This window comes from Pelophylax lessonae (genome assembly GCF_965119305.1).
Source record: "Pelophylax lessonae genome assembly, chromosome: 4".
Classification (NCBI taxonomy): Eukaryota; Metazoa; Chordata; class Amphibia; order Anura; family Ranidae; genus Pelophylax; species Pelophylax lessonae.
This window is the reverse complement of record NC_138771.1, coordinates 606224536-606296624: the sequence shown is the minus strand read 5'-3', so window position 1 is coordinate 606296624 and position 72089 is coordinate 606224536. Positions and strand designations below refer to the sequence as shown.

The 72089-nt window shown below is 46.0% G+C and overlaps 2 protein-coding genes across 2 annotated transcripts; one reads left to right on the top strand and one right to left on the bottom strand.

The window, feature by feature from the left end:
• Positions 1-24740: 24740 nt before the first annotated feature.
• TRIR (telomerase RNA component interacting RNase) lies at positions 24741-43301 on the bottom strand. Its single transcript, XM_082253170.1, has 3 exons — positions 42638-43301; positions 34400-34480; positions 24741-25617 (listed from the first exon to the last, which is right to left on the bottom strand). The coding sequence occupies exons 1-3, from the start codon at positions 43103-43105 to the stop codon at positions 25510-25512; spliced, it is 657 nt and encodes a 218-aa protein (XP_082109296.1). The 5' UTR covers positions 43106-43301; the 3' UTR covers positions 24741-25509.
• A 315-nt stretch (positions 43302-43616) lies between these two features.
• Positions 43617-62694, top strand: GET3 (guided entry of tail-anchored proteins factor 3, ATPase). The gene is made up of 7 exons (XM_082253168.1): positions 43617-43805; positions 51449-51596; positions 52348-52496; positions 55017-55167; positions 57497-57604; positions 59055-59252; positions 62137-62694. The coding sequence occupies exons 1-7, from the start codon at positions 43663-43665 to the stop codon at positions 62266-62268; spliced, it is 1029 nt and encodes a 342-aa protein (XP_082109294.1). The 5' UTR covers positions 43617-43662; the 3' UTR covers positions 62269-62694.
• Positions 62695-72089: the final 9395 nt, after the last annotated feature.

Below are 72089 nucleotides of genomic sequence, written 5' to 3'. Positions count from 1 at the left end.
CATCGTTCTTTTCAAAGGTTGCCTCTGATTTTCATTTGAATGAAGACATTGTGTTACCTTCCCTGTGTCCCAGGCCTAAACATCCGAAGGAAATTGCCTTGCATGCCTTAGATGTGGTCCGGTAATTATGGTGTACCTGGCAGCTACGGAGTCTTTCAGGAAGTCAGACTCTTTTTGTGCTCATGGATGGGCTTCATAAAGGGTTATCTGCTTCCTCTGCGACCATTTCCAGATGTATCAGACAAGACAGACAGTGAGCCTATTCCATCAAGGGTCAAGTTCCTCCTTTCGTTGTTAAGGCGCACTCTACTCGGGCTCTTAGCGCCTACTGGGCTTTCCATCATCAGCAGTCAGTGATGCAGTTTTGCAAGGCCGCCACTTGATCGTCGGTGTACACTTTCACAAAGTTCTATAAAGTGGATATGTTGGCATCTGCGAATGCTTCTTTTGACTGCAAGGTTTTGCAGGCTTCTGTTGAGAAGACCTGATCCTCTTTGAGGGTGTATTGTTTTTTTTAGATGGGCTCCAGTTTTGGTTGAGCCCCTGTTGCCTGGTTGGTTACTGTTTAGCCTTGGGAATTTTTTTGCTGTCCCCCCCCCTCATGTTTAACACTGCTTTGGGACGTCCCAACGGTTATGAAGATCTGAAGCTGTGTCCCTACATGAACGAAAGAGAAAATGGGATTTTTTTTAAATATCGTAAAATTAATCTCCCTGATGTTAATCGACGGACACAGCACCCACCCCTCTGTGGAGTTATAATTCTCCTGACACTGCTTGTAACAAAACTGAGTGACTTAAGCAGAGATAGGGAGTATACCCCCTGGAACTGCCCATGGGTGTAGCTAGACTTTTTTTCTGCCTAGTGTCCTACTCCTGTAGGGGGCAGTATAACCCAATGGTTATGAAGATCTGAAGCTGTGTCCATCAATGAACATCAGAGAAATGGGTTTTACAGAAAGTCAAAAATCCCATTTCTTTGGTTCTACTTCCTGCCCTGACTGCAGAGCGATTGTGCTTTATTGTTCCTGCTAGTGCAAAGCAAGCGTCTCGGCCTGCTGAGAACAAATAAAATTAGTTATTTTGTTTTTGGTCAGCATCAGCTCTCTGTGGAAGGGGGTTTTTTTGGTCTCTGTGTGACCCAGTAGTCGTTTTTTGCCACCGTCCCCGCCACCAGGATCATTATGAAGTTCACCAATGAGCATAAACAAATCAAAAGAATCCTAACAAAACATTGGTCTATCCTCAAAGAAGAACCAAGCATCTCTAGCCTACTACCAGAATACCCCCCTATCACCTTTAGGAAAGCTGGTTCTCTAAAACAAACCCTAGTTCATAGTGAACATAAAGATGGGTCAAGAAGAGATCCCTGCAAAACCAAGGGAACATTCCCATGCGGGAGCTGTGCCCAGTGCTCAGTTATTTGCAAAACCACGGATATCATTCTCCCCAATGGAGACCTAAAGACGCACAGGACCCTTTTGCAATCCTGACCGTGGCCGCCTCGGACATGTGTGGACTAGCTCCATTGAGAGCCGGCTACACTCACCTGTCATGCCTCTGTTAGCATGGTTTCCCAGGGCCATCCACCTAGCCCTGCCCCAGAAGTGGAAGAGATTGAGTGCACCGATGCCCAACCACTTATGTCTCTAGATGAGTACATGGGAGGACCATTGCAGCACGTCTCGGATGATGACAAAACACAGGTGCCAACTGATGCGGCATTCCGAATTGTGGAGACCGACAAGGAGGGCAGGGGTAAAGACTGGGTGGAAGATGATGTGGAGGACGATGAGGTCCTCAACCCCACATGGAATGAATGTCATGCAGGTGACCTGAGTAGTTTGGAGAAAGAGGCGGTGGTCGCACAGAGCCACCAGCACAGCAAAAGAGGGAGCAGGGTGCAAAAGCGGAGCGGCCGTGCCCTAGACACTACGCCTGCTACTGCCCAAGGCAGCAAGGGACCGAGCACACCAAAGCCAGCTCAAAGGAGTTCCCTAGCGTGGCAGTTCTTCAGACAATGTGATGATGACAGGACACGAGTGGTTTGCACGCTGTGCAATCAGAGCCTGAAGCGAGGCATAAACCTTCTCAACCTGAGCACAACCTGCATGACCAGGCATCTAAGTGCAAAGCACGAGCTGCAGTGGAGTAGACACCTCAAAAACCAAGAAAGGTCTCTGGCTCCTCCTGCTTCCTCTTCTGCTGCAGTCTCGGCCTCTTCATCTACCTCTGTAGTGAGACCGGCACCTGCCACCCCGCAAACAGAGGATCTGCCAGCAACACCACCACCTGGGTCACCAACCATCTCCACAATGTCCCGTGGAAGCGTTCAGCTTTCTATCTCCCAAACACTGGAGCGGAAGAGGAAGTACCCCCCTACCCACCTGCGATCCCTGGCCCTGAATGCCAGCATTTCCAAATTCCTGGCCTTTGAAATGCTGTCATTCCGTCTGGTGGAGAGGCAGAGTTTTAAAAGCCTTATGGCGGTGGCTGTCCCACAGTACGTCGTGCCCAGCCGCCACTACTTTTCCAGGCAAGCCATCCCTTCCCTGCACAACCAAGTGGGTAACAAAATCAGTTGTGCACTGCGCCATCTGTGGCAAGGTCCACCTAACTACGGATACGTGGACCAGTAAGCACGGTCAGGGACATTATATCTCCCTAACAGCACACTGGGTAAATGCAGTGGCGGCTGGGCCTGAGGTGGATAGCAGTTTGGCGCATGTCCTTCCACCACTGAGGATTGCAGGGCGCTTCAGTTGGCCTCCTGTTCCTAACTCCTCCTACTCCGCTTCCTCATCCTCTACCGCCTCCTCATCCGGTCAGCGTAACACCTTCACCACCAACTTCAGCACAGCCAGGGGTAAACAACAGCTGGCAGTTTTAAAACTTGCCTGTTTGGGGGAAAACCCCCACACCACGCAAGAGTTGTGGAGGGGCATTGAACAGCAGACCGATGAGTGGTTGGTGCCAGTGAGCCTCAAGCCCGGCCTGGTGGTGTGCGATAACGGGCGAAATCTCATAGCAGCTCTGGGCCTAACCGGTTTGACACACATCCCTTGCCTGGCGCATGTGCTGAATTTGGTGGTGCAGAGGTTCCTTAAAAATTACCCCAATATGTCAGAGCTGCTGCAGAAAGTGCGGGCCGTCTGTGCGCACTTTCGGCGTTCTCGCCCTGCTGCTGCCCGCCTGTCAGCGCTGCCGCGTAACTTCGGCCTTCCCACTCACCGCCTCATATGTGACGTGCCCACAAGGTGGAACTCCACCTTGCACATGCTGGCCAGACTGTGCGAGCAGTAGCAGGCCATAGTGGAGTTTCAGCTGCAGCACGCACGCGTGATTTGCATTTTGCGGAACAGCACCACTTCACCACCAATAACTGGGCCTCCATGCGAGACCAGTGTGCCTTGTTACGCTGTTTCGAGTACTCCACCAACATGGCCAGTGCTGATGACGCCGTTCTCAGCTTAACTATCCCACTTCTATGCCTCCTTGAAAAAAACGCTTCGGGCGATGATGGAAGAGGATGTGGCACAGGAGGAGGAGGAGGAAGAGGGATCATTTCCAAGGCTTTCAGGGCAGTCATTCACAAGTGGCTCCGAGGGTGGGTTCCTGCACCCACAAACGCCAGGTACACAATTGTCCAGCAGGGGCACAGTTCTGGAGGATGATGAGGATGAGGAGGAGGAGATGGAACCATGTTCACAGCAGGGTGGCACCCAGGCCAGCTCATGGCCATCACTGGTGCGTGGCTGGGGGGATACAGAGGACACAGACGATACACCTCCCACAGAGGACAGCTTTTCGTTGCCTCTGGGCAGCCTGGCACACATGAGCGATTACATGCTGCAGTGTCTCCGCAACGACCGCCGAGTTGCCCACATTGTAACTTGTGCTGATTACTGGGTGGCCACGCTGCTGGATCCCCGTTACAAGGACAACGTACCGTCCTTAATTCCCTCACTGCAGCGTGAACGGAAGATGTGCGAGTACAAGTGCACGCTGTTAGACGCGCTGCTGGTGGCATTCCCACCTGACAGCGGGGGCACAGTGGAAGCACAAGGCCAAGGCAGAGGAGGAGGAAGAGGTCGTCAACGCAGCCATGGCCGAAATGTGGAAAAGCTTTGTCAGCATGCAACAACAATCAGCAGCACCACCAGCTGATATGGAACGTCTTAGCAGGAGGCAGCATTTCACCAACATGGTGGCGCAGTATGTGTGAACACGCCTAGAAGTACTGAATGACTGGTCTGCCCCCTTCATCTTCTTGGTCTCCAAATTGGGCACATGGCCTGAGCTTGCCCTTTATGCCTTGGAGGTGCTGGCCTGCCCTGCAGCTAGTGTATTATCTGAACGTGTATTTAGCACGGCTGGGGGCGTTATCACAGACAAGCGCAGCTGCCTGTCCAGAGCCAATGTGGACAAGCTCACGTTCATTCATGAACCAGGCATGGATCCCAGAGGACTTGTCCGTACCTTGTGCAGAATAGACATGTATACCGGCCTTACCCAGCCATTGTTGTATTTTTGATCTTTCTCACTCTTTTGGGGTGTACCCTAATTTAAAAAGAAATAAAATTAAAAACAAAAACCAATGTTGGCTACCTTGTCCTCCTACACCGCCACCTCAACCTCCTACTCCAGATGGGCCTCGTCCTCCTAGATCAAGATGATTATTTGTTATTTTTATGTTTGTTATGTTATTTTATGTTATTTCCCTATCCACATTTGTTTGCAGAGCACTTGCAATGCTCTTAACAAGATTTTGCTGCCATTTGCAGCCCTCTAGGCCTTTCCATGTTTTTTTAGAGCCATTTTAGTGCTTAAAAGTTCGGATCTCCATTGACTTCAATGGGGTTCGGGAACGGGGTCAAGTTCGGGTTAAGTCCGGGGCACCAACCCGGACTTTTTTTTCAAGTTCGACCGGACCCACCGAACCCGGACATCCAGGTGTTCGCTCAACTCTAGTTGAGACGTTATACTGCCACCTACAGAAGGATTGGACTGAGGCTACATACAGTTCTCACAGCTGCTGCATCTGTTAGTGAATTTGTTTGTTTGGACCATCTTAGTTCAAACCATAGGTGTGCGCAGCCTATTGCATTAAGTTGTGCACCCCAAAGTTCAAATGCAGAGCAACAGAGGTAGCGGCTAGGGGTGTACACGCAACGCTATGCTTCCCAGCCATGGCAGAAATTACATCTACATGTGAACAAGTCTTTTATTTATTTTTTTTAAATGTTTTTTTTTATTAAATTTTTTTTCGTGTACATTTTTTTTTTTTTTTTGTAAACTGCCCTTTTGGGGGGACTTGTGAAATATCGGGGTTCTAAAAACGCTGATGTTTTACATTTAAGACTGAGAAAGGGACTGAGTACAGAATGAAGGAATAGATACAGTGGTGATCGAAAGTTTGGGCACCCCAGGAAAAAAATTGTAAAATGTGCATAAAGAAGCCAAGGAAAGATGGGAAAATCTCCAAAAGGCAACAAATTACAGATTAGACATTAGACAAACAAAAGTTAGATTTTATTTCCATCATTTACACTTTCAAAATAACAGAAAACAAAAAAATGGCATCTGCAAAAGATTGGGCACCCTGCAGAGTTAATATCTTGTACTGCCCCTTTGGCAAGTATCACAGCTTGTAAACGCTTTTTGTAGCCAGCCAAGAGTCTTTCAATTCTTGTTTGAGGTATCTTTGCCCATTCTTCCTTACAAAAGTCTTCCAGTTCTTTGAGAATTCTGGGCTGTCTGTCACGCACTGCTCTTTTAAGGTCTATCCATAGATTTTCAATTATGTTGAGGTCAGGAGATTGTGAAGGCCATGGCAAAACCTTCAGTTTACGTCTCTTGATGTAATCCCCCGTGGATTTTGAGGTGTGTTTAGGATCATTATCCATTTGTAGAAGCCATACTCTCTTTAACTTTAGCTTTTTCACAGATGGCATCAAGTTACCATGCAAAATTTGCTGAAATTCTATTGAATCCATTTTTCCTTCTACTATGAGATGTTCCCTGTGCCACTGGCTGCAATACAAACCCAAAGCATGATTGATCCACACCCATGCTTAACAGTTGGACAGAGGTTCTTTTCATTAAATTCTGTGCCCCTTCTTCTCCAAACGTACCTTTGATCATTCCGGACAAAAAGTTAAATTTTAACCTCATCGGTCCACAAAACTTGTTTCCAAAATGCATCAGGCTTGTCTATATGTTCATTTGCAAAGTTCAAACGCTGATTTTTGTGGTGAGGACGTAGAAGAGGTTTTCTTCTGATGACTCTTCCATGAAGACCATATTTGTACAAGTATCTCTTTATAGTGGAATAGTGTACCACAACTCCAGTGTCTGCCAGATCTTTCTGGAGGGATCGTGCAGTCAAACGTGGGTTTTGAATTGTTTTTCTCACAATCATGAGAGCTGCTCTGTCTGATATTTTTCTTAGTTCCCACTGTTCCTGATGACTGCCATTTCTTAATTACATTCCGAACAGAGGATATTGACATCTGAAAACGCTTTGCTATCTTCTTATAGCCTTCTCCAGCTTTGTGAGCATCAACTATTTTCAGTTTCAGTTTTCTAGACAACTGCTTAGAAGATCCCATGGTGCTGATTGTTGGGGCAAGGTCAGATGAGTCTGGGCATTGAAAACCTTTGAGATTGACATCACCTGGTCTTCCCAGATGATGATTGAGAACAGTCCATGACACTGGCAGGTCTCAGCCTTGCAAAGGGGGCAGTGCATGCTATAAATTCTGCAGGGTGCCCAAACTTTTGCAGACACCATTTTTTTGTTTTCTGTAATTTTGAAAGTGTCAATGATGGAAATAAAATCTAACTATTGTTGACATATTATAAGAATGTCTAATCTGTAATTTGATGCCTTTTGTAGATTTTTCCATCTTTCCTTGGCTTCTTTATGCACATTAATACAAATTTTTACCTGGGGTGCCCAAACTTTCGATCACCACTGTACTAGAACTAGTCCCCCCCCAGAGGGAGGAAGCGGATGAGCACTGCTGGGGAAGGAACAAGAGGATCAGTATCTGCAAGGCAGTACAGCCGATGTTCTAAAATTTTGTCGGACCCATGAAAATTCCGGACCTCGTCACTTCCGGTGATGCTACGTCATAACCCAGCTGGTGCGAGCCCCAGTGCACATGCGCACAAGACATTTTCAAGGTCCGATGAAATTCTAAGACTTAGCGAACAGCTGATTGAGAGGAGGAGGGGCTGAGGTGGGACGCACACACACCACCGCGGGAAAATTGCTGTCACGGGCGAACCAAAGGTGCTGTAGACCCCAAAATTGTATCGCAGGTGGCCAAGACGCTCCCCTACAGTCTCGTGGATGAAAGGGCACAGAGCAGTGACCCCGAGAACCGGGCCTCCCCCCGCCATAGACTCCAATGTTAAACCTGGTCACCTCGCGGTTAGGTCACAGTCCCTTTGGGGAGCTGTCACGGGCGAACCATATGTGCTGGAGACCCCAAAAAATTATCATACGTAGCCAAGATGCTCCCCTACAGCTGATAAAAATTTGGGGTCTCGAGGATGAAAGGGCGCGGAGCAGTGACCTCAAGGCCTGGTTCTCTGAGTCACTGCTCCGCGCCCTTTCATCCCCGAGACCCCAAGTTTTTATCAGCTGTAGGGGAGCGTCTTGGCTACCTACGATAATTTTTGGGGGTCTCCAGCACATATGGTTCGCCCGTGATAGCTCCCCAAAGGGACCATGACCTAACCGCGAGGTGACCAGGTTTAACATTGGAGTCTATGGCGGGGGGAGGCCCGGTTCTCGGGGTCACTGCTCTGCGCCCTTTCATCCCCGAGACTGTAGGGGAGCGTCTTGGCCACCTGCAATACAATTTTGGGGTCTCCAGTACCTTTTGGTTCGCCTGTGACAGCAATATTCCCGCGGCGGTGTGTGCGTCCCACCTCAGCCCCTCCTCTCAATCAGCTGTTCACTAAGTCTTAGAATTTCATCGGACCTTGAAAATGTCTTGTGCGCATGCACACCGGGGCTCACACCAGCTGGGTTATGACGTAGCGTCACCAGAAGTGACGAGGTCCGGAATTTTCATGGGTCCGACAAAATTTTAGAAGCCCAGTTCCCCTTTTGAACTAATAGGACATGGGCCAAGTACAGAAGGGCAGGCTGTACTGCCTTATCAGCCCTGATGCAGGGGGTGATTAGGGTGTGCCCAGGCACACCCAGCACACCCCCTGCACACGCCTATGGTTCAAACAAACCATTTGCAGTGCTTCTAAAGCCAAGAGGAAGAGGAACACAGGAGAGAAGAGATCAGCGCTGTACACGGCTGCATTTCTTCTCCCCTCTCTTCCTCTTCACACAGGGACTAGGGCAACAAAATGAGCCATTGGCTCCTTCTGCTGTCAATCAAATGCAGTGAGGAGGAAGCAGGGGGCAGGGCTAATCCCTGCTGTGTGCATCTATGGAGCGCGGCTCCATACATTCACAGCTTGGGAGTGAGCACACTCTGTGTGCAACAATAGCAAGCCACTTGCACTGGAGCCATACGAAGAAGAGGAGGGGCCGAGATTGTAAGCGGGGGACCCCAGAAGAGGAGGATCAGGGCTGATCTGTACAAAACCATTACACAGAACAGGTGAGTGTAACATGTTTAATATTTTATTAAAACAAAGAAAATTACTTTTAGCAAAACTTTAACCACTTGAGTTCCAGAAGGTTTTACCCCCTTCATGCCTGGGCCATTTTTTGCTATTTAGCACTGCGCTACTTAAACTGGTCACTGTACTAATGACACTGGCTAGGAAGGGGTTAATATCTCTGGTAATCAAGGGGTTCAATGTGTGTCTAACACATTTTAAAGTGGAAGTAAACTCTTTTCTGGCACTTGTACCTATAGGTAAGCCTAGACTAATTCACACATATTCTCTGTTATGTTTGTGTCCGCTAATAATGATTTTAGTGTATTTTTAGTGAAAATAATGTCTTGATCTATTCGGGGGGGGGGCCCTGCCAGGTAGGCTGTATGGGGCCCCGTGATTTCTAACAGCAGCCTTGGTGCAAGCACAGGAGCAGGTTGAGTGACAACTGGGTTAGTTTTTAGCACTTTTTGGGGTTTTATACCATAGCGCGAACATCATCTAAATATTTATTTGTTCCCTGATGGTGAGTTTTCTCTTTACTTCTTGTACTGGAGATAGAATTGACTGTGATGGGAAATAGCTACAAAGTGAAGGGAATACCCCACTAAGGGTGTTTCTACACGAACGATCTGATCCGCCTGTCAGTTTTTTAGGTGGATCTGATCGGATGCTCCATGCATCCCTATGGGACAGCGGATGTCAACGGAGACATCTCCGCGGACACCCGCTGCAATCCGATCTGATACGTGAAATCCGGACGGATGGAAACCCTATTTTGCATCCGTCCAGCGGATTGGATCGGATGAGAACCGACAGGTGGTCCGTTCTCATCCGATTCCCCCATAGAGGACAGTGGGGATCTGACAGCTCCATCTCCGCACACAGAGCAGAGACGGTGCTGCCATCCGCCTGCTCAGCGGGGATCGGCAGCTCCTAAACCTTAAGGACAGCCTTCCCAGAAGAGTTGAAGCTGTTATAGGACTAAGACTGGGATGCCATTAAAGTTCATGTGCGTGTAAAGGCAGGTGTCCCAATACTTTTGACAATATATTGTAGTTCATTTGGCCAAACAATCAAGACTAGGCTAAAGGTGAGACCCAGTCCCCAAAACAGTAAGTTTCTATGCATAGAGAAAACGCTTGTGGGACTTTTGAAGAGGCATGCCAAGAAAAAGTGATGTTTCAAACGTATAAAAAACTGGCTATCTATACTAATATGCAATGTGTTTGGAGTGAAAGAATTTCACACCATTTGATGGAAATGAAAAATATCAACCTACAGAGGGCTGAATTCAAAGACACTCTGGAAATCTAAGTGGAAAAAAATGATGCAGCAGGCTAGTCCATTTTGCTGAAATTTTATTGCAGCAACTCAAAATGTTACTCAGTAGTTTGTATGGCCCCCCGCATGCTTGTATGTATGCCTGACAATGTCGGGGCATGCTCCTAATGAGACGGAAGATGGTGTCCTGGGGTATTTCCTCCCAGATATGGATCAGGGCATCACTGAGCTCCTGAACAGACTGAGGTGCAACCTGGCCATGTCAGATGGACCAAAACATAATGTCCCAGAGGTGTTCTATTGGATTTAGGTCAGGCGAGCGTGGGGGTCATTCAATGGTATCAATTTCTTCATCCGCCAGGAACTGTCTGCATACTCTCACCACATGAGGCCCGGCATTGTTGTGCACCAGGAAGAACCTAGTACCCACTGCACCAACATAGTTTCTGACAATGGGTCCAAGGATTTCATCCCAATACCTAATGGCAGTCAGGGTGCCATTGTCTATCTCGTAGAGGTCTGTGCGTTCCTCCATGGATATGCCTCCTCAGACCATCACTGACCCACCATCAAACCGGTCATGCTGAACGATGTTACAGGCAACATAACATTCTCCACGGCTTCTCCAGACCCTTTCACATCTGTCACATGTGCTAAAGATACACCTGCTCTCATCTGTGAAAAGAAAAGGGTGCGAGTGATGGACCTGCCAAATCTGGTGTTCAATGGTAATGCCAACTGAGCTCCACGGTGCCGGGCAGTGAGCACAAGGCCCACTAGAGGAGGTCGGGACCTCAGTCCACCCTCATGAAGTCTGTTTCTGATTGTTTGGTTAGAACCATTCACACCAGTGGCCTGCAGGAGGTCATTTTGTAGGGCTCTGGCAGTGCTCATCCTGTTCCTCCTTGCACAAAAGAGCAGATACTGGTCCTGCTGATGAGTTAAGGACCTACTACGGCCCCATCCAGCTCTCCTAGAGTAACTGCCTGTCTCCTGGAATCTCCTCCATGCTCTTGAGACTGTGCTGGGAGGCACAGGAAACCCTCTGGCAATGGCACGTATTGATGTGCCATTGTGGAGGGGTTGGACTGCCTGTGCAACCTCTATAGGGTCCAGGTATCGCCTCATGCTACCAGTAGTGACACTGACCCTAGCCAAATGCAAAACTAGCGAAAAACAGTTAGAAGAGATTAGTAAGGGGTAAAAAAAGTCAGTGGCCTCCACTTGTAAAGCCACTACTGTTTTGGAGATCATCTTGTTGTTGCCCATCTAGTGCACCTGTCGTTAATTTCAGTAACACTAAAGCAGCTCAAACTGATTAACAACCCCCTCTGCTACTTAACTGACCAGATCAATATCCCAGAAGCTTAAAGCGTAACTCCACTTTTGTTGAGAAAAAAACATTCCCCTCTGGGTAATCTCTGTTCATTGCAGGGATTAAAAAAAACAAAAAAAAAAAAAAAAAAAAAACTTTGTAGCAGATTTCTACCTTTTTGTTATTCTGAAGAAATCATTGTTTCCTGACAGTCTCCATGGCAGCCTACATGTAAGTTAACCCCGCCTCCACTCCAAGGGTATAGGACCCCCTCCCATAAATTTCAGCTCTCAGGTACAGCCACTGTTCCTATTTTGTCCTCCTCCAAGGACCTACATATTGGATGTTTTGATGGCCGGCTTTCCTCATGAAATTTGGATGGTGTCTGTGTGTCCAGGGCCCAGCCACGGGCAGGTGAGTGACCCTTAAAATCCCCCAGCTCTCTGCGGTTGACTGAATGTTTGGCCGGCATACCTCTGACAGGGTCTGAAGAAGGTCTGTGCAGCTCTTCATGGCAGCGGTATATGTAATTTCTGTGTTATCTCTATGTTTCTTCCCTGGTGCTAGCGGTATTTTGGGCCCAATGGCGGCTGGAACGCTCCCTGCGTTCCAGCCGCCTTCCTCTTCCTCCTCTGTTGTCCTGGCCAGTTGGACGCATTTGCAGTTTGCGGAACAGGCTGCATCCCGGCCTCGCGCATGCGCAGTGCGCCGCGAGCGAAGCCGAGGCTTGGTTCGCGCATGCGCACACGCGTCACCACTGACATCATTCCGGCGGGGAATTTAAACAGCTGTCAAACTCCAGTGCTCTTGGTAAGTACTGTGGGCGTTGCAACAGCTTCCCTGTGTCTCCTGCTTCCTTCATATAGGTATGTGCAGGGGGATTGCATGATGTTACTTGATGGCTGGACATGCGGGGGGGGGGGGGGGGTGGGATTGCATTGTGCTATCCATGTGTCTTTCTGATTCTGATATATGCTACCTTTCTTTATCAGTCTGGTTTTTGGCCTGACGTATGGATCCTGCGTCACCGCCCTCCTGTGGCCAGCCCTCTCATAACAGGTGGGTGCTGGAGTATTGGGGGGGGGGGGGCGGCTAGCTGGTTCCTGGTTTATGGCTAAATCCAGTGTCTCCCCCAAATTTTTCTCTTTTTCCATCAGCTCTTCCAGGTCTGGAACGCTTCAGGAAAGGGACCCTGTCAGACCACGTAAAGGTTCATCCTCCAGATCAAGACGCCATGAGTCTCCATCAGGGAGCAGGCTTCAGAGGAGATGCTCTAATTCCTCCTCCAGACACCATACACACCGTCATGGTCACCGCACGGATCAGAGAGCTTGTTAGAGTTGTGGGGCGCATGTCACGTAGGACAAGTCCCTTTGTGAACCATGCTTCGCTCATGCAGCCGGTGACAGGGAGTCCAAGGACCATAAGTTGGAAACCCTGGTAAAACGGGTGGTACAACAGTCCCTGAAAGAGTGGGGTACTGTTCCTGCACATGGTCCCGCCACAACCAGTTGAAGCGCCTGAGGATCAGGGCCCCTCTCATCCGAGCCTTGCTTCTGGGAAATCATCAGAAAGTGATTCTGAAGAGGAAGGGACAGTAGGAGGCTTTGAATTTGCCCTAGTCCCGCTTTTAATCAGGGCCATCAAGGAAGCCCTAAAATGGGAGGATCCTGTGTCTCCTCAAAAGAAGCAATAGAAGTTCTTTAAGCACCTAGGTAAGGAGCGCATCAACTTCCCTTCCCTTACTAAGCTGAAGGATGTTATCACTGAAGAGTGGAGCAAAGGGGACAGCAAATCATCCCTATCCTCCAAGCTGGTGAAGCTTTATCCTTTTAAGGCTGAGGATGTAGTCCACCTGGAATCAACTCCCCTTGTGGATGCCGCAGTCACAAGATTGGCTAAGCATGTTACACTGCCCTTAGATGACGCGGTTTCCTTTAAAGACCCCTTGGACAGAAAAATAGACTTGGATCTGAAGAGAGTCTATGTTATGGCTGGTGCAGCCTGTAAACCAGTTATGGCACTAGCAGCCATGTCCAAAGCCATGGAAGTCTGGGTATCCAACATTGAGGCTAAACTGGGGAGCATCTCAGATGAGGCAGTTGAGAACTCTCCTATTCATGAGCTCAAACTAGCGTCTGTTTTTCTGGGAGAAGCCTCCATTGATGTCCTTCGGCTCTTGTCCAGGTCGATGCTGTCTTCAGTCACGGCAAAGTGGGCCTTATGGCTGCGTCCCTAGCTTTCTGATCCAGCCTCCAAACAGGCATGGTGTAAAATTCCCTTTGAGGGTTCATCTCTCAACAAATTGGATAGCGCCATAGCAAAAGCCACTGGGGGAAATCGGGTTTCCTAACGCAAGACAGGCACCTGTTTGGCCAGAAGAGGCCTCAACCTAGGAGGCAATACTCAGAGAGATCAAGAGATGCTCGCTCCTACAAGCCCGGTAGGGATTTTCGGAGGAATTGGAGAGGAGGTCAATCATCCTCTCGAAGATCATCCAGGAATCCAGCCCCTTCTGGGCAAGAAACCACTAAGTCTTTTTGAAATTGGGCCCATTCAGACATGCCAGGTGGGGGCACGTCAACTCCACTTTCAGCATGTCTGGGCGGCCTCAATCTCGGATTCTGGACCGTCAGAATGGTCTCTACAGGTCAAAGATGGTGTTTCCTGGCGGACCCTGTTCCCGGGTTTATTCCAACTTGCTTGCCTTATCAAGAAGAGAAAAAAGGAGTCTTGCTCGCTTATGTAGACGATTTGGTGTCTCAAGGAGCAGTGGTTCCGGTGCCCGATCAAAAGAAATTTCAGGGTGTATACTCACCCCTCTTCCTGGTACAAAATAAGAACGGTTCCTGGAGGCCCGTCATAGATCTCACATATTTGAACAAGTTCATAAAAGAACAAAAAGTTCAAAATGGAGACTCTTTCCACCATCCAAAAGGCGGTGTTATCAGGGGACTGGCTTGCCTCGATAGACCTCAAGGACGCCTACTTTCATGTGCCTGTAGCAGGAGATTTTCACAGGTATCTCCACTTTTCAGTCAAGAACCGACATCTTCAGTTTACTTGCCTTCCTTTCGGCCTCTCTACAGCTCCGAGAGTATTTTCCAAAGTTCTCCTGGCTGTAGTGGCTCTCATACAGTTAAAAGGTACTCTACACCATTACCTAGACGACCTTCTACTGTTGTCTCAAGACAAAGATCAACTACTAGCCCACAGAGATCAGGTCATGGCGATCCTCATGGAGTTTGGCTGGCTGTTGAACCTGCAGAAGAGCCAGCTGGAGCCCACTCAATGCCTAGTTTATCTAGGGGCTCAGTTCGACACCGTCAAGAGTACAATCTCGCTCCCTGTGGAGAAGATACCGGTGGTGTGGGAAAGAATCCTCCCAGCCCTTTCCTCCTCCCGGCTGAGGGCTTCTCAGTGCCTCAAAATCATTGGCACGATGGTGTCCACGGCCCCCATTGTCAAATGGGCTCTTTGGCGAATGCGGCCTTTTCAAAGAGGTTTCCTACAACAATGGAATCCAGAGGAACAAGAGCAATGCATTCACATATCTTCCAGCATGAGGAGCAGTCTTCTTTGGTGGCTTCAACGCAAGAATCTGCTCAATTGCCACTCTTTGATTCCAGCCTCGTGGACCATAATCACAACGGATGCCAGCAACTCCGGCTGGGGAGCTCATTGTCTGTCGAAGTAGCTCAAGGGAAGTGAAGTGGTCTCCTCAAAGCCACACTCCAGTTTCCAACATTTTGGAACTCCGAGCAGCCTATCAGGCTCTTCGAGCCTTCCACCACCTTGTGGAAGGGAAGTCTGTACTGCTCAGGATGGACAATACCACAGCAGTGTCTTATGTGAAAAGGCAAGGTGGGACGCGGAGCCTTTCCCTTCTGCGGGAACTAGATCCAATTATGACCTGGGCCCAGGTTCATCTAGTCAACATATCTGCAGTATACATTCCAGGACCTCAGAACGTCCAGGCGGATTTCCTGTCCAGAGTCCAGTTGAACCACAATGAATGGTCTCTTCATGCAGAGTCGTTCAACTGGATTCGGTCATTGGGAGTGTCTCCCGAAGTCGACCTGTTCAGCTCTCCTTGCAACCACAAGTTGGAGAAATGTGTCACGAGAGGCAAGTGCCATCAAGCCTACAGGACAGATGCATTAACTGACAGGTGGGAGTTCAGCAGGGCATATGTCTTTCCCCCAGTGCCCATCATTCTCAAATTCCTGCAGAGAATTCAAGCAGAAGATGTGGAGGTCATGATGGTGGCTCCTTTTTGGCCGAACAGGCCATGGTTCCCACTTCTCTTACAGCTCAGTTATCGGGACCAGATCCCTCTTCCCCTCAGACCAGATCTTCTTTCACAGGGAACATCAGTGCACCCCTGTCCTGCAGTACTCCGGTTGACGGTCTGGTTCTTGAGAGGGAGTGGTTGGAATCGCTCGGCTGTCCGCCGACAGTCATTCCCACTTTGATTAGCTCCAGAAAACCGAGCACAAATGTGGTATACCGTAGAGTCTGGACAAGATTCATGGAATCTGCATATCCGGAGGGAATGTCTTCCTCAGTCTCTGGGATTAGAGAAGTCTTAAAATTTCTCCAGACTGGTCTGGATATGGCTCTTTCTGTAGGCACTCTTAGAGTTCAAGTGTCGGCTTTGACCACCTTTTACGGTGTCTTGTGGGCCAAACACCCACTTATCCAACAATTGTTTAAAGGGGCAGCCAGACTCAGACCACAGAGAAAACCTAGATTCCCAAAATGGGATCTTCCCCTCGTCTTGAATGCCTTCTCAAAAACTGACCTAGTGCCCTCCTCTTCCATCAAGGACCTTACCATCTGGACAGCTTTCCTGGTAGCCATCACATCGGCTAAAAGGGTCTCTGAGATAGGTTCCCTCGGTTACAAAGAACCATTTCTAACTTTCTTCCCGGATTGGGTAGTTCTGATACCCATGCTGAAATCTAACCCGAAAGTTACCTCGGTATTTCACGAGAATCAAGAGATTTCCGGTCTTCTGATGAGACTAGTATATATCCGCTGGATGTGGGTGAATCCTTGAGGATCTATCTTCAAGCGACATCATTCAGACAGTCAGACAACCTCTTTATTTTATTCCTGGGAAAAAATAGGGAAGCGTGCTTCATCCAGAACAATTACATCATGGATCGTGGCGGCTATTCAATAGGCCTATAGGGCAGAGGGTTTGGCTCCTCCAGAGGCGGTGACGGCCTATTCTACAAGGTGTATATCCACGTCCTGGGCGGCTTCACATCAAGTGGCTCCAGATGTGATCTGTAGAGCGGCTTCTTGGTCTTCGGTCAACACCTTTATGACCCACTACTGTGTGGAGCCTGCTTCATTATCTTCAGTTAATTTTGGTCTGACTGTTTTGTCTGCTAACAATATGAATTAAAGTTTCTTTGTTAAAGCATCCCCACCCGTGTGGCACAAGCTAGTTATTTCCCACACGTAGGCTGCCATGGAGACTGTTAGGAAAACGGAAGATTCCTATTAAATACTTACCGTAATTTTCCTTTCCTGATGGTCTCCATGGAAGCCGGAGTTCCCACCCTCTGGTCTTGGATTTGGCTAAGATATGGAACACTGGCTGTACCTGAGAGCTGAAATTTATGGGAGGGGGGTCCTATACCCTTGGAGTGGAGGTGGGGTTATCCCACACGTAGGCTGCCATGCAGACCATCAGGAAAGGAAAATTACGGTAAGTATTTGATAGGAATTTTCCATTTTGTTCCTGTGCTGAGTGGGTCCAATTGGAGTGGTTTCATAATTATCTATCAGCTGTGGCAGCTGCAGAGCTCTAATGAGGTAAGCTGCTGGGCCTGCATCCCTTTAGATGTGCTTCTATTGGGATCCCTTTAGATGTGCTTCTATTGGGAGTATCTCACCAAATATGAAATTTTTGTTGCAGGGGATGCCAGAAATCTGACTTGTATCTTAGGTAGACTTCTGGGAAAATTGGTGAGCCAATCACACAAGCAGGAAATTATGTTTCTGGGGTGTGGCCAGTATACATTCTGTGTACAGAACACCTCCAGGTTGCCATATTGTATTTCCAGAAAATTACAACAGCTGCAGATTGAAAAGGAAAGGTCATTTTTAATAACATTCAATTACAAAATGATTTGTGCCACAATTGCATACGCTATATTGTTTTTTCTTTATTTGCTGATTTTCTTTCCCCATGAAAGTGGAGTTACCCTTTAATTGACTTGATGCTATACTCTTGATTAAAAAGTGATCCTTTAATTTTTTTTGAGCAGTGCATTAAAAAAAAAAAAAAAAAGTGTTGATATATAAAACACTGGATTTGACAAAACAGCGGTAATGTATAATGTAAATCAGACACGGATAAATTCCCTCTCGCCATGTTTCGTGAAGAAAAGTTCACTTCTTCAGGAGGTAAGGTAGGCTAGAGGCTGAAAAGTAACTTACATCAAACTCCTCTCTCACAGGGAAAGAGTGCCCTAGATAGGCACCACTGGGAAAGTCTCGTCCAGGAGCCAAAGGTGGGCCAGGCCGCCAAATAGAGAGCGCATCAAAAGAATGTTAAAGAGGCGAGTGAGTATGGCGACAAAAGATATGACCTACTTCCAATAGTCACACTGAGGAAACTTGCAGCCTTCCGTGACTCTTACCATCATGTGGAGAGTAACAAGACCTCACTGGGGCACGCTGCAAATAGTCCTCCAAAGGCAGTAAAACGCCCACAAGCTTTATGTGGGGAAGGGCGCGATCGCCGCCAAGAGGAAGCAGCGAGGGCTCTCCATTTGGCGGCCTGTCCCACCTGCAGCTCCAAGGCGAGACTGAACCAGTGGTGCCTATCTACAGTGGTTATAAAAAGTCTACACACCCCAGTTAAAATGTCAGGTTTCCATGATGTAAAAAAAAAAAAATGAGACAGAAATAATTTCAGAACTTTTTCCACCTTTAATGTGACCTATAAACTGTAATCTTTCAGGTGGAGGGAAGTATAAATAAAATAATATGGTTGCATAAGTGTGCACACCCTTTAACTAATACTTTTTTTGAGGCACCATTTGATTTTATTACAGCACTCAGTCTTTTTGGGTATGAGTCTTATCAGGATGACACATCTTTACTTGGCAATATTTGCCCACTCTTCTTTGCAAAAACACTTTACATATGTCAGATTGCGAGAACATCTGTGCACAGCTTTCTTCAGATAACCCCACAGATTTTCAATCAAATTCAGGTCTGGACTCTGACTGGGCCATTCCAAAACTTGAATCTTCTTCGGATGAAGCCATTTTTTTGTTGATTTGGATGTATGCTTTGAGTCATTGTCATGCTGAAAGATGAAGTTCTTTTTCATGTTCAGCTTTCTAGCAGAAGCCTGAAGCTTTAGTGCCAATATTGACTGGTATTTGGAACTGTCATAATCCTCTCTACCTTGACGAAAGCCCCTGTTCCAGCTGAGAACAAACAGCCCCCAAAGCATGATGCTCCCACCACCTGTGCTTCACTGAGTATGGTGTTCTTTTGGTGATGTGCAGTGTTGTTTTTGCGCCAAACATATCTCTTGGAATTATGGCCAAAAAGTTCAACCTTGGTTTTATCAGACCATAATGCATTTTCCCACATGCTTTTGGGAGACTTCAGATGTTTTTTTTGCAAATTTTAGGCGGGCTTGGATGTTTTTCTTTGTAAGAAAAGGCTTTAGTCTTGCCAATACAGGAGATTGTTGTCACATGTACCACACAGCCAGTACGTGCCAGACATTTCTGCAGCTCCTTTAATGTTGCTGTAGGCCTCTTGTCAGCCTCCCTGACCAGTTTTCGTTTCATCTTTTCATCAATTTTGGAGGGACATCCAGTTCTTGGTAATGTCACTGTTGTGCCACATTTTCTCCAGTTGATGATGACTGTCTTCACTGTGTTCCATGGTATATCTCATGCTTTGGAAATTATTTTTTTTGTACCCTTCTCTTGACTGACACCTTTTACCATGAAGATCTTTCTGATGCTTTGGAAGCTTTCTGCAGACCATGGCTTTTGCTGTAGGATGCGACCAAGAAAATGTCAGGAAAGACCTACTAGAACAGCTGAACTTTATTTTGGGGTTCATCATCGGCACTTTAAATGATGGCAGGTGTTTACTCACTGCTTTTTACCATGAGTTTGAATCCCTAATTCTGAACACAGCTACATTCCCAGTTATAAGAGGGTGTGCACACTTATGCAACCACTATATTTTCATTTTTTTTCTTTTTCCCCCCACCCACTAAAAGATTTAATTTTTTCAATTGAGTTGTACAGTTTATAGGTCACATTAAAGGCAGAAAAATGATTTATCTTTGTCTCATTTTTTTTTTTACATCACAGAAACCTGACATTTTACCAGGGGTGTGTATACTTTTTATATCCATTATATGTTACCCTTTCCCCTGTGAGAGAGGAGTTTGATGTATATTACTGATTAGCCTGAAACCTACCTTACCTCCTGAAGAAGAGAACTTTGCTTCACGTAACGCGTTGAGAGCAAATGTTTCAGTGTCCGATTTACATCATACATTTCTGCTGTTTAGTTAAATCCAGGGTATATCAACACATTTTTTCATACTTTTTATTGATGTAAAATAGTTTTTTTATACACTTGAAACATTGTCATTTTTTCTTGGCGTGATTCTTCCATAGTCCCATAATTGTTTACTCTATGCACAGAAACGAATTCGGGCAAAGCTGGCCCAAATGAATTATTTACATTATTATGGTTTTTGGCGGCTGTCTGCCGCTGGGCGACTTCTCATTTGTTGCTGGAACAAAGCCCAAATTAGGCTGAAAGCTTCTCAGTCACTCAGTGGAAGCTTTTTTTTCTATGCATTAGGATAAGAAGCAATTTGCAGCAGCCTCCCCAGCACCCATATTACTTACCTGTGCCCCCTCTCTGTCCAGTGATGTCCAGTGCTGTGCTGGCACTGGACATCACTGTCCCTCGACCGTGCTGGGACTCTCGACTGTGCTGGGACTCTCCCTCCTGATTAGCTGAGATACAGCTGCGGCGCTGTTGGATCCCACCGTTGTTTAAGTCAGTGAGCCAATCATGAGTGAGGAGGTGGGGCCAAACGGCCACTTCATGTCTAAATGTACACACAGAGCTGCAGCTCAGCTCGGGTGTCCCCATAGCAAGTTGTTTTCTGTGGGGACACTCGATAGGGAAAGGCCAGGAGCAGCAAACGAGGGACCCGAGAAGAAGAGGATCTGGGCAAAACCAACTGCACAGCGGGGGGGAAGTAGCACATGTTTTTTATCTATTTTTTTTGTTAAATAAAATTTGCATTTACTTTAACATTTCAACACAAACTTAAAGTGATAGTAAAAGGAGATTTTTTCTTTTTTTTTTAAACAGATATGCCATACTTACTTGCTCTGTGCAGTAGTTTTGCACAGAGCCACCCGGATCCTCTGCTTAGGTCCCCCACCAACACTCTGGGCCCTTCATCCTTCCCGAGTGCCCCCATAGCAAGCCACTTGCTGTGGGGGGCACTCAAGTGTTTGCGTTCCTGAGTCGGCTCTCTACGTCCATAAAACACAGAGAGCAAGGCTCAGCCCTGCCTCACTGGCTGTCATTGACAGCAGCAGAAGCCAATGGCTCCTGCTGCATCTCAGCAAATCAGGAGGGAGAGACCCAGGAAAGCCTCGGGGCTCCTGCACATAGCTAGATTGAGATCAGGCTTAGGGGGAAGCTAAGCTGCCCACTGCAGGTTTTTTTTTACTTTCAAACATAGAATGGATAAAAGATAAACATTCAGCCTTTAAAACTGCTGACAGAAACATGTGGATTTACTCTACCACAGGCAGCACACGAAAACTACACAATCTCATCTTATGCGATGAAAAAAAAAATGCAGGATGCAGGTAGGAATGTTTACCATACCTTTAGAAAGGAAAAGTTCACCTTTTTAAAAAATATAAATAATTGCACTTTTTTTGCAGATTAAAAATAAAATAATGCATGTTTAAGGATCCTTTAGCATTGCACCTGTGATCAGCAGATGCTTCTGCAGATTGTCAGTGTAACTGTCTGCCCGCACATTGTACAAGCAGACAGTTACTGAATGACAAAGATTCAATGAACTACCAAGGAGTGCTCAACAGTAATCTGTCAGTTCATTGAGAACTACAAGCTGGTAGTTATACTTCTCTAATTCAAAGAACCCTGAATTAATGATGCATTTCTTTTAAAATCCGGGGAGTAGGATGGTCAGTTAGTAACACGTTAAACCCTAAATGTGGGTTTATCATGTTACGAAAGGTAAACTTAACCTTTAAATGTTCGTGTAGATCAGCAATTCAATTATTTTTGTCAGGGCTGAGCTAGGAAAGCCAGCGCCACTCTGGGAAGGAACTATAAAGCACACACTAGCCACAGATGCTCAGACCAACAACAGCATTCCTCTTCCTCCTCACTACATGCAGACAAATTCAGGTTGCACTGCTAAATCTTTTTTTGTAGTCAACTTGCAACAATAGCATGGCTTACAATGCACAATCTCTTTTGTCTAAACCAGTGGTTCTTAACCGGGGTTCGGTGAGTCAGTCTCGCGGGTTCGGCAGGGGGGCAATTGCTCCCCCCAAGAAAATATTACTGATTGTGAGGCCGAGCGCACCGCGGGAAATCAGAGCTGCGGTCGGGACAACTCACAGCCATTACACATAGACACTTGACGCTCCGCCCCCTGTACCTCTCCCAGCAGGTTTCCAGCCTATCTCCTGCAGGCTGCTTGCGTGGGCGGGATGGGGATGTACCTGACCACGGAGATCACGCCCGCCTGGAAGAGGGAAGTGTGAGCAGCTGAGCAGAGGGAGCCGAGTGAATGTTCCTGGAGGTAGGCTCAGCTAGCTGTACATGGTGGATTAGTTTACAAGCACCTCTATGCTAAGTCTGCTGAGTTACTGCAGCTTAGCATAGAGGTGCTGTTAGCTGACAAATGGAAATGCATGTCCCTTTCATTTAGCTCAATAAGCATTGTGAATGCCCCCTGGTGTGTGCCCTCCTGATACCCCATGGTATGCCCTCCCAACAACTCCCCCTCAGTGTGTGCGCTGCCAACCCCCCCACCCCCCCCCAGTGTGTGCCCTCCTGACACCCCATGGTGTGCCCTCCCAACACCTCCCCCCAGTGTGTTCCCTCCTGACACCCCATGGTATGTCCTCCCAACCCCCCCAGTGTGTGCCCTCCTGATACCCCATGGTATGCCCTCCCAACACCTCCCCCCCAGTGTGTGCCCTCCTGACACCCCATGTTTTTTTATGAATTTGTTCTTTGTTCTTAATGGTTTTGTTCATTTTTTGCTCCTATGTATAAATATATACCTATGTTTTGAATTTGAAAAAATCATATTTTATTTTTCCAATTAAGAAAGGTTCGGTGAATGCGCATATGAAACTGGTGGGGTTCAGTACCTCTAACAAGGTTAAGAACCACTGGTCTAAACGTATCTCCAGCTGACGCATTTCACCCATTCAGGTCTTGGGAGGATGAATATTCCCTGAACCGGGAAGTTTTACCCAGTAGAAGATATTGTGTTTTGTAAGCAATGTGATTGTTGCAATAAACTTGTTTGAAAAACGCATACTGCAACCTGAATTTTGCCCATGCTGAGCTAGGAGAGGACACAAGCCCTGCATCTTTCCATTGAAAACAGCTGCATCATAAAAAAAAAAAAAAAAACACCTCATGCAAATAAAGTATGACATGTAGCTTCATAACTAAACAAGACAAAGGTATTAAAATAGGAAGACTTGAGCAAACAGAGAATCCTCCATTTTAATGAAATGACATTTAGCAAAATGAAACACACATCGTATGTGAATCCGGAAATAATTATGTAAACACTGTAGGCATCATGATTGTACAGGACAAAATAAACTTGTGTACTCTCCATGGTATCTTCATCCTTATGCCTCAGGACTTCTGCCATAAGACTCTGTCCTAAGCACTTTCAACTCATGTCTGACTTCCTACGAACATTATCACCACATTTTACTTTGGAAAAGTATTCTACATGTCCCAAAACCCTTTTTTTGTTGTCATTAGATGGCATCTCGTCTTTGACAGCAGCAGCAATTGACCTGTCACTTTAAAATGACGCAGCTCTGCTCCTGTTCAGTCTCTACACTCCAAGTACAGATTATGAAAGGCTGTGCTTGAAGCAAAGATCTTGGTAATATAGCAAGGAGTGTGAAGAGCAGGAACCCTGAACAATCAGACACTTCCAGAAATGCGTTTTGGCACTTCTCACTGTTGCCAGCTTAAAGCAATAGTAAACTCTCCTGGGCAACTGCATGCCATGTAAAGTAGTATAAAATGACTTGCAGGTGGCTTTGTAAGTATTTCAACCTGTGCAGTTTAGCTTTTGCCAGGATTTTTAATTCAATGACACTGCTCACTTTGTCCCCAATTGATGGCACACTCAGCATGCCGTCAGTCTGTGCGTTTACATATCATGCCTTGCAGCACTCTCAAGGGATTGCAATGCTGTGGAGTTATGCTGACCCTCATTTACTAGATCCATCACGGGGGGGGGGGGTTGATTTATACAGGGAGCAAGGGGACTGCAAATTCTATTGCCAGGTTTTACATGAAAACAAGGCTTGGCTCTCTCTTATTGTGCATGCGCAAGATTCTGCCCCTTACATACTAGAAAGGACAGAAGTACAAACACCGAAGGGATCGGGAGGCAACAGCAAAGATGCTGCTAGGTTTGGCCGGAACAGAGAAATAAGAAAAAAAGCTGCACAAGCCATAAACACTGCTATCAGTCTATACGGTATATCCCTGTGTGTTTACTAACGCAAATCATAGTTGTCTTTTGCTTGCTGGGGTTTTTTTTTTTCCATGAGTTTACTACCGCTTTAAGAAGTTCAAGGTGGTGATAGGGTCTCTTTAGTAAATAAATCTTGATTAGGACACGATCTTCCAAATAACAGGCACGTTCATTATTTCCATCAAGAGGAAAGGGGGAACATGGTATAAAAATCCCTGTAGTGATTTCAGTCTTTGTACTAAACAGTCATGGTAGAGAAGGAATTTATTTTTGCTTGAATTGGAGAACAAGGATAATGGAAAAGGATGATGACCCAGGGCCTGTCCATAGACAGCCAATGACTTCAACAGAACCTGCTACAGATCAAATCTGGATTTCATTGAGATATTGGGACTGTAACTCATTTCCGATAAATAGTAAAAAGGGTAGGGTTAAAAGAGACTAGAAGAAATGCATGTGATGGCCCAGAACCCCAAAGTCTGAGGTGTCCAGGCAGCCTTGTAAGCCCACAGGGCAATCCTAAATACACTTTGTCACATCTCACAAAACATACAGCCAGCTGCAGTAGAAGCTGCTGAATACTTACTTCTCCGGTTGGCAGCAAGTGAAATCTTCGTGGTTTTTATAAAGGCCAGGGCACCACGGCTACCCAACCCTTCTGAGTTGGAGATAGCATGCCCCCCCCCCACTGGGCACTGTGGTTCCTCCTCCTCTCTGCTACATTACTACATAGTAGTGACCTGCAGGTAGCAGGAAAAACCAGTGAACACCATGGGGGACACAAGACATCAACACTTGCAGTAGTGCTGGTTTCCCCCAGCAGACTTTGGGGTAAAATTCCTCTTCACTGGAGCAGTATTTGGCAGTGCTTGAAGCAGAGAGGGCTAGGCTGCCAATCATATTCCAGAAGCTACAACTATGGTGAATGGGTACTATGCAGCTTGTGATAAGGGTAACATTCCCCTTAAATGGAAACTAAAAAGAAAACATTTTGTTTTTAGGATGGGAATGTAATTAGGATCAGATTACCTTTCATTTCACAGGGCATAATTCTACATCGATATTGATCTGAATGCAAACATTCTTATAAACAAAAAGTGAAAGAAGTCATGCCCACAACACATATATAAAACAAAAACAAAAGTTTATATTCCTCCATTCTGCAGCAGCAGACAGGTAAGGGAAAAGGTGCTCTAAGAGTCCAGGTAAGGGAAAGCATCCTATTTGAGGAGTGAGCATTTCACCAGCACAGCATTTTAGCACCCACTAGGAAAGTCTCTTCTCTCCTTGGTAAAATTAGAAAGTCCAAAACAGATCAGCAATATACACTCCAAGGTGACATTGAGGTGATAGCAAAAGGATCCTGCAGTATCTGCAGCTGGTGTTGGGAAAGAATTACTCTTGGGTTTGGGAATCCAAAGCCACTCCCTAAATTCACTCGGCACAAGTCCATACATTTTTCTGTGTTATTTGACAAGCGGTCGGGTTTTGTCATCATCACTGCACTGATGGGCTTTGTATTTTTTCACTTCTGCCATGTACTGTGCCCAAGCCCCTCCTTTTTGTACAACAACCTGTTAAAAAAAAAAAGGGGAAGGATATTACTGTATGGCACAACTCTGATAATTTTTAAAACAAGTTATAATAAAAAGGGGTCTCCTACATACAGATAAACAGAGGGGAGCAGTTAGGCAAAGATTCTGACCTCCTAAGCCCATTACCTTAGGAGATACTTAGGGTTATATTAAGGCTGGGTATACATAGGTAATCACCTGCTGACCAGGCCTTTTCTGGAACTTTGTTCACGAGTTTACATTCGTATTATCTTCTAGAATGCACAAATATATATAAAAATGTCTGTGGGTTCTAGAGAATACCAATTTAAACTTGTTAAAAAAAAAAAAAAAAAAGTTGGACAAAAGGCCTGGTCAGCAAATATATATATATATACACACACATACATACATATACATATATACATACATATACATATACACACATATATATTTATTTAGAGACCCTAGAGAATAAAATGGGGGTCGTTGCAATATTTAATGTCACACTGTATTTTCTTAATCTTTCAAATGCAATTTTTGGGAGAGAAATACACTTTAATGAATTAAAAACAGAATGCAATTCTTTTGTATAATGCAAAAGAGGTTACACCAAATAAATAGATATCTAACATGTCACGCTTTAAAGTCATGCATGCTTGTGGAATGGTGACAAAATATGATATTTTCCATAGGTGGTGCTTTAAAATTCTTTACAGGTTACCTATTTAGTGACAGAGGAGGTCATGCACTAGAATTATTGCTCTAACTCTAACCATTCTATTTTTGGCTTACCGTAAAACTAATTTCTCTGATGTTGATGGACACAGCACCCGGTATTCATAACCATTGCGTTATACTGCTCCCCACAGGAGTAGGACACTAGGCAGAAAAAAAAAAAAAGAAAAAATTCTGGCTACACCTATGGGCAGTCCCTGGGGGTATACTCCCTCTCTCTGCTATAGCCACTCAGTTTTGGAACAAACAGTGTCAGGAGAATACCAACTCCACAGAGGGGTGGGTTCTGTGTCCGTCACTGAACACCAGAGAAATGGATTTTACGGTAAGTCAAAAACCCCATTTTCTCTTTCGTTCATTGACGGACACAGCTCCTGGTATTCATAACCATTGGGACATCCCAAAGCAGTGTTAAACATGAGGGTTGGGAACAAACTAAAAATTCCCAAATTAGCCAACCTGGGGCTCACCCAAACAAACAATCGGAAGCCCACCTGAAAAGAAAAAGAAAAAACACAACAACCCCACACACACACACACACACACACACACACACACTACACACACACACAATACACCCTGAAAAAGGATAAGGTCCTCTAAACAGCAGCCTGCAAAACCTTGCGGCCAAAACAAGAATCCGCAGATGCCAACACATCCACTTAGCGCCCTAGTACAGTGCGCTTTATTTATTTCAGGTTCTTATATAGCGCTGTCAATTTATGCAGTGCTTTACATATACATTGCACATTCACGTCAGTCCCTGCTCTCAAGGAGCTTACAATCTAAGGTCCCCAACTCACATTCATACATACATAGTAGGGCCAATTTTTAATACAGGATCCAATTAACCTACCAGCATGTCTTTGGAGTGTGGGAGGAAACCGGAGTACCCGGAGGAAACCCACGCAGGTACAGGGAGAACATGCAAACTCCATGCAGGTAGCGTCGTGGTTGGGATTAGAACCAGCTTTGACAGGGAAAGGAGGACCTGACCCCTGATGGAATAGGCCTGAACCACCGCCAGTCTGATCCATCTGGAAATGGTCGCAGAGGAAGCAGGCAACCCTTTGAGGTCCATCCGTAAGCACAAAGAGTCTGACTTCCTGAAAGACTCCGTAGCTGCCAGGTACACCCTAATTGCCCGGACCACATCCAAGGCACGCAAGGCAATTTCCTTCGGATGTTTAGGCCTGAAACACAGGGAAGGCAACACAATGTCTAAATTCAAATTTAAAAAAAATAAATAAAATTATACAACATTTGGAAGGAACGACGGACAGGAGCGAAGAACCACCTTATCTCTGTGAATCACCAGGTAAAGTGAATGATAACGCTGCCAGTTCCGACACCCTGCATGCAGAAGTTATAGCCACTAAAAAGGCCACCTTCCAAGACAACGTAAGCAGGGAAATCTCTAATATTTTCAAAAGGAGGCTTCTGCAGAGCTAAAAACACCAAATTAAGATCCCAAGGCAGCAATGGTGCCCTCACTGGAGAAACCAAATGTCGGACACCCCGAAGAAAAGGTATGCACCAGGGAGTGTGTAGCCAAAGGTCGTTCGAAGAAGACCGCCAAAAGCAGACACCTGATGGTACTCAAGGCCAATTTCTGTTCAACCGCCCGTTGAAGGAAGGTTAAGATCTGAGCCACTAAGGAGCTCCAAGAGACTCAAACCACGCAAGGTCTTCCACGTATGATGGTAGATCTTCCTAGAAGTAGATTTCCTAGCTTTTAACAGGGTAGGAATCATTGACTCAGATAAACCCTTATCCTTCAGCACCTGGTGTTCAACAGCCAAGCTGTCAAAGGCAGCGACAAACCGCCTGCCAATTTTTCACCTCAGGAATGTGTACAGCGGAGAGAGCCGAGACAAACCGTTCTGCTCACCTTAGAATGCCGGCTACCTCCAGAGCCACCAGGACACTTCTTGTGCCCTCTTGATGATGGACATAAGCCACTGCCGTGGCATTGCCCAATTAAATATGCACCTGACACCCCTGAAGATGATCTGTCCAATGATCCAGGAGCAGTCTGATCGCTCAGGGTTCCAAGACACTGAGCCCTAACTAGTCTGGCCTCTTCCAGCGTCCAGATCCCCTGAGCAGAATGCTTGCCGAGGACGCCTCCCCAGCCAGACAGGCTGGCATCCATGGTGACCACTGTCCAATAGAAGGGGAGGAAGAATTTCCCAGCCGAAGCACTGGATAATGAAGCCACCATTACAGGGACTCCTTCATGCCCCGACTGCAGAGTTGTCCCATTTGGTCAGAATTTCCCTTTGCAGGGGCCTCGTATGGAGCTGTGCAAATGGAACCGCCTCGAAGGTAGACACCCACAGGCCCAGCACCCGCATGAAAGTCTGGAGGGATGACCATTTGTTGGACACCTGGAGGCGAATTGCAGCCTGGAATTTCTGCAGTTTGTCCCAAGGAAAGCGCACTCTGGCAAAGGCCGAGTCCAGAGTCCGGCCCAGATAGTCCTGCTTTGTGGACAGAACCAGAGAAAACTTCTGAAAATTGTGATCTCCAGGTTCTCCACCAGAGCAGAGGAAGACTCCGCTCGCAGAAGGAGATCGTCCAAGTAGCCCAGTACTGCAATCCCACGTTGGTGCAGCAAAGCTAGCACCGGGGCTAACACTTTTGTGAAGACCTGAGGAGCAGATGCGAGATCAAAGGGTAATGCCACAAACTGATAATGCTCCTCTCCCACAGCAGAGCGGAGAAAACGCTGAAGACTGGTACATACTGGAATGTGAAGGTAAGCATCCTTTATATCGATAGAGGTGCAGAAATCCCCCTGATGTAGGGATGCTACCAACGTTCAAATGAACTCCATTCTAAACTTCTGTACCCACACAAAGCAGTTTAGCGCCTTGAGGTCCAGGATTGGACGCACTTTGCCTTCCTACCTGGGAACAGAACAGGTTTGAGTAAAAACCCGAGGTCGCAACCGGGACAATCTCCCCTTAAAGGAACAGGTCTTGTATCGCCCCAAACAGGCCCTGTAAGCGGTCTGGGGACAGGCGCTTGTTGGAAGGAAATAACCTTGCCAGGGGACAAGAGCAAAACTCAATCTGGTAGCCGGACCGAACGACTTAGTGGACCCACTTGTCTTGCACCCAGGAAGTCCACGGGTCCAGAAACCAGCGAAGACATCCCCCGACTCCTGATACAGGTGAGGACGCACCTTCATGCAAAAGGAGCCTTGTCCGCGGGTCTGGAGAAGCCCGTTCTTGGCTTGCTAGACCAGGTTGATTTGAATCCTCTAGAAGAGGCCCTGAAAGGCTTTGTGCCCTTGTCGGTCGACCTGAGGGACGGAAAAAAAAAAAAAAAAAAAAAAAACACGTATGAGCAGAGAAAGAGGGCCCACGTCTATGACGAGGTTCCTTGCCCTTCGTAGCCTGAGGAAGAAAAGCACTCTTCCCCGTCAGACCTTTAATGAGGTAATCCAGGGTAGCTCCAAACAAGCGATCTCCTTAAGAACGAAGATCAGTCAAGGCCTTTTTTAAAGTCTGATCCGCAGACCAACACTTGAGCCAAAAAATACGCCAAAGGACCACTGCCAAAACAGAGAGGCGAGCCATCAGGGGAGGAATCACAGATAAACTGCAGCCTCAAGACCAGCTGGTCCGCTAGCCTGGCAAAGTCAGGGGGGAGCTCCTAAGGGAAAACCCCCACAGCGCTTGCAGCACCACCCGGTCGCCAGGCACAAAGCACCTCAAGCGATCATCAGCAGAGGGAGAGGATCCCAGCAGACTCATCACCCACAGAAACAGGCACCTGCAGCCACCAGAAAGTAACATGATTTAGGAGTCAGCACCATGGGATGAGGAGGGGCTCCCACCGCTGAAATCGCCACCCACAGGGCTCCACTGTCATGGCTGCCACTATTGCCAATGGCAAACCACAAAATAATGGCCACCGGACTACACAAACGTGGCCACCATGTATAGAAACACACAGGCTACAACAAAATGGCGGCCTCGTGTGGCACCACAAGGCTTACATGGACCCATGAGGGAGACCAGGCTTCCAGGCAGGACAGGGGGCCCTGGCCGGAGCCCCCACCAAGTACAATATCGCCCCTCCGCACAATCGTCGGCTGCCCCCCCAGCGCACCCCCCCCCACCGCCAGTTAGGATGAGGGACTTGGTAGGAACCAGGCAGGCACCGCTCCAGACAGAACCCCTCTCCATCAAAATGGGGGGGGGGGGGGGGGCTGTCAGCCAGGAGGAATGCTGCAACACAGGCCGAGACCCAGTCATACGCGACCTTGCGAGGTATTTAACTCTCAGGCTAGCCCCCGTCCAGTGGGGCTATGTCGTGGCCGACTTAGCTTGGAGCCGAGGTCTGCTATGGCTGGCCAGACTGGGGTGACCGCTAGATCTAGATTATCCAGCCCGTCGCCCAGTCCTGCAGTTGATTGTAGATCTCACAGGAAAAAAATCCAGGAGAAAAAAAAAAAAAAAAAGGCTTGATCTAAAAATATTTGCCAGGACCAAAGATCCCAGCAAGGAACTAGGTCTTTACTCCTGACTAAGCAGAAGAAAACGGAGTACCTATAGCAGAGAGAAAGAGTATACTCCCCTGGGACTGCCCATGGGTGTAGCCAGAATTATTTTCTGCCTAGTGTCCTACTCCTGTAGGGGGCTGTATAACCAATTGGTTATAAATATCAGGTGCTGTGTGTCAATGAACAAAAGAGAAAGGAGTCTCCAGCAAATGTTTATCAACATTGTTAATGCTGCTAGATAATTATAAACACAAAGCTTTACAATGTATCATTTTGTTCCTTTAGCTCAAAAGGAATGAACTTCTGTCTGTAAGAGCCCATTAAGGCTCGGTTCACATTTATGCGATGCGGGAAGGCTGCGAATTCGCAGCCTGTTCCCGCATCGCACACGCACCCCCGGCAGTTCACACTGCCATATGCGATACGCTGGGGGTGTCAATGTAATCTTAACGACACCCCAGTTTGATCGCATATCGCAGTGCGATCGTGCAGTTCGCACAGGATGGGATCGCACAAGTGTGAACCGCTGTGTGATCCGATCCTGATGCGGCTGCAAAAATGCCTCCTGTGCGTGTTTGCTCCGGGTGCGATGCGAATTTAGCCATACAAGGTGTATGGCTAAACTCGCACCGCACTGCTGATCGCATGTAATGTCGGAGCAGTGCGCTCCGACATTACATGCGAACCCGGCACTCGCACAAATGTGAACCGGGGGTCACACTAGCACGACTTGTGAGGCGACTTGTGTTGCCCCAGGTCGCTTGACATAACAAAAGCAATGTTAATCAATCAGTGCCGTCTTAACTGGCACTACTGAAGTCGCTCCGACTTCAGAAAAGGGCCCTGTACTACTTTGAGGCGACCTGTGATCCGACTGTCCCATATATTTCAATGGGAGTCGCCTCCTTATCTTAATTGAAGCGACTTGTTATCAGACTTTCCAGGAAGAAAGAAAGATTAGCCAGGCATTCCCCACAGACAAAGTCGCCTGTCTCTTCAAAGTAGTAAACAAGTCTCTAAACAAGTCTCTAAACAAGTCTCTAAACAAGTCTCTAAACAAGTCTCTAAACAAGTCTCTAAACAAGTCTCTAAACAAGTCTCTAAACAAGTCTCTAAACAAGTCTCTAAACAAGTCTCTAAACAAGTCTCTAAACAAGTCTCTAAACAAGTCTCTAAACAAGTCTCTAAACAAGTCTCTAAACAAGTCTCTAAACAAGTCTCTAAACAAGTCTCTAAACAAGTCTCTAAACAAGTCTCTAAACAAGTCTCTAAACAAGTCTCTAAACAAGTCTCTAAACAAGTCTCTAAACAAGTCTCTAAACAAGTCTCTAAACAAGTCTCTAAACAAGTCTCTAAACAAGTCTCTAAACAAGTCTCTAAACAAGTCTCTAAACAAGTCTCTAAACAAGTCTCTAAACAAGTCTCTAAACAAGTCTCGGGGCGACTTTCTGGTCGTGGTAGTGTGAACCGGCTGTAAAGCTCCACATTCACACCTGAGCGTATCGTTTTCAGACTTTTTTTGGGGGGGCTTTTTTTGCAGGCGTTTGGAGGCAGGCACTGACATCTAACAAAAACACTGATAATCTGACAAGAAGCTCATGTACGTTTTTGAGCTTTAGGCGAAAAAATGCTCAAATGTGAACAAGGGCCATTGAAATGAATGAGATTTTGCTTGTTGGACGTTTTGAGACCTCATAGATGAGCGTTTTACAAGCTGAAAGACGCTCAGGTGTGAACAGGGCCTAAAGTGAGGGCAGTTTAACCTCTTAAAGACTAAGCCTTTTTCTGACACTTGTTGCTTACATGTTAAAAATCAGTATTTTTTTTGCTAGAAAATGACTTAGAAGTCCCAAACACACACACACACACACATACAGTATATTTTTTTTTTCTAGCAGAAACCCTAGAGAATAAAATGGCGATTGTTGAAAATACAGTGTGACATGAAAGATTTCGCAGAAGTCTTTCAAATGCAGTTTTTTTGGGAAAAAATATACTTTAATACTTTTTAAAAAAACTAAACAGTAAAGTTAGCCCAATTTTTTGTAGAATATTAAAGATGTTACGCCGAGAATCGTTATCTTTATTCTATGCAAAAAAAAAAAATTGTGATTCTCATTTTATCCAGAATCGGGCAGCTCTATTGTTGGATTAATTAGTTTGTGGATTTTTTCATAGAAGATAGTCCAATCCAATTATGGGTAGGTGTTATGGAATGTTACAATTAATTAAATTTTATTAGCAAAAGTGAGCAAATAGAACAAGGGTCAAGGAGGTACTAGCAAAATAAGGGCTCTTTCACACGGCCGCTCCGCTGTTCTTATCCGCTGCGGGACTTTTTTTTTTTTTTTTCACGGAGCGGGTGACACTTGTGTCATACGCTCCGTGTGTCCGCATATCATCCCATCCGTTTGCGGATGATATGCGGACATAATGTAAGTCTATGGGCAATGCGGATGTCAGCGGATGACACCGCTGACATCCGATTTTCCTTCCTTTCCGTTTTTTACACGGAGGAAAAATAGGGTTCTGTTCCGTTCCAAAAAACGGAACAGAACTGAAAGGAAGAAAATCCGATGTCAGCGGATGGTATTCTGCTGACATCCGCAATGTCATAGACTTACATTATGTCCGCAAAAAAATAGGATGATTTGCGGACAAGCGGAGTGGCCGTGTGAAAGAGCCCTAAAGGGCACCAGAGTAATTATGATTTATAAACTCTCAAGTCGAACACAGAGAGCCTGTAATAATGCCCAGAGTAATGTTGGCTTCTGGTGTGTGGTTGTACCCTTCAGGAAGAGAAGGCTGCTTCTATGTTACCCTGCTCTCAATTATACATTGATATAAAATGTCCCATGCCTAGATACAAGTTTTGAATTTGGGGCAACACTATTCAGAGGTGCCTTGACTCAGAGTGTGGCTTCACATATATTTGAAAAGCTCAATGTAAGATTGTTCGCAATGCTGCGATGACTGAGCTTCAGTGCATGTGCAGGAGTGATGTCATCACGGCCTGGCCAACGTGATCGGCGCCCAGAAGCTGCAGGCCTAAACATGTCAGCAACAGCCATGGAGCTCCCATAACGCTGGAGGACAGGTGAGTAAAGCTCCATTTAGTTTTTTTTTTTTTAATTATTAATTTTATTATAACAGGTAGGAAGTTTACTGAATAATGCACAGAAAGGCAATTCTAAACCGCAGTCTGTGGTTTAGGTTTTTTTTTTATTATTATTTTAATTCAGATTAGCTGGAAAGTGTGCTCGGGAAAGTTTGTACAGCAACACAAAACCTGCAAGTATCGGACTTCCTGGATCAGACAGTATGAATACTATGACCCTCAGAGGAGATCAGGCCGTAACGTTCTGCATCACATCCAGGTAATACCATGACATAAATATTAACACTTCTAAGTCACACTATTGGGTTCCACAAACAGGTATCCAGAATTGTCAGTTAAGTATCGGGTACACTCAGAGAAGACTGGTTACCACATTCCAACTGTTCCTCCAAATGTGAGGCATGGACATGCAATGTATAAAAACTTCTTACCTCCTCCTCGTCCATCTTTGGCTTCTTGGCTACCAGGCCAGTCTTCAGGGCCAGCTTCGCCCCTCCTCTACGCCTGCCCACCTGGGGGTGGAAGGAACAGAAGACTGCAACCGTTATACGAGCCCTTGCAGCCTCTCTGAGTCCCTCTATATAACAGAATATAAGGGAGGCCTCAGTTAGATAGGCACAAGACACTCCCCAACTGCAATGTATTAGAAACTAGACAACTCTCCACCCTCCCTTTCATACACCCCAGTTGTGGGTGCTAAAGCCTTTGAAGATCAGCTAAACATGAACAGGGACTCTCAATTAGCATGCACATCTTTCTGTAAATCAAGCCCTAAAGGACAGATTACAATAATTGACTTTTAAAACAAAAGGTGTAATGAACCTATCACTTATTAAAAGTGGAAGTCCACCCTAAAACAAAGGTGTAATGAACCTAGCACTTATTAAAAGTGGAAGTCCACCCTAACACTAAAATCTCTACATCTACAGACATCAACGATCTAACACTAACCTATCTAGCCCTGTAAATAAGAAAATCGCTATACATACCTTTTTTGAAGCCGATCCAATCCAGTCTCCAGCGGCAGAAACTCTGCAGAGGAGACACGGGGCATCAGTTGTCGGGTGCCTCCTCTGCACCCGCCTCCACAGCGAAGCCGCCGCTGACAGCTCAGCGTGGGATCGGATCAGCTTCAGAAAAGGTATGTATAGCAATTTCTTTTTTATAGGGTTAGATAGGTCAGTCTTAGATTGTGGATGTCTGCAGATTTAGAGGTTTTATTGTTAGGGTGGACTTATCCTCTAATTTATATGCTATACCTTTTCCCCCCACATAAACTAAAGTTTTGCCCTGGTCTGTCTAACTTGGCTATTGCTAAAAATTAAGCAAAATTGCGTCCGTATTCTGCATTGCTAACTGACTATCCAGGCTCCTGTGGAGGAACAAGGAGACAGGTAGTACTATCCTACGCGCAAGTCCTAGCAATCAATGCACCTGAGGAAGCCAACTAACCAGCTAACATATGAACGATCAGGAAGGAGAAGATTTTTTTTAAATTTTGACCAAAGGCTATATTCTACATTCCACTCGTTTTTAGTAGAGGTGCACCGAATGGAAATTTTGGTGCTGAAACTGAAAATGCAAGAAGCACTTGGCCAAAAATTACAGTTTTTAAATATATATAATTGTATTATATTAGACTATTTAAGATCATGAATTTAAATTAATTTATTGTCAGCCATTATTGACACCTTTAGCGTAAATCTCAAGAAAAATGTATCCCCTTAAATTCTATGTAGGTCTTCACACCGGTCCGTTGCGCTTCCATTGTGGTGTTAAAAATCCTGCTTGCCGCATTTTTGGGTAAGGTAAAAAAAATACATGCATTGAAAACATAGCAAGAATGCATCAATAACGCACCAGTGTTACATTTTTGAGTCACATGACCCATGAAAAAACCATAACAGTAAAAATGTGCTAAAATTGGGTGCATTTTCTCTTCTTGGCAATAAGCCCATCATTTTCGGCCAATTTGTTTATGCAGCCGAAATTGCAGTGCATCTCTAGTTTTTAGGGTGTAGCGTGTTCCAGTATCTGCAGCCTCTCATCACCGCTCTCCCCCAGTGAGGGCACTGATGAGTGCTCTACTAGTTCACAGATTCTGCCTATACAAGGAGACAGCTATGCTGGGAGTCAGCAGGAGCCTAAAATTGCACCTGTGATCTGCTGATCACAATGACCCACAGGCTTAGAAAAAAAATTAACCAGATGCCGACCGCCGCAAGTACATATACTGCGGCGGTCAGCCCCTCACAGGCAGAGTGACATATCGATACGTCACTAGCCTGTGAGGCTCTGGGGAGCTCCCGCGCGGTCATGGATCCCCCCGCGCATGTGACCGGCGGACCCGATGTCCTCCGGTCACTCTGCGATCGTCGGGGGAGAGGGAGAAAGGCAGGCGGCTGATGTAAACAAGCCGCCTGTCATTCTCCCCTGTGTAGAAACACTGATCATACGGTTCTACTATGTAGGACCGTTGATCACTGTTCCTACAGCTCAAGCCACAGCCAATCACAGTTAGAATAACGCCCCTAGGGACACACACAGCCCCTCCCTCTCAAATAAAGTTAACCCCTTCACTGCCAGTGTAATTTTACAGTAAAAGTGCATATACATAGCACTGATTACTGTAGAAATGTCAGTGGTAACCCCAAAAATGTCAGTCAAGGGTCCGATCTGTCCACCCCAATGTCGCAGTACCGCAAAAAAAAAAAAAAAAAAAAAAATCTTTCCCTTAGTTAGTAAACGCGATAACTTTTGCGCAAACCAATCAAAATACGCTTTTTGCGATTTTTTTTTACCAAACATATGTAGCATAAAACAAATTGGCCGAAAATGTTAAAAAATTTTGATTTTTACTTTTTTTTGGGGGGAATTTCATATAAAAAAAAAAAATGTGAAAAATATTGTTATTTTTGCAAAATTGACGCTCTTTTTGTTTATAGCGCATGATCAAAAAAAAAAAAAAAAAAAAAATAAAATCGCACAGGTGATCAAATACCACCAAAAGAAAGCTCTGTTTGTGGGAGAAAAAAAAAAGGACGTCAAATTAGTTTAGGTACAGCGTCGCACGACCGAGCAAATTGTCCGTTAAAGTCACGCAGTGCCGAATCGCAAAATACCCCCTGGTCTTTCAGCAGCCAAATCCTCCGGGGCTTAAGTGGTTAAATGCACATTTTTTTTTTTTTTTACCTGCAAAAAGTGCATTGATTAGGGTGAACTTATCTGACTAAACCAGAAAGGCGATTCTTTATCACAGCTCCTTGCTGATGAATGAGATTCCACCATTCTGGCTAGTGAGGAGGTGACACTACAGATAACTCAAAACTATCGATTTGATCCAAATGAGCAGAGAACAAGTTTCTTAAAATGCAGTGTAACCTGTGAAAAAATTCAATAAACACACCCATAATAATTAACATAAAATAACATGTTTACTAAATGTTTGCACTGGAGCCCAAAGAGCATTGCAGCCACAATCAGTGTGTCATCTGTGCAATGTCTCCCAAAGATTATTTCTCCAGCCCCAGGTCTGTAAGGCGGCACAGACCTACTGTTATAGGACTGGAAGTAAATGATGGAATACAAGTACAGTGACATCACCGCACATGTTCTGGTGGGATCCATAGGTCCCTCTGCTGTGGTGGCAGAAGGACCTTGTCTCTCCATTCACGGCTCTCTTAAAAGATGGTGTGGCTGTGCAGACACGCAAAGTCATGTCTCTGCCTGCACAAATGAACCTGAAACGTCCCTGTGCGCTGCCCCCCCCCCCCATTAGAATATAGTAAGGGAAAGTTAAAACCTGTCAGATTTTGTTTCTGCCAGCTAAATCCAATTGGGGATATTTCTCTCCACTTCCTGTCCCAGAGCCACAACAGTAAGTGAGAAACATACCGAGCAATCACCACACCTAATGTCTCCACTGGAACATCTCCCCTCTAGCTGCAGTTCTGAGGACCAGTTGCCATTTAGGATTTTCTTTCATTGAAAACTCACCAGGACACATAAAGGAGGGGGGATTCTAATCCCTCTCCAACCCATTACAAAACTAACAAAGTTTTGTCTTTAGTTACACCTTAAATTCAGACAGACACTCCAGGAAGAAGCAACCCATAATTTGGGTGGTGTGGTTTGAGGTTAGAAAACGTGACCATCTGTGCAACATAAAAACACGGTCCTAAAGGTGGACTACGCCTTTAAGACTAAATATTTAGCTTGTTATACAGGCCCATTCATGACAGGTTTTCTTTAAAGTAGAACTGAAGGCAAACCCCCCCCCCCATTTTAGAATAGGGGAACTTTTTGTCACCTGGGTCCCACTGGGGAGATTTCCCTTCATGTACTGTAGCCACAACAGGAAGTAAAGTGAGAAGAAAGCCCTGGTTATTAGCAGAACTAGTGTTCCCATTGGAAGAGTTTGCCCTCTATTCCTGTTCTGGTGAAAACCCTAAATTTGGGGTTTTCTTTCATTTTTGGGAACAACTGTAAACAGGACAAACAGAGAAGATGAATATTCATAACTGGGAGACCGACAGCAATAAAACCTGACAGGTGTTTAAATTCCTCTCTACTCAAGCCAAAGCTTAAAAAAAAAAAAAAAAAAAAAAAAGGTTCTGCTTTTAGTTTTACTAAAGGCAAAATGCCCCCATTGTGAATAAAGGTAGGTTATAACCCCTGTCAGTCTTTGTTTGCCATCTGTGTTCTATAGGAAAGATTTCCATTCACTTCCTGTCCCATAGCCAGAACAGGAAGTCAGATGAAATCCCTTAAAGCGGAGCTCCAGGCTCCTTCAGAAACAATGAAAAGTCAGCAGCTACTAATACCGTAGCTGCTGACTTTTACCATTAGGGCACTTACCTGTCCAGGGATCCCACAGTCTCTTCACCCCAACCGATTTTTCAATCAGCTCTCGGGTGCTGCCACCGCCATCTCGGCTAAGGGAAGCCAGCAGTGAAGCTTCCAGCTGAGTGCCCCGCAGCCAGCTCAGCCTGAAGTGGGAGAGGGTACCAGTCCAAACCAGGTACCCACTCCTGGCCAACCCAAATGTGGCAGCGAGAGGGGGGTCAAGCAAGTAGAGCTTTACCTTTTGGGTGAAAATCTGCTTAAAAAAAAAAAAAAAAAAAAAAAAAAAAAAAAAATGAATATGTGCCTTTAGGTTATGTTCACATCTTGGCGTTGCCATTTACAGGCATTTTTAGGTTGACTAGTAACCAATGGGAAAAAAATAAAAACGGCTGTAATCTGCCCAAAAAGAAGCTCATGTACTTTTTTGAGCGTTTTGTTTAAAACGTCAAAATGCTCAGATGTGAACAGGGGCTATTGAAATGAATAGGATTGGTCTTGTTGGGTGTTTCTTGAGCTGATCCTAGAGCAGAAAAACGCCCCAAAAACGCCTACATGTGAACTTAGCCTTAGGCTACGTTCACATCTTGGCGTTATTACAGGCGTTTGTATGGGCGTTTTTTGTGCAGGCATTTTTAGATTGACTAGAGACCAATGGAAAACACCTGTAATCTGTCCAAAAAGAAGCTCATGTACTTTGAGCGTTTTGCTCACGGCGTCAAAACGCTCAGATGTGAACAGGGGCCATTGAAATGAATAGGATTTGTCTTGTTGGGCGTTTTGAGAGCTGATCCTAGAGCAGAAAAACGCCCCAATAATGCCTACATGTGAACGTAGCGTAAGATCTACTAACCACTTTAAGACCAGGCTTTTTCTGGCACTGTTTACATGTAACAATCAATATTTTTTGCTAGAAAATAACTTAGAACACCCAAACATTACACTTTTTCTCAAGCAGAGGGCCCTAGAAAATAAATTGCAATTTTACGTCACATGGTATTTGCCACGCACTTTAAATTTTTCTTTCAATTATTTTTGTTTTATTTTTTCTGTTGCTTTCATTTTTTTTTTTTTTTATCGCTTTTGTTGCTGTCATAAGGAATGCAAATATCCCTTGTGACAGCAATCAGCATGTGACAGGTAATCTTCATGGACGGATCTGGGGTCAATAAGACCCCAAATCCATCCTCTTCCCTTGAAAGCTTTTGATTTTTTGGAAATGGTGCCGATGACACCCGGGGTAAACCGAAAGGAATGTCATGTCTTCCAGGTTACTATAGGCAAAGAAAAACAAAGAAAGGGCGCACTGACCTAGCGCATTATCCTCATTAACAGGCTTTATTCATGCAACATGTAAAAATGGCTACTCAGAGGAAGAGGTTAAGCCTCGAAACGCTTCAGCCGTCATCTTATCAGATATGGACTAATTTATGGACTACTCCTGACATTTGAGCAACTGAGCTCGATATGATCTATTTTCACCTATGTTTGTGAGTAGCCATTTTTACATGAATAAAACCTGTTAATGAGGATAATGCGCTAGGTCAGTGCGCCCTTTCTTTGTTTTTCTTTGCCTATAGTATCGGTGGACTACCCCAGTCCATTTTGGGCAGCAAGACCTTAGCCATCTGAGACGCCAGGTGTGAGCCCCGTGGGGAGTGTGGTCAGGGGGCTTGGATTCCAAGCGCAGGAGAAGGGTAGTATCACTTATTGTTTTGGAGCAGTTCCAGGTTACTATACCTTGCAGCCAATCCTGGCTTTGTCTGGCTGTGAGGACAACCTGCAGATGAGCCGGCTGGTAGCTTGGGTCACCCGGTGGGAGGCCAGAGCCTGAAAGATCTGCAGAAAGGAGCAGGAAAATGTCCGCTCCCTCTGCCTGTAATTAGCAATCGAGCAGCTAGTAAGCGGACAAGAGAGCCGACCGCCAGCTCTAAAAAAATGGTACCAGGAGCCGCAGATATATTCCCCAGTATAACCACTTGAAGACCAGTGACATACCAGGCACATGACTGGTCAACAAGTGGTTACCTACCAGCATGTCTATGGAGTGTGGGCGGAAGCCCACATAAGCACAGGGAGAATATGCAAACTCCATGCAGATAGTGTCCTTGGTCAGGATTCAAACCAAGAGCCCCAGTGCTGCAAGGCAGAAGTGTCCCTAAGCTGCCCTGTGAGCTATGTAGGAAAAAATCCATAACTATACAAAATTTTTTCAATCTGTATAGAGTTAGAGAGGATTATAACCCGTCAGTTTTATTTTTTGTCATCTGTGTCCTATTGGGGAGACTTCCCTTCACTTCCTGTCCCATAATTAACACAGGAAGTAAAGAGAAATCTCTCCAAAGGGAGGGAAACCCCATAACAAGTGTCCCCATTAGGGGGATTTTCCTTCACTTTTTGTCTTCTAGCCAAAAACCGGAAGTGAGGAAACCCCTCTAAAGTGAGGGAATCCCCAGAACTAGTGTCCACATTGAAAGATTTCACTTCCTATTTTAGCCAAAACAGGAAGTGGTAAGAAATCCTCAGAAATTGCGTTCCCAATGGGGAGATTTCCCTCACTTCCTATCTCATAGCAAAAACTAGTGTCCCGATTGAAAAATGTAACTTCCTCTCTCATAGCCTAAACAGGAAGTGAGAGAAACACCTCTAAAGTGAGAGGAAATCCCCAGAACTAGTGTCCACCCACTGAAAGATTTCCCCTCACTTCCTCTCTCATAGCCAAAACAGGAAGTGGGAGGAGATCCCCAGAACTTGTGTTCCCATTGGGGAGATTTCCCTCACTTCCTATCGCATAGCCAAAACTAGTGTCCCCATTGAAAGATTCCACTTCCTCTCACTTACTGCTTTGGCCATGAGACAGGAAGTGGAATCTTTCAATGGGGACACTAGTTTTAGCTATGAGATAGGAAGTGAGGGAATCTCCCCAATGGGAACACAAGTTCTGGGGATCTCCCACTTCCTGTTTTGGCTATAAAGTGAGGGGAAATCTTTCAATGGGGGGGGGGGGGAGGAGGAGGAGGGGACACTAGTTCTGAGGATTCCCTCACTTTGGAGGTGTTTCCTCACACTTCCTGTTTTTTGGCTATGAGACAGGAAGTGAAATCTTTCAATGGGGACACTAGTTCTGAGAATTTCCTCACTTCCTGTTTTGGTTATGAGACAGGAAGTGAAATCTTTAAAATGGGGACACTCGTTCTGGCGATTTTCTCTCACTTCCTGCTTTGGCGATGAGACAGGAAACCCCTCTAAAGTGAGAGAAAATCCCCAGAACTAGTGTCCCCATTTAAAGATTTCACTTCCTGTCTCATAACCTAAACAGGAAGTGAGAAAATCCTCAGAACTAGTGTCCCCATTGAAAGATTTCACTTCCTGTCTCATCGCACTTACAGGAAGTGCGAGGAAACACCTCCAAAGTGAGGGAATCCTCAGAACTAGTGTCCCCCCATTGAAAGATTTCCCCTCACTTCCTGTCTCATAGCCAAAGCAGAAAGTGAAAGGAAATACTCGGAACTTGTGTCCCCATTGAAAGATCTCACTTCCGGTCTCAAAACAAAAAACAGGAAGCGAGAGGAAATCTCTTTAAAGTAAGGGAATACCCAGAACAAGTTTCCCCATTAGAGAGATTTCCCTTCACTTCCGGTTTCATAGCCATAAACAGGAAGTGATAGGAAACCCCTTTAAAATAAGGGAATATCCAGAACTAGTGCCCCCATTGTGAGATTTGCCCTCACTTCCTGCTTTGGTGACAACCCATGAAGTAGGATTTCCCTTGCGGTGACCACATTAATCAGGACAATGGAGGGTGGGTGACTCCCCGGGGATCTTACAAAGCTGATGGGCTTCCTCTTGTCCGGCTCGGGCTTCTCCTCCGGCGGGGCGGCCTCCTCCTTGCTCCCGGCTGGGCCCTGCTCCATCTGCTTCTTGAAGAGCTCCAGGAAGCTGCCGTCGTTGGCGAAGACGTTGACGCCGGTGGTGGTGGAGGGGAAGGCCGGAGCCGCGGGGGTGTAGTAGGCGGGGTAGGCCGGCATGGTGGGGTTGTAGACCGGGGATGTCGGTAGGAGAGGCTGGGGCGCGGTGGAGGGCGGTGAGGCCTCCTCCTGGTGCTCTTCCTCGGGCGGCGGTGGTGGGGGTTCGGGGGCGGCCTCCTCCTCCTCTGTACTATCTTCGGACTCCGGAGATTCTTCCTTATTGTCCTCTAACACCGGTGCCTCAAACACCGGGGCTTCTGCAGCTTCCTCTCCCTCCTCCTCCTCGCTCTCCTCCCCTGACTCCGGCCGTGGACTCTCCTCTGCCATCTTGAGGCCTCCAGACCTTACCGATACTCCGCCACAGCCGCCCGGTCTCTAGGCCGCAACGTTTACCTCAGAAACGCGGCGGGAAAGCTTTTCCAAGATGGCGGACAGCGGTAACCCGCAAGAAGAAATTTCTAGACTTACGCAGAGTCGGTGACTAGCGAGCAACAGCCAATGGCAGTTTACGTACGACGAAGTCACGTATTTACGAGCGGTAACGATGCGAGAGGATTGACAGAAGAGCCAGCCAATCGGTATGCAGCTTTTAGATGCACACGTCCAATCAGAAGACAGACTGCAAGATGCATCTGGGCATGTTTCTCTGGCGTGCCAATGAGCGCTTCCAGCGAATACCCTGTTAGAAGCGTCGTGCAGTCCACCAATAGGACGCCACTTATGAAAATGAGGCGAATGACATTGATTGGCATGTCTCCCAGCCACTCAGCGCCAGGGAGATTTTCGACACTGGTGACAGCTGAGGCGGGGCTTCCCTTCTCTCTGTGATGTGGTGCGGGCTCTGTGTGGGTTGGCTGTCTGTGGTCACGTGAGTCTGAGTGAAGATGGCTGCGCCGGTAGATGAAGAGTTTGAGGATGCCCCAGATGTGGAGCCGCTGGAGCCCACCCTGCTCAACGTGATAGAGCAGCGCTCTCTCCGCTGGATCTTCGTAGGAGGGAAGGGAGGAGTGGGGAAAACCACGTGCAGGTGAATGGTGCGGCCTGCGCTGCGTAGGCCAGGCAGGAGATGGGTGTAGGTGGGCTGTACCAACTGAGCACCTCATGGGGGGGACGTGTGGGAGAAACTATCTGTGTGGTAGGGGTGTCTGATTGGCTCTCCTAGTAACCTCTGCTGGCCTTATTCCGAGGGGTCTGTGCACTGCCAGCTGTGGTGGAACTACAAGTCCCAGATGATCAGGGCATGCTTGGAGATTGGGGACCCTCTTATACGGGGTTGCAAGGGCAACCTGGAAGATTGGGGACCCTCTTATATTGGGGTGGGTAGGGCATGCTGGGGGATTGGGGACCCTCTTATATTGGGGTGGTCAGGGCATCCCGGAAGATTGGGGGACCCTTTTTATATTGGGGTGGTCAGGGCATCCTGAAAGATTGGGGGACCCTTTTATATTGGGGTGGTCAGGGCGTGCTAGGAGATTGGGGATCCTCTTATATGGGGTGCTCAGGGCATGCTAGGAGATTAGGGGCCCTCAAATACGGGGTGGTCAGGGCATTCCGGGAGATTGGGGGACTCTTTTATATTTGGGTGGTCAGGGCATCCCGGAAGATTGGGGGACCCTTTTATAGTGGGGTGGTCAGGGCATCCCGGAAGATTGGGGGACCCTTTTTTATATTGGGGTGGTCAGGGCATGCTGGGAGATTGGGGACCCTCTTATATGGGGTGCTCAGGGCATTCCGGGAGATTGGGGACCCTCTTATATGGGGTGCTAAGGGCATGCTGTGAGATTGGGGGCCCTCAAATACGGGGTGGTCAGGGCATTCCGGAAGATTGGGGGACCCTTTTATATTGGGGTGGTCAGGGCATTCCGGAAGATTGGGGGACCCTTTTATATTGGGGTGGTCAGGGCATTCCGGAAGATTGGGGGACCCTTTTATATTGGGGTGGTCAGGGCATTCCGGAAGATTGGGGGACCCTTTTATATTGGGGTGGTCAGGGCATGCTGGGAGATTGGGAATCCTCTTATATGGGGTGGTCAGGCCATGCTGGGACTTTTAGTCCTATCCCTACTACAAGCTTGTATGGATTCCTCCACCACTCATAGACCTCCAGGATGCGGGGACTGGGTTTCTTGCTGAGCATCGGCCAGTCATTTATCAGGAAGGAGAATCTTTCCCTGTACTCATTCACAGTGACGGGTTCTCCTGAAGGCCCATCCACCAACACTCCCCTGCTTTGTGTCTTCTCAGTACTGTAGAGGATCAGGAGACCTTCTCCCCTCATCCTAGCATGCATGCTTGGGCCTGAGCGACCAATCACTGCAATGCAAGGGAGGGGAGAACATAATTAAATTAGACCTTCTTCCTTTTTTACATTTGTATGTTTAATCTTTTTTTATAGTCTTTTCATTGCATGCATAAGATGGAAAGAACAACCGGTTGTGATCTAGATTTGTGACCATCATAATAGAGATACATAAGTGCCAATGGGTCACATTCTGAAACCTAGAACGAATAGGTTCCTCCCACACAGGACCATCCCATTCATTGAAATAAGGCCGTATAGATACAATGAAGAATCTGGAAGGTTGTATCTCAGAAGCAAATCTATTCAAAGGATATGAAAGACATCAGTGTTAGAACATAAGTATACACTCGCCGGCTATTTATTAGGTACACCTGTTCAATTGCTTAGTAACACAAATTGCTAATCAGCCAATCACATGGCAGCACCTCAATGCATTTAGTCATCTAGGGCAGTGTTTCTCAACTCCGGTCCTCAGGGCACACTAACAGGCCAGGTTTACAAGAAGACTGAAATACATCTCAGGTGATATCATTTGCTGCTCAGTGATTGCAGTACTCTAGTCTGCATCTCCCCAAGGTAATACTCAAAATCTGGCCTGTTAGGGTGCCCTGAGGACCAGAGCTGAGAAACACTGATCTAGATGTGGTGAAGACGACTTGCTGAAGTTCCACCTGAGCTTTAGAATGAGGAAGAAATGGGATTTAAGTGACTTTGAACGTGGCATCGTTGTTGGTGTCAGTCGGGCTGGTCTGAGTAGTTCAAAAACTGCTAGTCTACTGGCATTTCCACGCACAACCAGCTCTCAGGTTTACAGAGAATGATCCAAAGAAGGAGAAAATATCCAGTGAGTGTCAGTTGTGTGGAGGAAAATGCCTTGTTGATGTCAGAGGAGAATGGGCAGACTGGTTTGAGTTGATAGGCAACAGTAACTCAAATAACCACTCGTTACAATCAAGTTATGCAGAATACCCTCTCTGAATGCACAACACATTGAACCTTGAAGTAAATGGGCTACAGCAGCAGAAGACAACACCGGGTGCCACTCCTCTCAGCTAAGAACAGGAAACTGAGGCTACAATTTGCATAGGCTCACCAACATTGTTCAATAGAAGATTGCAAAAACATTGCCTGTTCTGATGAGTCTGGATTTCAGCTGCGACATTCAGATGGTGGGGTCAGAATTTGGCAGAAAGAACATGAAAGCATGGATCCATCCTACCTTGTATCAACACTTCAGGCTGGTGGTGGTGGTGTAATGGTGTTGGGGATATTTTCTTGGCACACGTTGGGCCCCTTAGTACCAATTGAGCATTGTGTAAACACCACGGCCTACCTGAGTATTGTTGCTGACCATGTCCATCCCTTTATGACTACAGTGTCCCCATCTTCTGATGGCTCCTTCCAGCAGGATAATGCACCATGTCACAAAGATCAAACCATCTCACCACTGCTTTCTTGAACTGGACAATGAGGTCACTGTACTCTGATGGCCTCCATAGTCACCAGATCTCAATCTTAAGCTGGATACACACTATACAACTTTTGTTGTTAGATTTACCTTCAACTATGTAGTACAAGGGCCTGCCTGATTGCATACACATTGAAAGTGTTTAGATTTGACCTCATATTCTATGGTTTTTGGTAAATCTAAAGGAAAAACATCTAAAGACAATTGTATAGTGTGTATGGCCCATAACAGATCATCTTTGGAATGTAGTGGAGCGGGAGATTCCCATCATGGATGTGCAGCCAACAAATCTGCAGCAACTGCGTGATGTGATCATGTCACTATGGGCCAAAATCTCTGAGCAACATTTCCAACACTTCGTTGAATCCATGAAGAATTAGGGCAATTCTGAAGGCAAAAGGGGGTCCAACCCGGTACTAGCAAGGTGTACCTAATAAAGTGGCCGGTGAGTCTATAAGGACCCGTATTCGTACCATTATTACTAAGTGTTAAAGAGTGAACAGTAGGATGAGCGAATGGATGGAATGATGAGGGTTGACCTTATAATATGAAACCTCTTATTATGAAACCTAGAGAAGTAAAGACGACATAAGCAGAAACAGAGTGGATTAAAGGGGGGGGGGGGGAGAAGGAAACATGAGAAGTGTGATAAGGAGCGGTACGGGCCCGAGCATTATGGCGTATCCAGGCTGGAGCTGCTGACTGTTGATGACAATTTGGGCAGTAATTGAATCGGATATAAGAGGTAAACTTGTGGAAATGTCGTGATTCCAGCCTGACCGTGTGTGGGTATAATCGCAAGTTTTATCTGTTTCCCAGAAAACCAGGTTTTCCATTTGGCAAATAGAATCCATTTCACAATCCCACTCAGTAAATGATGGGGCATTTGGTGAACGCCAGGCCCTGGCTATCACAGTATGTACAGAGGCCAGAAAGTGTCGGAGTAAGCTCTTTCTTTTGCTTATAGGACACAGAGCAAAGTAATAAGAGTTGTGTATTCTGTCTCCCACTAGATCAGGGGTCTGCAACCTTTAAGACAAAAGGAGCCACTTGGACCTGTTTCCGAAAAAAGAAATGGGAGCCGCAAAACCATTGCGACATTTAAAACAAATATAACACTGCATATATGCCCCCTTTCAATGTAGTGACCAGCGTACATGCCCCTTTCAATGTAGTGACCAGCGTACATGCCCCCTTTCAATGTAGTGACCAGCGTACATGCCCCCTTTCAATGTAGTGACCAGCGTACATGCCCCTTTCAATGTAGTGACCAGCGTACATGCCCCCTTTCAATGTAGTGACCAGCGTACATGCCCCCTTTTAATGAAGTGACCAGCGTACATGCCCCCTTTCAATGTAGTGACCAGCGTACATGCCCCCTTTTAATGAAGTGACCAGCGTACATGCCCCCTTTTAATGAAGTGACCAGCGTACGTGCCCCCTTTTAATGAAGTGACCAGCGTACGTGCCCCCTTTGAATGAAGTGACCAGCGTACGTGCCCCCTTTGAATGAAGTGACCAGCGTACGTGCCCCCTTTGAATGAAGTGACCAGCGTACGTGCCCCCTTTGAATGAAGTGACCAGCGTACGTGCCCCCTTTGAATGAAGTGACCAGCGTACGTGCCCCTTTTAATGAAGTGACCAGCGTACATGCCCCCTTTTAATGAAGTGACCAGCGTACATGCCCCCTTTTAATGAAGTGACCAGCGTACATGCCCCCTTTTAATGAAGTGACCAGCGTACATGCCCCTTTCAAAGCAGTGACCAGCGTACATGCTCCTTTCAAAGCAGTGACCAGCGTACATGCCCCCTTCAAAGCAGTGACCAGCGTACATGCCCCTTTTAATGAAGTGACCAGCGTACATGCCCCTTTCAAAGCAGTGACCAGCGTGCGTGCCCCCTTCAAAGCATCACTTCACTTACCTGCCATCACCGTGCCTGGCGTGCTGCTGACGGCTGAGTCGGGTCTCGGTCGGACGTCTTCTTCTTCTTCCTCGACCTGCATTTGCGCCGCTGTGCTCCTCTCTGACGGCGGGCGGGAAGGTGACGTCGGTGACTAACGCACGCACCGCCCCCCACGCGACGTCACCCGGAATGTCCTCTATGATTGGTCCAGCCTGGACCAATCACAGCCAGGACAGCGCCACAGTGGGGGAGTGTCAGGGCGCATTGCTATGCGCCCGATGACACCCAGAAGGCCGCCAATCGGCGGCTCTGCGTGACGCACAGTGCGCCTCCCCCCCTCATCCGCCCCAGAGCCACGGCAAAGGTTTAAAAGAGCCGCATGCGGCTCCGGAGCCGCGGGTTGCCGACCTATGCACTAGATCAAAGTATAGGCAAAGTATTTTATTCCAAAAGGGAGTTCTAAGAGGAGAGATAGTCCAGATATGAGTCATGGTGCCCGGGGCCTTCAAACCTCTCCAACAGGTGCTGGAGATTGACAGCTATGGGATGCAAAGTAGTGAGGCATTGATACCATCTGGTGATAATTTTGTAGTTGCACTCCTGCAAAACTCCAGTATTTTGTCCTAATCATCGTGATTGGAGGGAATATAAAGTTGCTGTTCCCATTTGGTCTTAAAAAGAGGATCATGGGGCAGAGAGGCCTTCGACAAAACTTTGATATATTTGCGACAGGGGACAGTCCAGCCTGATAAACTGGGAGAGCATGCACTCAAAGTCAGTGGGCCGTATGGTCAAGGAAGACGTGGGCACGTTAATAAGTCAATGTTGAAGTTGGGAATATTCCAACCAAGCACTAGTAGGGTTATGGCAGGAACAATCCTCTTTGCAGAGTTTGGCAGAACAGTGGCCTGTCCATCTTTTCTTCCAAATAAGGAAATGAGACCGATAGAAGGTAGGTGGAAACACAGTGGTAGCAAAGAGAGGAGACAAAAGGCTGGGCCAAGACGTGAGCAGCCCCTTCGCAATCTAGGAATACCATAGCTTGTAACTGACCAAAAGGGGCATGGTCTTTTTTTTTTTTTTTCTTCACATTTTTAGCTGCCAAGGGGGAAGGCATCGTATGCCGCTTTTTCATGTTGAAATCATTGGCGTTCTGCAAGTTTCCCCAGGGCCCCCGATTGCTACCTCACTTTCCAGCTGAGCAGTAGCTCCTTGGCTTGCAGGTTCCAATGGAGCCACCCTTCTAATTGTGACCATAAGTTCCGGTTCACACTAGGTCGCTCCGACTTTGGGGGCGACCTGTGAAGTTGCGTGCACCGCGACTTCGGTGCGACTTGCACGGACTTCATATAATGAATGTCTATGCAAGTCGCTTTGAGGTCGCCCGAAGTAGTACAGGACCCTTTTTCTAAGTCGGAGCGACTTGTGTCGCTCCTATTAGAACGGGTCCTGTAGCACTGCATGGACCGCGACTTGTCAGGCTGACAAGTTGCCTGACAAGTCGCGGTAGTGTGAATGGACACTTAGTATTCTCCCCGGAGCAATGTGAGGATGCTGCCTGTGTAGAGGACACAAAGACTTACCTCTGCTCTGTCCCAAAGTGAAGGAATTGACAGTGGCTCCCAAGACAGCCTGGAGCACACCTCATCCTCACACTGGCCACTTTTTATACATGAGTGGTGTTTGTATATGAATAAATGAGCAATTTTTTATTTTTTTTTTTTTTCTCCCCATCACCGTTCAATGGAAGTTTGCAGGAAAAATGTTTAAAAGGACACACAGGGATAGTGAGGCACACATGGAAAGACAAACCAGGATACTGAGGCACATAGGGCACCCATGCAAGAACACTCAGGGATAGTGAGGCACGCATGGAAAGACAAACAGGGATGCTGGGACTCATGGGGCACACATGCAGGGACACACAGGGATACTGGGCCACATGGGGAACACTTGCAAGAACACACAGGGATACTGAGACACATAGAAGGACACACAGGATAGTGGGGCACACAGGACTACTGAATCACATGGGGCACACATGCAAGAACACAAAGGGCAACTGCGGCATGCATGCAAGGATACACAGGGATACTGAGCCACATGGGCACATGTGAAAGAACACAAAGGGAAACTGAAGCACACACGCAAGGACACACAGGGATAGTGAGGCAAACATGCAAGGAAACACAGGGCCACTGAGCCACATGAGGTACATATGCAAGAACACAAAGGGAAACTGCAGGCATGCAAGCAAGGACACACAGGGATAGTCAGACACACATGCAGGAACTCACAGGGATACTGAGCCACATGGGTCACACATGCAAGAACACAAAGTGATACAAAGGTGTGACGGTACAAAAGACATACTTGATACACATGCAGGGACACACAGGGTTACTGAGGCACACGGGGCACATATACAAGGACACAAAGGGAAACTGTGGCACGCATGCAAGGACAAACGGATACTAGGGCATGCATGCAGGGACTCACAGGGATACTGAGGCACACATGCAAGAACACAAAGTGATACAAAGGTGTGACGGTACAAAAGGCATACTTGAAAAACATGCAGGGACTCACAAGGATACTAAGTCACATGAGGCACACATGCAAGAACACAAAGTGATACAAAGGCATACTTGATACACATGCAGGGACACACAGGGTTACTGGGGCACACATGCAGGGACACGCCTACAAGAAGTACCGATACTGAGGCACACATGCAAGAACACACAGGAATACTGGACCACATGGGGAACACTTGCAAGAACATACGGGGATACTAGGGCACACATCTAAGGACACGCAGGGATACTGAGACACATGGGGCACACATGCAAGGGCACACAGGGTTGCTAGGGGACATGTGCACACTGGCACTAAAAATGATGGGATATGTAGCCTTGATGAATGTAATCATATGACATGGGTGCACACTCTGATATAAGGGTGGCAAAATAACCAATATCTTTGTTTCCCACAGCTGTAGCCTGGCCGTGCAGTTGTCTCGGATTCGGGAGAGCGTGCTGATCATTTCCACAGACCCCGCCCATAACATCTCCGACGCCTTCGACCAGAAGTTTTCCAAGGTCCCCACGAAAGTGCGCGGCTATGATAACCTCTTTGCTATGGTGAGCAGGCTCTCCTGTCTAATGTGAATACAGTATAGCACACAGCTCATATTTTTCCATCTTTCTCTTGAGTACGAAATTAAAATAAATGAACAGACAAAAATACGAAAATGCCTGTTGTAATTTTATTTTTGAGAACATTGGTTGACACAGGCTTTTGCTGAGACTGTGATTTGTGTTTGGCTACAAACATTAGTGCTTGGTCTCTGGAGGAAGACATGGTTGGACTGGTGACAGAGCTGGCCAGTCAGTGACTTTGCCTGAGGTTCAATAAATACTTTAAATAAGTGAAAGCAGTATATTTATGAAAGAAAGTGACATTGGTTTTACTTAGTACTAGATATCAATCAGTTAGGGTTTAGATTTACTGAAATATCAGACAAAATAGGTATTCCAATGCCATGGACTATGCCCGAATCCTATGAGGCCCATCCCTGTTCTGTCGATCTCCTGTGGAGTGTGAAGGGGGTACCCTTCCACCTGGTAGTAACAGAAGGCTGGGCAGAATTATCTTCATGGATACCTTCCTGCAATCAGCGCTATAGATGATGAATCGATAGTGTCAGATTAATGACCTTAGACTTATCAGATTAGTAGGAGAAGATATCAACAATTCTTTCTCCTTATAAAAAAAAAAAAATCCGTCTGCTTTTATCCGATTTTTGTTAATTTGGAAAGAATAATTCTGTTAACCTATTTTCTAATTGGGAAAGAACATTTGTATAACTGTCATTGTGTCATGTGTATGCAGGAGATTGATCCCAGCCTGGGAGTGGCCGAGCTGCCGGATGAGATATTTGAGGAGGACAACATGCTCAGCATGGGCAAGAAGATGATGCAGGAAGCCATGAGCGCCTTTCCTGGAATAGATGAAGCTATGAGTTATGCGGAGGTGATGAGGTGAGCAAAAATTAAAATTGGAGACCTAGTTGTCAGCTGTCTGCATACTAGATAATACCCTTAGGCCCCTTTTACACATACGGTCCGATCAGATCCGCCTGTCAGTGTTTAGGCGGACTCGATTGGATGCCCCATGCATCTTTATGGGGCAGTGGATGTCAGTGGAGACATGTCCGCTGACACCCGCTGCCATCCGATCCTGTCCATCAAATCCGGACTGATGGAAAACCTATTTTCCATCCATCTGGTGGATCTGATTGGATGAGAACGGACAGGCGGTCCGTTCTCATCCGATTCCCCCATAGAGGACAGCGGGGATCTGACGACTCCGTCTCCGCACACACTGCGGAGACGGAGCTGACATCCGCCTGCTCAGCGGGGATCGGCGGATCGATCCCCTGCTGAGAAGAACGGAGTCCGTTGGCGGAACGGACAGGTGTGAAAGGGGCCTTACAAAGGCAGCGACTGAAAGGAGATTGGAATAAAGGGGAACATATGTTTTTTGTTATAGTATTTATTACCCCCTGTCTACCAAGGCACGTTTAAAAACATCCTGATATTAAGCCCCGGTTCACACTTCTGCGAGTGCCGGGTTCGCATGTAATGTCGGAGCGCACTGCTCCGACATTACATGCGATCAGCTGTGCGGTGCGAGTTTAGCCATACAGTTTGTATGGCTAAATTCGCATCGCACCCGGAGCAAACACGCACAGGAGGCATTTTTGCAGCCGCATCAGGATCGGATCGCACAGCGGTTCACACTTGTGCGATCCGATCCTGTGCGAACTGCACGATCGCACTGCGATATGCGATCAAACTGGAGGTGTCGTTAAGATTACATTGACACCCCCAGCGTATCGCATATGGCAGTGTGAACTGCCGGGGGTGCGTGTGCGATGCGGGAACAGGCTGCTAATTCGCAGCCTTCCCGCATCGCATAAATGTGAACCGAGCCTAAAGGTGTTAAAACAAGCTCACTGCCTGTTTTGTCACGGTTTTGGGTTTGTATTCGATATGTGCAGAGAGATCACTCAAATACTTAGAATTATAACATTTTACTAAAAGTAATGACCGTTACAGATAAAGAAAATCTTAGAAAATATAGCAAGAACACTTCACTAAAGATGCTAAATAAAGATGCTGTTTCCACCATGAGTCCCCCCCCCCCCCCAATTATATGGCATGGCACAAGTGACCACAGATGCATGCATGCAAGCTCTGAAGAGGAGACAAGTATTACAAGCTGTGCATTATATAGAACTTGTGTAAGAAAATGGTCAGCTCCCACTGCAAGCAACACTATGACCTTTCTAAGGACTTAGTCAGTTGCAGTAACATTCCTTTCGTATGAGTCAACTGAAGTGAGCATCCTTGTTTTGTATAACCCCTTAATCAGGTTTAAAATTCACTATTGGATATTGTAAGCCAGCAACAATAATGAAACCTAAAATTATATAGTTTCCTCATCACTGACAAAGCCTTGAGCTTGGTATTGATTTTTATGGCTGACTCTTGGCTTTTTGGTGATCACTCTTACAGGGCTCTAAAGGGGCCGTCTACCCCAGCTGGTAGTAGTGCCTAGAGGGGGTGAGGCTTAACCTTGATTTTAAAATAAATTTATAGAAAGATCTGCACTATATATATATATATATATATATATATATATATATATATATAAAGAAACACATAAATCCTAAATACATAAATTAATCCAACTTAATTGGAAGTGCCAGCCCCATTAATTAATCGGATGTTAACCATAAGTGTCAGTCCATATAAAATTATGCTGTATTACACTGTAACTTTCAAAGCTTTTGGAAGCTTTCAATAAACACTCCAAAACCGTGATGTGCTCTTACCACCATTTTACAGGTACACTCACCAGAACTCTTACCAAAGAGCTCTATATCGCTTAATTATTTTCTCCAATGGTCACAGGTATGACAATATATTATCCAAGGAGTTTCAGTTGGTACCTCAATAAGATGTTAAAATGCCACAAGAGAAGCCATCATTGGACAACATGTTTAATAAGCTAAAATCTTTGTATTAAAAACAAAATGGTTCACTCACATTTGATGGTGCCCTCAGAACCGGCACCTAGTTAATCCAGGGATAATTCACAGAGATACACCCCACCGTTCCCGAAGTTCAGGCCGGCGTGCATTCCAGTTACAGGAAGTGACATATCGGAAGATGCTGGATGTGAGGTCTGGATCATGCTGCTGCACCTCAATGTGTTTCACACAAATTTGTGAGTCCTTAGGAAGCCGGTGGACATTTGTATTCTGGTAGTTAATCTTGATTTGGAAGTCATGGCAAAATTTACTAGCTAGATTAGACTCAGGTGATCCAGAGGGAAAAGGCTTGAATACAAAAACCTGAATCAAGAATGCAGCAAGTTAAGTCAGGATGTCTTTTAAACCCTCAATGTGTAATCGGCATGCTGCACCCCTCATTAATTTGTTTTTGCTGTCCATTATGTGGGTTTGTGACAAATGTTTCCTCTGTTGCTCTCAGGCTGGTAAAAGGAATGAATTTCTCAGTAGTGGTGTTTGACACGGCTCCTACAGGGCACACGTTGCGACTCCTCAACTTTCCAACCATTGTGGAGCGAGGTCTGGGAAGGTTGATGCAGATTAAAAACCAGATCAGCCCCTTCATATCCCAGGTGAGACCCCCCACTCCATTTACTAGGCTATATTACATAAATATGTTTAAACAAAGTGGTATTATCTGTTAATTTTATTTTTTTTTCTTTTTTTTTTTTTCTTAACCAGTTCGGCTTCAGAGCAATTTTTTTTTATTTGTTGCACACATGTAAAATCGTAGTCTTTTGCAATAAAATTACTTAAACCCCCTGAACATTAGATATTTTCTGAAAGCCCTGCAAAATAAAAAGGTGATACTTGCAAAAACTCCTGTAGAATAAAAAGATGATAGTTGCACATTTTTGTTTAACATGACATTTGCGCAACTGTTTATTAAACGTAAATAATTTAGTCCAAAATCACACCATAGAATACCTGTTTTTGGTTAAAATATAAAAGATGAGGTATTTGAGTATATAGATACCTAACGTGTTAAAATTGCTTGCGCCTGCAATCTCGCCAAAAACTATGATGCCCAAAAATCACCATAGGCGATGCTTTAAAAGCCTTTACAGCACATCAATTTGGAGTTACTAGGAGCTCTTGTGCTAAATGTATTGTACTCATTCTGACGCTTGCGGAAATATGTCACACGTGTGGTGCGAACGTGGTTTACATTCGCATGCACACCCTGGGCTTGCGTTTGTGCAGGTGTGCGAAACAATGGAGATTTTGGCAATTTTTTTTTTTATTTTAATATATTATTTTCATTTTAATTATTAAATGTTTTTTTCTTTTTTAGTTGTTTTATTTTTACTTTAATAAACCCCTATGTGAATGCATTGGGCAGGTGACGGGTACTCTTTATGGAGACATTAGGGGTTTAATAGACCCCAATGTCTCCCCTGCCCTTCACACCATCTAACCAAGCACAGATTGGCTAGATTAGATGTGTAAAAGTCCAAGACAGGCAAAACCGCTCATGTTAGAGGATACTCAGGTGCAAGTCGGATCCGCCATCCAGATGTATAAGCCAAACACAAAGCTAATGACCGCACTCTGATGTAGATCAAAACAAATGGAGTAATTTATTCTTCATCACAGACATCAACGCAAGACTGATATGACACAGGACAGGTAATAGGTTGACGCGTTTCACGACATTCCCAGTCGCTTACTCATAACCACGCATGGTTGATGTCTGTGATGAAGCATAAATTACTCCATTTGTTTTGATCTACATCAGAGTGCGGTCATTATCTTTGTGTTCGGCTTGGCTAGATGTGTCCCCTGGCTGTTCTAGCCAGGAAAGGGTGCATCTGAAACTGGAAGTGATATCCCTTCCGGTTTCATTGTTTCATGTGAGATCTAGGCATGGATTTGCCTCGATCTCACAGCAATCTCTCTCTCTCGCCGGCAGCTGTGCTCCCCGACACCGGCAACAGTGGGAAAGCCCGGAAACCACAGGAAGAGTGGGGGGGGGGGGGGGGGGGCGTGCTGGCGGGAGAGGGGGGAGGCACTGTGCTGCTGGCTATGTGAAACATGATCAGCATCTATGGAGCTGCCGCATCACTTTCACTTTGAACAAACTCAAGCTGATCAGCTTGTGATTAAAGGTTCACTCTTTGGACATGCGTAGTACGTCCAGAGAGCTGAACTGGTTAATGGGCCCACAGGAGGTTTATACCTTACCGCATATTAACACCTAATGGCAGATTTACCTGTCAAACCAGCCCTCCAGCTGCACTGTCACTGCTGCAGCTGGTCCCGAGTGCTTCTATCTTCGCCCGGTTTTCCTTCCAGGTTTGCTCTCACCGGTCGATTGGTTGGCCAGGCTTTGATGACATTACTCCTGCATATGCACACAGGAATCGCTTCATCTCAGTACAGAGCAGGTCCCATAAATGTGACAAATGCACAGTTTAGATTACATTACAGCTGACAGGCTGGGAGAGGCATTTATGACAGAAGAGACCACTAGGGTCTCTTCTGTTATAAAATCTCTGCCGGTCTGTGGTTTTTCAATAACTGACATCAATACTGTTTTAAATCACAGTACAAACACAAAACACAAGCATATACTTACCATCTTCACCAGATCTGACTGATCATTACATTAAAACACAGCATAGTAAGCTCTTCTTGCACTCTATGTGCTGAGAATTGTTTATTTCCCTGGTTCAGAACTGTGCAGCTGTTACATGCTGAGGAATGGTAGCGGCCATGCAAACGGTTTGTCATGTTTTGTGCATTTAATTTCAAGATTTTTTTTTTTTCTTACTAATGAAAATCAGAAATTTTGGCTTTGAAGTTTCCAAAACACATTGAAATTGACTAGGGGCCATTAATGTTTCACTTTCATCCCAACATGCAACTCTTTTCTCCTACTTTTGTCTTTCTGCTCTTCAGATGTGCAACATGCTGGGACTTGGGGACATGAACGCGGACCAGCTTGCTTCCAAGTTAGAAGAGACTCTCCCCGTCATCCGGTCAGTCAGTGAACAGTTCAAAGACCCGGTGAGATCTGTAGTAGTGGCTGCTATGATTGAGGTCATATTTAAAGTGTTGTTTTATATATTCAGCAAAGATGTACAGCAAAGATGTACAGCAGTGTTTTAAAGTTACTGTTCCACTTGTTGATTTAGAAAGTAATGCCCTGTACACCCTATAAGAAAATTGGGTGAACATTTTCATCCGAGGAACGATCGTACGATTTTCTGATTGTACACAACTTTTGACAGCTATGACCTTCCGAACAAAGATTTCCGAAGAGACAAACTCCAAAAATGTTCTCTTGCGGGAACAGAATGAATGATTTTCGTACAAGAAATATCGGGTACGAAAAACTGCTCATGATCAGAAATAACAACTTAAAAAAAAAAAAAGCCTCTGTCGTATGTGAAATGTCATTCATTATTCCTATCCTCGGTGACGACTTGCTGTGAAACATCGTGGGAAACCGGCCAATCGTTCACCCGATTTTCTCATATTGTGTATGGGACTTGAGAGATAGATCCTAAAAAAAACTTCAACAAAGTTTTAGTTGCATCTTTAACATCCACCTCTCTTTTTCCTGCTTCAGCTCGCCCTGCTGCTATTGCTGGCTGTCAAAATGACAGCCAGTAATTGCTGTTTATTATACAGCTAGAGTGGCTGTCAAAATGCAACTGCTCCTGTGCATTATGATTGAATAAATACAATGTAGCAATGTACTGTTTTTTATTATATATTTGATCTGCATCTAAAATCATTTAACCACTTGCCTACTAGGCCTATTTCTGACACTTGGTGTTTACAAGCTAAAATCTGTTTTTTTTTTTTGCTAGAAAACTACTTAGAACCCCCAAACATTATATATTTTAGCAGAGACCCTAGAGAATAAAATGGAAATTATTGCAATATTTTTTATCACACCGTATTTGCGCAGCGGTCTTCCAAACGCAAATTTTTTGGAAAAAAATTCACTTTTTTGAATTAAAAAAAATAAGAAACCCGGAAGGGTGATCCTGCGGCGAATCCGTCGCTGGGACCACCCTTATCGGAAAGCCAACCGCCCACCGTTTAAAAAAAATACCAGCTATCTGCTGCCATAACACCGGTATTTAGGTTTAAACGGAGGACGTATATATACATTGGCTAGTAGGCAAGTGGTTAAAGAAAAAAACGAAGCGTGTATACCCAGCTTTAGGCTTTTCTTTGATTTTAATTACATCAAAAACACTATATAGAAGATACACCTGTACACAGCTGTTTTACAGCCCCCCTATTGTATTAGACCTATTAGGGCGACCCTGCATATTTTAGCTTAGTAATATTTTGAGGACCTTTTATTTAGATATAATGCTAAATAGACATAATGTTTAGTAGGAATTTTTAAGGTTTTATTTATTTACCTCTATTGCTATACACATTGATAAATAACATAGAATAATATTGCTGACAGCTAGTATTGTATCCCTCCATACAGGAGCAGACGACGTTTATCTGCGTATGTATTGCTGAGTTCCTGTCCCTGTATGAGACAGAGCGATTGATCCAGGAGTTGGCGAAATGTAAAATAGACACTCATAACATCATAGTGAACCAGTTGGTGTTTCCTGAACCTGAGAAGCCATGCAGAATGTGTGAAGCCCGACACAAGATCCAGTCAAAATATCTTGACCAGGTATGCCAATAATGGTGGGATAGTAAGGGGGACATCTATTGTTTGTTTATTAGAGTTGAATGGAGTGCGGCTTGGTAATAATTGAGAAGTGTGTGTGCAGCAGGTAGAGGGAGCGGCCTACAGGTTAATGAATGGTTAAGGAATCAACTATGAATTAATCAAAAGGTGGAATTTGCTGTTTTTTATTGGGAAGAGGTTGGAACTGTCTGATATTAATAGGTAGATCGGATGAGTATTCTGATTTGTAGAGTTGATAGAGCTGCCAAGATAAATATGGGTGGGGTAGAGAAACCTTACATTTCTCTGAAAACAGGTGGAGTATCCTGGAATTAGAAGTACATAAAATTACAAAAGGAAAAATAAGAAAATGGTGGAGATGAGAGGAAAAGTTATTAGGGAGGGAGAGGACCTTCCTGGTTTTAAAAAAAGAAGAGGACCTCTACTAAGGCTTCATCCATACCACATGGGAGTTGTCTTTCAAACTTACTCACAAATCCAGCTTTGCTCTGGAGTTACCTGCAATTTTGCTGCTGCTCACCTTGTTCTCTCTTATATAGTTCTCTCTCACGTAGTTGCAGCCATCCCACTGATGACGTGATGCAGCGCATGTGCTGTAGATCACCCTGAGGCCTCCTGGGATGTGTGACGTGAGTATCCCAGAAGACCTCGGGAAGACGGGAGATGTCATTCTAGCCTTTTAGGAGACATCTGGTTTTGCGGGGAAGTTGTCCCAAAAAGCTATTAGAAAAAAAACTAATGTGCAGTTTCGTGAAAGGTGAGGGTAGGAGTAAAATGATGGAAAGTGATGAGGCTAAGCAGGCATTCTGTGCTACAAAGCTGGACTTGAAGCTGATTGAAGAATCGGCTCGGCAGAGGACAAAGCTGGACTTGAAGCTGATTGAAGAATCGGCTCGGGAGAGGACAAAGCTGGACTTGAAGCTGATTGAAGAATCGGCTTGGGAGAGGACAAAGCTGGACTTGAAGCCGATTGAAGAATCGGCTTGGGAGAGGACAAAGCTGGACTTGAAGCCGATTGAAGAATCGGCTCCGCAGAGGACAAAGCTGGACTTGAAGCTGATTGAAGAATCGGCTCGGGAGAGGACAAAGCTGGACTTGAAGCCGATTGAAGAATCGGCTTGGGAGAGGACAAAGCTGGACTTGAAGCCGATTGAAGAATCGGCTTGGGAGAGGACAAAGCTGGACTTGAAGCTGATTGAAGAATCGGCTCGGCAGAGGACAAAGCTGGACTTGAAGCTGATTGAAGAATCGGCTCGGCAGAGGACAAAGCTGGACTTGAAGCCGATTGAAGAATCGGCTCGGGAGAGGACAAAGCTGGACTTGAAGCCGATTGAAGAATCGGCTTGGGAGAGGACAAAGCTGGACTTGAAGCTGATTGAAGAATTGGCTCGGCAGAGGACAAAGCTGGACTTGAAGCCGATTGAAGAATCGGCTTGGGAGAGGACAAAGCTGGACTTGAAGCTGATTGAAGAATTGGCTCGGCAGAGGACAAAGCTGGACTTGAAGCCGATTGAAGAATCGGCTTGGGAGAGGACAAAGCTGGACTTGAAGCTGATTAAAGAATCGGCTTGGGAGAGGACAAAGCTGGACTTGAAGCTGATTGAAGAATCGGCTAGGCAGAGGACAAAGCTGGACTTGAAGCTGATTGAAGAATCGGCTCGGCAGAGGACAAAGCTGGACTTGAAGCCGATTGAAGAATCGGCTCGGCAGAGGACAAAGCTGGACTTGAAGCTGATTAAAGAATCGGCTTGGGAGAGGACAAAGCTGGACTTGAAGCTGATTGAAGAATCGGCTCGGCAGAGGACAAAGCTGGACTTGAAGCTGATTGAAGAATCGACTCGGGAGAGGACAAAGCTGGACTTGAAGCCGATTGAAAAATCGGCTCGGGAGAGGACAAAGCTGGACTTGAAGCCGATTGAAAAATCGGCTCGGGAGAGGACAAAGCTGGACTTGAAGCTGATTGAAGAATCGGCTCGGCAGAGGACAAAGCGGGACTTGAAGCTGATTGAAGAATCGACTCGGGAGAGGACAAAGCTGGACTTGAAGCCGATTGAAAAATCGGCTCGGGAGAGGACAAAGCTGGACTTGAAGCCGATTGAAAAATCGGCTCGGGAGAGGACAAAGCTGGACTTGAAGCTGATTGAAGAATCGGCTCGGCAGAGGACAAAGCGGGACTTGAAGCCAATTGAACAATTGGCTCGGGTGAGAACAATGATGGATCCTTGCACATGGATCCTTTCCTTATATTAAAAATCAGCAGCTGCAGCAGGGGTCTCAAACTGGTGGCCCACCAGCTGTTGCGGAACTACAAGTCCCATCATGCCTCTGCCTATGGGAGTCATGCTTGTAACTGTCAGCCTTGTAATGCCTCATGGAAATAGTAATTCTACAACAGCTGTAAGGCCACCAGTTTGAGACCCCCTGAGCTACAGTATTTGTAGCCGCTGAGTTCTAATTTTTTTGAGGGAGTCTGGAGTTTCTCTTTAATGTGAACATGCCAGTATAGGCAAGTGAACTCAAGAAAATCCTGTATAAATGATATATTTACTATGTTTTTGGTAATAGTTGCATACACCACACTGTGGCAGCCTTCAAAAAGAAACTTGTAGTGCTTTTGAGAATTTGTCTTACTTCACTCTGCTTTATAATTATCTCCTTTCTACATTCCATGACTCATGTTTATATCTTTCTGCTTCTTCCTTACTCTTCTCTCCCTGTGTTCTCTCTCTCCCCCTCTTCTTAATATTTCTACCTCCTTCATTCTCCATATCATTCATTCTCTTTCTTCTCTCATTCATTCTCTCTACCTCTCTCTCTCATTCATTCTCTCTATTTCCTTCTCTAACATTCTCTAATTCTATCTAAGATGGAGGACCTGTATGAAGATTTCCACATCGTGAAGCTCCCTCTTCTCCCGCATGAAGTTAGGGGGGCAGAAAACGTGAACACATTCTCTAACCTTCTACTGGAGCCGTACACACCGCCAAGTGGGAAGTGAGGGTTTGGGATGCGGGGTGGTTACCCACACACCATTTCATGAACACTACAGTGGCAAGCAAGACAGATGACATCCCTCTGACAGATCAGGTTTTACCCCCTCCAAAAACCTCCTGTCATCCCCACTTTTTTTTTTTTTTTTCTTTGTGGAGGGTTTATTTATTGTTTCTGGAATTTGGGGACCCAAACAATATGTACATCTCACTCCGATCTTTTTGTTGTCTGTGTTTGTGTCTCAGCCTCATTCTATCTCCCTAGACATCTGTCTCTTCATATTTTCACAAATACAATGAGAATGCCACACTATAAACCAATACTAAGCATGACACCGCTCTAGTTTCAGGGTATCACTAATATACCTCCTCTTTCCCCAAAAAACGCATATGTAGTGCTCTGGGAGCGGAGTATTAAATTCTCTTTATACAAATCTGTGTTGTGTGTTTATTATCAGAGTATTTTATCATAATTATACATTTATCAGTGTATAAATACTTAGTATTTTTATACTGTACAATGTGATTATCAGTACTGGTGTGATCATTATGGGGAGTATAGGAATTCAATATCCTTAAAGGGTGCGGTGTGATCATTATAAGGGGTTATAGGAATTCAATATCCTTATAGGGTGCGGTGTGGTCATTACAAGGGGGTATGTGTATTCAATATCCTTATAGGGTGCGGTGTGGTCATTATAAGGGGCTATAGGAATTCAATATCCTTATAGGGTGCGATGTTATCATTATTATAAGGGGGTATGGGTTTTCAATATCCTTATAGGGTGTGGTGTGATCATTATAAGGTGGTATAGGTATTCAATATCCTTCTAGGGTGCGATGTGATCATTTATAAGGGGGTATAGGTATTCAATATCCTTATAGGGTGCAGTGTGATCATTATAAGGGAGTATAGGTATTCAATATCCTTATAGGGTGCAGTGTGATCATTATAAGGGAGTATAGGTATTCAATATCCTTATAGGGTGCGGTGTGATCATTATAAGAGGGTATAGGTATTCAATATCCTTATAGGGTGCGGTGTGATCATTATAAGGGGTTATAGGAATTCAATATCCTTATAGGGTGCGGTGTGATCATTTTCAATTTATGTATACTTCGTATCATATTATGGTGCTGAGTGATCATTATCGGTGTATATATTCTTAGTGTTATTATACAACATGGTGTGATCATAATCAGCCAATACGAACTTGATCTCATAATACATTGCACTGTGATCGTAATACTTGGTATTTGAAATTGCACAAATATCTGCTTTTGAGAGAGCCTTATTATACCTGAAAGCAGTAAAATGATAATATAATAATGATTTGAGACGCCTTACTGTGTGATTATATGTAGCAATAAATCAGCCTTTAAGAAGAGCAGTGAGAAGCAAAGAACATAAAGATGTGGGCTGATTGGCTCTTATGAGATACCGTGCTTTGCCTTATTGCATAATCCCATAAGTGCAGAATAAATTAAGGCAATTTCTCTACCAGGGTTCCACAAGGAGTCCTACTGCTAACCATGAATCCAGCAGATTTATATCCACCCAATGGTGGCTTCAGAACACTTTTCAAGCTATCACTCATATCAGTACTAAGTGCTGCCAAGCAGATTAATCTCAGCCCAATGATACTTATTGAGTTCAAGCCTCCTGGCATTAACTCAATGAGCCAGCAGCACAGGATGACAGAAGCAGTTCATCCCTAGGGTAAGTAACTGTATGCTCTCCTAAAGCCTCGTACACACGCAACGATTATCGGCCAACCGATCGTCAGACTTTTGTCCAAGTTGTGTTTTGTTGGTTGGAATGTGCCTAGACTGCACACGAATTTTCTCAGCCAACAAAATTCTACTTCAGAAGTGATGTCATGTGCTGGTTTACTTTCCCTGTGTTCTTTCTTCTCTGAGCATGCCCAGTCTTGCTCATCAGATTTTTCCCTGTCGAAATCTGTACTGACTTACGGAAAATCGGCCGTTGTGTTGACGGCCAACAAAAATTTTATAGTCTGCACACCAGATTTTTTTTCGGCCGAAAAGTCGGAGTTGGTTGTCGGAAAGCATCATACTAACAAGCCTGAAATCGGCAGATCGGACGTTGGCCGAAAATTCCCTGCCAATTTTCGATGCGTGTGCACGGGGCTTTACTCTATGCAACACTTGCTCTTTGACATCACAGGCCAATCTTAGATATTATTTACAGACACTACTACCTTATTCCTTCACCAAGGAAACAATCTGTTAATAATCCATTTCTCTCCCTTCTTTATTTCCCCCTTTTGATTCTGTTAATTAGAATCACACAGTCAAACATCGTACATTACAAGACCCAGGATCACTGTCCCATAGGTTATGCAGCTGCCTTCAGGAGCCTTGGATATTTGCAGCCCAGTATAACCCCTCCTACTCCCACCCATTTTTATTTTTTGGAGAAGGGACGGATGGGATGGCTTCACTCTGCTCTGAGAAAAGCAAATCAGGTTTTTGTTTGTTTTTTTCTTCTTTACATTTTCCAGATTCTAACAAGCTTTCCTAGCTGCTATATACCCATTTTCCCTGCAGCTTGCCATGACTGTTACTGGTCCATCCACAACTGAAACAATGTTCTTCCATACGGTTTCTGATTTTGCTAGCCCAGCTCACTGTCCTGAAGAGTCACTATTCTTCTCAAAGGCTTCATAGCCCCTCTGACTGCTTCTGTACTTCATGAAGAGGAAGAAAGAGGATAGCGCCTTGTTGGGTTTGTAGGACTCAGTACAGGAGGCGGCCAAATCTACTGATATTTTTCCTAAACTTATTGATACCAGCTCTATCCTGACACACGTGCCTTGCCTTAGAGCTTGTGCATCAACCCAGCTAAAGGTCACAAGCTTGGGTTCACTAAAAACACCTTGACCTGCCAAAACCTTCCATGTACACTGGCATTGCTCACATAGGATGCCATAGAATCTCAATCTGATTATGTCTTTCCTCCAGAGGCTGCCTTTTGAACCTATCAGAGATATTCCTCTGTCTTCTCTCATTGACAAGGTTGCCTTCCTTGTTGCGGTCACCTTTGCCACAGGTATGGAACATACACCATATTACCAAAAGTATTGGGATAGGCACATGAACTTTAGTGGCATCTTTAGTTGGCCCACCCTTTGCAGCTATAATAGCTTCAACTCTTCTGGGAAGGCTGTCCACAAGGTTTAAGAGTGTGTCTATGGGAATGTTTGACCATTCTTCCAGAAGCCCATTCGTGAGGTCAGGCACTGAGGTGGACGAGAGCCTGGTTTGCAGTCTCTGCTCCAATTTATCCCAAAAGTGTTCTGTCGGGTTGATGTCAGGACTCTGTGCAGGCCAATCAAGTTCCTCCACCCCAAACTCACTCCTACATGTATTGGATTGATTTACTAAAACTGGAGAGTGCAAAATCTGGTGCAGCTGTGCATCCTAGCCAATCAGCTTCTAACTTCAGCTTGTTTAATTAAAGGAGTTGTAAAGTCAGAAGGTTTTTTTTTTTTTTTTAATCAAAAACAAAGTTTATTGAACCACTAAATTGTACAGCCAGTATCAAAAGACAAATATAAAACAAAATACAGTCTGCCGCACCTGAATAGCAAAGCATTCGAAAACAAGAACAAACCCCCCCCCCCCCCCCCAAAACGAGATCCAAAAAAATGCCAAAGGGTCCCCCATGTGGACCAGAAGGGCCCAACCCAACCACACAGAATACAACACCCAGCCATTACAGCGATACAGTGAAGTGAAATACCAGTTGCTCAACAGGTTCAAGAAACTTCTAAGTAGAGCAAGTCAGTGACGACTGAAGCCACCTATCCCAAATCTTATGATATTTAGCAGGGCACCCCCTATTGACATAAATAAGCTTCTTATATGGCAAAGTAGCATTAATCTCTGCAATCCACGCAGCCAGAGTAGGGGGCGAGGATTGCATCCAGCTGCGAGCCAACATCTTACGGGCACTAAATAACGTCTCATGTATGAATTTTAGGGAATTTTTATCAACTTCCAGATCTGGAAACAGGCCCAAAAGGCATTGCCTGGGATCCAATGAGACTGGGGAGCCCATCTGATCATGCAGAAACCGAACAACTTGTTGCCAGAAACAGTTGACTCAGGGGCATTGCCAAATCAGGTGCTCAAAGGTGCCAGGAGATAGGAGGCATTTAGGGCAATCCGGGGTGCGGGAAGGGTCAAACTTCGCCATTCTGACAGGCGTGAGATAGCATCTATGTAAAATATAAGTTTGAGTTAACCTGTCAGACATGTTAGGAGACACCAATTTACCCACTTCCAACACCTCACTCCAGTCCTCATCGTCCATGTCCCTAGCACATTCTACCCAAGGGGTCTTAAGAGAGTAGGCCAGCTGCGTCGACGAGGGAGTAAGAAGCATATCATAAAACATAGAAATCAGTTGTTTCGGCTCATCCTCCTTTGCAATCAATAATACATCCAAGGGCTGCAATTGGGGATAAGCGTCACCAAACTGTGCGGAGAGGGCATGGCGTAGTTGAAGAAATCGAAAAAACATAGAGTTCGGTAAATGAAACTCAGTTTTCAGGTGACCAAATTGTTTAGGGCGACCATTATGGAGCACAAGGGATAGTAAATAAATACCATGTTGAATCCAGATCCTCGGATCAGGAATCAGCAGCAACTCCCGTAAGTGTCTGTTAAACCATAAGGGTATGTCATCATGAAAAAGAGGGCAGCCCAATTTTGCAACCGCCAAGTCCCAGATCCGTTTAGTATGAAACGTAAAGGTATGCCTGCTAGAACCCCCTGCCGTACCCCCAAGGCCTCTAAGAATATCACAAAAGGGGTGAGGGAAATGACCAGTAGATTGCACACAGACAAGAGACTCATAGCGCAATCTATCGGTCTTGTTGAAATAGAAAAAAAATGGGATAATTGCGCTGCAATATAATATAAACTGAGATCAGGGACCGCAAGGCCTCCCAGGGCGGTGGGGCACTTCAGCGCCCTCCAAGGACAGACTCTAGAACCCAAAAATATTTCAACTGAATATACACCGGTGAGTGCCAGAGGACATATAAAATCTTAGGCAACAAAACCATTTTCACCAAGCCAATGCGACCCATAACACCCAGGGGCAATTTAGACCAGACCTGCGTCTTATTCTTAATCAACGAAATCAGGGGTTCAACATTCAGAGGGACAAACTCCGATAAATCCTGAGACACCTGAATCCCCAGGTACTTGAGTGAGCTAACCCTCTGCAAAGGCATAGAAGCCTGCTCCAGCGGAGGAGGGAAAAGGTCAATAGGAAGTATCTGGGACTTGTCCCAGTTGATCTTCAAACCAGAGAAGGTCCCAAAGGTCTCGATAAGGCGGAGGGCAGTAGCAAGGGAGGGTCCAGAATCAGCGAGGTACAGAACCATGTCATCGGCGTACAGACCGACCTTTTCTTCCAGGGTACCCGAACTCAGGCCAGTGACACCAGGGTGGTCCCTCAAAGCCATAGCAAGCGGTTCAACCGCCAAGGCATACAGCAGGGGAGAAATGGGGCACCCCTGATGCGTCCCCCTTGAGAGGGGGAAAGTGGCAGAAGTCCACCCATTCACTACCACCCGCGCTCTCGGGAAAGTGTACAATATAGAGAGCCACTTGATGAAATTAGGGCCAAAGCCGAAACAGCGTAGGCATTGCCATAGATAGGGCCATTCCACCGAGTCGAACGCCTTTACTGCATCCAACGATACTACCACCCTGGTGCCAATCTGCGCATGGGAAGCCTGGATGTTCATATGCAAACGCCTGGTATTAAACGCGGTTTTCTTCATAGGCATAAACCCAGTTTGATCCGCATGGACAAGCGAAAGAATCACCTTGTTCAGACGCAGAGCCAGAATTTTCGCAAGGATCTTAACGTCTGTCTGCAACAAGGAGATCGGTCTGTACGAACCCGGCTGATGAGGATCCTTACCCGGTTTAGGGATAAGCACAATAAGTGCTTCTGTCATAGAATCTGGGAGGGTAGCGGCCTCGAATGCCGCCTGGTAAACTTCGAGAAGCCTAGGGACCAACACATCAGAAAAGGTTTGATAAAATTCAACTGGTAGACCGTCTGATCTGGGAGCCTTAGATCGCGCAAAGAGGGAAAGCGCAGTCACTATATCCTCCTCCGTAATAGGAGCCTCTAGTGTCCTAATCTGTGCGTCAGTCAGGATATGGAAAGAAAACTGGTCAAGGAACGTATGGAGGTCCTGGGTAGAGTAGGTCACCCCAGTCTCATAGACATCAGAGAAAAAGCCCGTAGGAAGACGTACCGGCCCTCAGGGTCCAATTCAACCACGTGGATGGCAAACTGGACCGACTTATACAACCAATACAGATACCCCTCTGGAAAAGGTAGTGTGGGTAGAGTGAAACGCCCAGCCAATCCAGGGACGCCGAAGCGCCCGCTGCATGGAACCAGCAGCATGAGTCTCGACTAGTACGATGATGCTTCAAATAGGAAAAGACAGCCGTGCGCTTCACCCTATCCCTGAGACCTCGGATGTTCCACGTCAAAAAAGTTAGAGACGACATCCGGGGGCAAAAAAATCTGTAAGAACAAACATCCACGGTAGCAGGGGAGGACACCCAGAGCCAGCATGGCAACCAAGACAGGACATGCACCGGCAAAATATAAAGGCCCGATGGGCAGGGCTAGGCAGAAAACAAGGAGGAAAAGTCATGAGGGGACCCCTTGGCAATGTAAAAAATGAAAAACATAAATCCCAAACCCACCCGGCTCTACACCAACCCCAACATGTGTGAGCATAGTACCCAAACAGAACACACAAATAAAATAAATCACAGAGATCAGGTCTCCGGTACCCCGCCTGGGCCCCAAGTCGGGGAACAGGCGTGGACCGGGGCACTACACTTAGGCCACCAGGATAGTGACGCAGAGAATCCGTAAGCATATAAGAAAAATCAAGGAACAAAAATTGAAAAACAAAAATAACCCAACAGTAGCATTTGGGGGCGAAAGTCTCGCTGAGTAACGTGGAGAGAGAGCAGATCCCATTCCGAGGGAACAGGATCGCACAGCAAGTCCAGTAGAGCTAAAAAGGGCTACCCATAGTCAGTGATAACAGAAAATAAATATCAATTCCCACAGGTAAGAAAAAACTCAACAGCAGTAATGAACTCCGGACATCACACCAAGAAGGCACTGAAAAAAGCAGGTGCAAAGGAGGATCAACTAACCAGGCATTAGTCACAACAGTCATTAATCCCCCTTCGCCCCAGCAGGAAGTCCAAGAGAAGAAAAGGGTCCAAAGTCTCAGCAAAGGGAGAAGCTTCAGGCAGGGGCAAAATTACGCCGGTCTAGCCAGTCCATTGCCAGGGAAAGGTCCTCAAAAAACTGGACGCGATCGTCTGCTTCCACCCGAAGGCGGGCCGGATACAACATGGCGTACTTCAGGTGCAAGGCTCACATGCGGCGCGTAACTTCCAGGAAACGTGCACGCTGACGCTGGACCTCACCGGAGAAATCTGGAAAAACTGCAACATGGCCTTGCTGAAAAGGGAGGTTCCCCTTGTCCCTGGAGAGGCGAAGAATCTTATCCCTATCCCGGAAATTGAGGAATTTGGCGATAAACGTGCGGGCCGGGGCACCAGGAGGAGGGGGTCGCGCTGGAACCCGATGAGCCCTCTCCACTGAAAACATCACCGAGAAGGACTCACGACCGTAGGCTTGGAAAAGAAGGTCCTCCAGGAACCCAGCCGGATCTGTACCTTCAGCACGTTCAGGCAGGCCGATGAAACGAAGATTACAGAGCCGCAGACGATTCTCCATATCGTCTTGCTTAGAGTGAAGTTGCTGAATCTGCCGTGTGAAGTCCTCAGCGGGGATGCAGGATATCTTCTGCTGTGCTGATCCGGGTCTCAGCCTCGGTGACCCGCTCCCGCAGCTTGGACATATCCTGCCGAATCAGGGAGATATCTATCTTGACCTCTTCGATCTTCGAGGTAAGAGTACTTTGGCACAGAGAAATAGCCTCCAGTACCTTGTTAGTGTCCTCCGTAATCTGCTCCGAGGTGGAGGAGGAGCCAGCGCCATCTTCAGCCTGCAAGGCCGGATCCTGCCGGCGAGACTTATCAAGCTGCGATCCGGTAGCTATGGATCGTTTAGGCGGCGACATAGTGCCCGGAGGGTCAGGAGAGTCCAGGGAGTGAAATAAGGTAAGTATAGTCCAGATTATTGTGACAGGATAGTTATAACGGAGACCGCGTAGACGGAGCTCTGACCACATGCGACTTATCCCATCACGCTCCAGGCCACGCCCCCCCCAGAAGGTTTTTTATCTTAGAATGCATTAAGATAAAAAACCTTCTGTGTGCAGCAGCCCCCCTCACACTTACCTGAGCCCCATCTCGTTCCAGCAATGTCCACGAGTGCCTCAGCCGTCTGGGACGCCATTGGCTCCCGTTGCTGTCAATCAAACACAGCTAGCCAATCAGAAAAGTGAGGGGGCGAGGCCGAACGGCAGCTCTGTGTCTGAAAGGATACATTGAGTTGCAGCTTGACTTGGGTGCTCCCATAGCAAGCTGCTTGCTGTGGGGGCACTCAAAGGGAGGGAGGGTCCAGGAGCTGCAGCCAGGGATCTGAGATGAGGAGGATCCAGGCTGCTCTCTGCAAAATCACTGCACAGAGGAGGTAAGTATAACATGTTTGTTAATTGTAATAGAAAAAAAAAAAACTGGAAGCTGATTGGTTTCTTTGCAGAGCTGAGATTTTGCATTATCCAGTTTAACTAAATCAACCCTACACTCTGCGTTCGGGAACATGCACCTTTACCCACACGGATGTCTAACTGCCGGCAACAGCTGTGTACCTGCAGCCACATGAATTGGACTGCCTGGATGTGCATAAACTGAACACCTGTGCATTCCGTGCGGGCAAACATGGCCTTTCACATGGGGGTATGCTTAAAAACTCCCATATAAATGAGGCTTTGTGCAGCAATGAAAGCTCATCACAGCACGAAAGCAAATCACAATCTAATCCCAAAATACTTTGAAGGAAAACTGACTAATGTTTACTGAACTTAGATCTGGTTGATTGCCTTGGGTTCCTGCATTTTGAAGTCTTACTCCATCCTCCCTGCCATGCAATGATTAAGCTGAGGGTCTGCTCTGAATGAGGGGTTTCCCAGTATAGTTGCTGCAGCCATCCACTCCGGGTCTTCTGTTCCGGGCACAGGTCAATCAGACTGGCCATCACTTTCCCTCCTCATCGCTTTCCCCTCCACTCCTCTCTGTTTGGATTTTCTGCTTAATTACTCCTAATCAAAGCACAGGAGGGAGCCCCAGAAAGACGCACAGTTCTGGGCAGAGAACAGAAGACGTCTGTGTCCCTTATATAACCTGCCGGGAACATCCAGCCCCCCCCCCCCCCCCCCCCCAAACTCACATCTACTATAGCGCACCACTGATACAGATTGTAATATGCAGCCATTGTCAGTCTCATCCCTTCTCCCATCCTAGTATGTAAGCCTAAAAGGATCTGTTTGCTAAGGTTAAAAGAGAAGTATGGGGTTTTCTTTTTTCCCAATTTATCCTTACCTAGGTGAATGCAGTATCGGTCCGATGCTGCATCTGTCTCCCGGCGCCTCTGCGCTGAGAACCGAGCGATTAAACCCCGCCGATCGTTTGGTTCTGACAGCTCCCCAAGAAGAGAGCTGGTGATTGTCAGCGATAGCTCTCTGCTCTGCCCCCTCCTCGCTCATTGGAGAGCTGGGCTGCGCAGGGGTGGGGATCGGCCGGGGTTTCAGTCCAGGCAACTGGCGGATCCTGA

What these genes read in the sequence shown, in the direction of transcription:
- TRIR (XM_082253170.1), bottom strand. Translation starts at nt 43,105, where the DNA reads ATGGCAGAGGAGAGTCCACGGCCGGAGTCAGGGGAGGAGAGCGAGGAG. An exon ending in AGAGGAAGCCCATCAGCTTT is followed by an intron (nt 34,481 to 42,637) that starts GTAAGATCCCCG and finishes TTCCACCCCCAG; the next exon opens with GTGGGCAGGCGTAGAGGAGG. An exon ending in CAAAGATGGACGAGGAGGAG is followed by an intron (nt 25,618 to 34,399) that starts GTAAGAAGTTTT and finishes TTTTTTTAACAG; the next exon opens with GTTGTTGTACAAAAAGGAGG.
- GET3 (XM_082253168.1), top strand. Translation starts at nt 43,663, where the DNA reads ATGGCTGCGCCGGTAGATGAAGAGTTTGAGGATGCCCCAGATGTGGAG. An exon ending in AGTTATGCGGAGGTGATGAG is followed by an intron (nt 52,497 to 55,016) that starts GTGAGCAAAAAT and finishes TGTTGCTCTCAG; the next exon opens with GCTGGTAAAAGGAATGAATT. An exon ending in GTGAACAGTTCAAAGACCCG is followed by an intron (nt 57,605 to 59,054) that starts GTGAGATCTGTA and finishes CCCTCCATACAG; the next exon opens with GAGCAGACGACGTTTATCTG.